General features: G+C 37.9%; 3 protein-coding genes across 3 annotated transcripts; 2 read left to right on the forward strand and 1 right to left on the reverse strand.

The window, feature by feature from the left end:
• Nucleotides 1-16,626: 16,626 nt before the first annotated feature.
• On the forward strand, nt 16,627-19,287 carry LOC141629720 (uncharacterized). Its single transcript, XM_074442681.1, has one exon. It carries the CDS (start codon nt 16,627-16,629, stop codon nt 19,285-19,287), a length of 2,661 nt encoding a protein of 886 aa, XP_074298782.1.
• Nucleotides 19,288-26,651: 7,364 nt separating this feature from the next.
• Nucleotides 26,652-46,906, forward strand: LOC141627388 (cysteine--tRNA ligase 2, cytoplasmic-like). Its single transcript, XM_074440682.1, has 9 exons — nt 26,652-26,988; nt 28,300-28,363; nt 30,497-30,682; nt 31,391-31,564; nt 31,650-31,931; nt 32,036-32,161; nt 45,746-45,964; nt 46,212-46,325; nt 46,431-46,906. The coding sequence occupies exons 1-9, from the start codon at nt 26,777-26,779 to the stop codon at nt 46,668-46,670; spliced, it is 1,617 nt and encodes a 538-aa protein (XP_074296783.1). The 5' UTR covers nt 26,652-26,776; the 3' UTR covers nt 46,671-46,906.
• Nucleotides 46,907-61,766: 14,860 nt separating this feature from the next.
• Nucleotides 61,767-62,798, reverse strand: LOC141629722 (uncharacterized). The gene has a single exon (XM_074442684.1). It carries the CDS (start codon nt 62,796-62,798, stop codon nt 61,767-61,769), a length of 1,032 nt encoding a protein of 343 aa, XP_074298785.1.
• Nucleotides 62,799-72,089: the final 9,291 nt, after the last annotated feature.

The following is a 72,089-nucleotide window of genomic DNA, read 5'->3' on the forward strand; positions in this document are numbered from 1 at the left end:
TCTAAGTACGAGTCCCACAAAGGCCGAGTATTACAATCTTCCCTCCTTAAAATGAACTTCGTCCTCGAAGTTCGCCTCATCCTCACTTTTCCTTAACACATTCTTACGTCTCATTCGTTTTATGCCTCCCCCCCCCCCCAAGACTTTTCCTAACACATTCGCTCGTCTCTCTCGCTAGTGTTTTACCGTACGTGCTCTTTTGTGTTCTCATGTCCTTTCTTGTTCCTAAATGCTACATTCACTCCCCCTAAAAGAGAACTTCGTCCCGAAGTTCACCACTCGATCTCTCGCAAAAATAATTCTCTTACTCACTCGATCTAGGCTCATGTGTTCGAGTACAAGTTAAGCTCAACATTCATTCCCACTCATATGGCTAAGGTCCAGTCGTATCATGCATAGTATGTGACTCTAGGTATATGTGTATAATTCATGACTTTGTACGCAACAATCATAACACGGTCGGGTACCTCGTCTACTATGATTGACTTTCTCCCATATTCTTTATTCCCGACTAACTCATGTTGTGCACCAACAACGTGATTACGCATGTGTTCTCATCCATCCTCGTATCATATCATCTCACTCTATTTGCCACAAGACTCGATCATGTAAGACTCATAAAATCCTCATTTAGGCCTACCAATTATCGAACCATTATTATCCTTACTAAATATGTTAGGTCTCATCCATCGGTTAAACATATTTTATTTTACAACATATAAAACGGCACATAACAATGTAAACAACTCATTCCGGTTTATTCATTGATGATTTCTATGTTCATACAACTATTGGGTGGTCGGCAGGGTCACAAAACGAAAATACTCAGTCCAAGTCAGTTCAAAACCGTCAAAACCGAAACAGAACCGTCCACTCGGTCGAGTGGAGACTTACTCGGTCAAGTGAGAGTGGCACTGGGTTGAGTAAGAGGGTCACTCGGTCGAGTGTAGGCTCTTACAGAAAGTCCCCAGGGTCTGATTTTGGCTCACTCGATCGAGTGATAGGAGATACTCGGTCGAGTGAATCGTCACTCAGTCGAGTGAAAACGGGGCTCGGTCGAGTGTTACCTGATAGTCATAAAATCCGTTCATTCATGGTCTCTAAACTTACCAATGGTCAATCATACTTGCAAAAGAGTCTCAACAGTGATCATAGCATCATCCCACCACAAAACATCTACTAGGTTTTTGGCCTTATGGCCGGTTTACAACGCGAGAAAAACAAATTGTCCGAGACTCAACCAACACAAGGTCACACAGTTTCCACCTGAGTAGATAAAACTAAGAAGATGACTTCCTCCTCTTACCAAGCCTGTTCACCCACCGAACCAGGGCTCCTTGGTTGCTTACCGATGACTCCTTCCTCCGCGTGCTGAGCTCCTCACTCCTGGTGTAGCCCGAGGTGTTCATCGATGCATCCTCCACTATGGCGTTGACGTAGCGGCCATTATGCTCCATAAGTCCCGGTGCCCAACTAGATGCTCCCCCTCCTCCACTCCCACTTCCGCAGAAAACATTACCCCCGCCTTCATAAGAGACACCTCCCACTTCTTCGTTGTAAGTACTGTTCGCATTACCTTGGTAGTCACCACCCACATTCTCTTGATAGCCTCCACCTTGGTGCGTATCATTAAAGAAACTCCCGGTGGTAAAGTGTGGTCCCGACCAAGGACCAAGCAAGTGTCCGTCGCCGTGAGGAACTCTATGACCCCAATCCGAGGGTTGAATACCATAGGCTTTGAATACCCCGGAAGTGTCCCCATCCCCGGACCAAAATCTAGGATGTTCCTTTGGTCTGATTCCCTGGTTATAGGTGAATTCTTGAACGTCTCTCAGAACCAAGGAGTTGTTCACCTTTTCAATTAGGTCCGGCATGGGGTATTGGTGGTTATAAGTTGATGAAGGTTGGTTGTATCCTCCGGTAAAAGATGGCATATGCATGGAGTGCCTAGGTTGTTCGTGGTACGGTGAGGGTTCATGCATAAAATAAGAGGACGGGGCGTAAGTGGAGTGTCTAGGGCGATCAAAGGGCGGCGAGGGCATGGGCATATAGGAGGATGATGGGGCATGCGGAAAAGTCCTAGGAGGATCGGAAAGGAGTCGTGGGGTCGTTTCCCCTCGTACCGCTTCGCTATCAAGAGTGTAAGTAAAACTCTCGGGAATGAGGTAGGATCGGGCCGGAGGGCGAAGTGGGGCTAGTTCGGCCAAGTTGGAGGTTTCGGGCAATCTCCCGTTTGCGGGAAGCTTCATATATGAGCTCGTGTTCACTCTCCATGAGTACCCTTTTGATGTAAAATCTAGTCGATTTTATGGATATGAACAGTACGTTGGACTGTTCGGATTTTTCTGTAAAAAAACGCAGCGGAATATTAAACTGTTTATTTGATTTTTATATGTATTTGAACGAAAATTTAAAAGATATGACGTGATTACTCCCTCCTCCCTCGCAAGGAATTTGATTGTAACACACGACTGGGTTTTTTGTGACTCTCACCTCGCAAGGATCAACCACACTCTAATCTCTCCCTCGCAAGAAAGAAATAAAACTCTCAAAGCTCGCAAGCAATAAGCAACAAGAAAACTTGTATTAATCTCTAAACTTGAATTCAATAAAACTGAATACAATGACCCTTATTTATACTAAGTAGACAACCGACCTCCCTTCCCTAAAAACGTCCTAAACTAATTAGGAAATCCGACCCATATTATGGCAAATTGCCTTATTACAATCTTGCTAACATTAGGAAAGAAACTATAAGGAAATAACAATACTACCTTAAATTTATTGACTAGAATTAGGAAAGCAAAAATAAGGAAACTAATAATCCTAAACACCTCCATCAGCACCGACCTTGACCCTCCTTGGTTGGCGTGTTGACTTAGACGGATTCCAACCCGTCACTCTTGCTTCTCCATGCTATATATCATATTCACGATACTTGAGCCCATTTTGAAACCTTCAGAAATGTGAGTTACATTTCGACTAGTTAAGACTTCATTTTCATTTTCTTCAAGTGCTCCTGCATCATTCTCCCCTTCTTTTTGAGAATTTAACCTCAAATTTTCGTCATCTAAGTACGGTGACAAATCTCCAACATTGAATGTCGCACTTACACCTCCATACTCACTCGGCAATTCTAACTTATAGGCATTAGTCCCATAGCTTTCAAGTATCTTGAATGGTCCATCGGCTCTTGGCATCAATTTATTCTTCCTCTTGGATGGAAAACGTTCCTTCCTTAAGTGTAACCATACTAAGTCTCCAACTTTGAAAACAGGTTACTTTTGATGTTTATTTGCTTTCTCCTTGTATCTAGCATTGGCTTTCTCGATTTGTGCTTTAACTTGTTCACAAACTCGAAGAAATGCAGCTTGTCTTTCCTTACTTGTATTCCATTGTCCCCATTCAACCAATGCAATTTACATGGCTTATTATGATTCTTGGTTTGTAATTTCAGCTCATCAACTAACTCCTTTGATACAACATTGGTACATGATCCACTATCAATGATTAGATTGCAAATTTTAGTATGTACCTTGCAACGAGTGTGAAATATTTGCTCCCTTTGTTCAGCTTCAACCGGAGTTGTTTCCACATGAAGATTACGAATTACCAAACATTCCTCTTCACTTAATGGATCAACATCATAGGCAACACCTTATTCTTCGTCCTCTTCAATATCAGACAGTTTTGTGGACTGTTCGGTTTGAACGAATGCTGGAACTATGTTGCGCAATTCTTGAGCGGTGAGTGCTCGTTTTTGTGGACATTCATTAGCTATGTGACCATAGCCTTGGCATTTAAAACATCGCCTTAATGAGCTACCCTTAGGCTCCACGACACCCTTACCTATGTCCTTAACTTCTTCTGTCACAACTTCCTTTTGCTTGCTCGTTGTTGGTTTAGAATAAGAACTCGAGCCAGAACTTGCTCCTTTCGAATAGGTATAGGATTTCTTTGTTTTGTCTTACTTTTCGAATTTTAGAGCCAAACGACACACATCATCAAACCCATTGTAAATCTGAACCTCAACTTTTGACGCAAGTGACGGTATTAGACCCTTGATGAATCTTGCAACTCTAAGCTCTTATTTCTCTTCAAGATCACAAACAATCATCATCCTTTCGAATTCTTTAATGTACTCGGCCGCGGACAGATTTTCTTGTGATAGAGATTGCAATTTTAGGTAATTTTCTTGATCATAGTCTCTTGGTAAGAATCTCCTCATAAGATGCTTCTTAAGTTTCTCCCAAGTATCAATACTACAAAAAATGGCAAAGAAACCGGTTAAAAAAGCTATAAGAAACCGGTTTATAACCGGTCTCTAGCTCATAGGTGTCTTAGCCTAAGAGACCGGTTATTTAAACCGGTTTCTTTGATATATAAAAGAAACCGATTGTCACAAAAAACTGGTTTCTTTGATAGGTGAGTGGGACACCAGTTATTGGCCAAAACCGATTTCTTTGATATTGTCTTTAAGGCCTGTTATGGACTAAAACTGGTCTCTTTGATATTATCTTTGAAACCTGTTTTGAACTAAAACCGGTCTCTTATATTTTATTTAAAAACAAAAAAAATAGAATTCAAAAAAGTCAAACCTTCATAATATTAATAATAAATTATAATCATTAAAATATTACAATCATTTTTAAATTACATAATCACCAACAACTTGTTACCAAAAAAAAAAAAATAATCACCGTCAACTTCCAAAAGGTATCATACAATTATATTCGGATTCGTATAAAGACTATAAACTAATCCCCAATTATAAAGGGAATAAATCTAGTAAACATGGTGGTAAACATCTTCGAGTTAACACGTCTTCAGAACCATCTACATGAGCATAAACTTGTGCAAAATTCATCATCTGAATGTTTGTTGAACCATCTACATGAGCATAAACTTGTGCAAAATTCATCATCTGAATGTTTGTTGTTTCCACCATCCACATCATGAGAACAATGAACCCAGAAACAACTACTTCACTAGCTTTCACATGATGAGAGGGGTCTACATTAACATTTCCTTTGCACAAGAAGGAAACATAATAAGACCTCGTCAAGAAACTTTAACACCATAAAGTGACAAGAATAAATGATATAATAGCAATAGTACTAAACCTACCACAAGAAGGCGCAACAGGGTCAACTATACCCCTGTAGACAGTACTCGCGAACAACCTCGTCTGCAATAGACATTCAATCTCATTCGACATGTCTCATTCTGAAATTAACCAAACGAAAAAAGTTCGTCAATTTTAACCTCAGATATCTTAATGAACCACATCCGAACCGCAGCTAAAACAAATGCAGCATGTTGCAAGGGAAAAGACAGAAAAAATCTTCCCTTTTCAAAAAAAAAAAAAAAGACAGAAAAAAACTCATCTCAAATCTCCCACAACTAGATTCAGACTCCAAAGCACAGACATACATACAAGCACTAAAGCACATAAGATCTTGCACGATGGCATTTAAACAGCTTCCTAGCATTTGAAGTTTTGAACATCTTGGCAAACCTCCTCAAAAGTTCAAACAACAGTAAATGAAATATACATCGCTTTCCAATTGTATCTAGTGCAAGTGTGCAACTATTAGGTATCATAGAAGGTACTCAGGGTAGTGGTGGTAGTTGTTACTGTAATGCCTGGTACTATAAGTAAAAAATCATATATAGAGTAAAATACATGTGTAGGATGATTCAGATCAAGAGGATAGAACAACAAGCCATGATTGTCAAATAAAAGACTTCTAAATCCCACAAAAAATTATAAATTCGAACAATTTTAGAGTGCATAAGGTCAAATGTCAAAGTGCAAGAGCACGAATGGTGAACCGGTGACGCATGTCTATGACCAGATATTTATGTGTTATATATAGGTGAAAAGTTGAAACTTAGAAGTATTACATCGGATCTCTTCAAAATAAGCCTGCGAACATGCCATGATGCCCAACAAACCAAAAAAGAGAGCACCAAATAAATAAAATCAATAAAGAAGTAACAGAACCTTAAAAGCCTGAAATAAATCACCCTTTCAAATCTTAAGCTATCGACTGCTCCTTGTCTTTTTTTAGACAAAGGTGAACTACTCCTTGTCTAGTGAGTTGAACACCATGTCCAAGGGCTTTTATATTAACCTGAACAAAATCAAGCAAGTTCAATAAGGAAGAACTAAATCCATGTGCAATGCTGCCTAGTAAGCATGGGACTATACAACAAAGTAAGAACAACTGAGTAAGTCGTGAGAGTATCACCTCGTCAAATGAGGGAATTTCAAGAAGCGGCTCTAGTAGCGTCGCTGAAGGATCTTTATCATCAAGATGTAGTCTCTTAGTAAGATCTGAGATGGGCAAAGTGACTTTGTTGACAAAGACCTAATTCCTTATGAGGGGGAAAAATGCATCAGACAACTACTAAGATCAAGGGGAAAAAATGAAAAATAAAGGAGAGTAATACCTAATTAAGTGTCTTAGGAATTTACAGCCAGAACAAATGGATAAGCAAATACAATTTATGAGGGATAAATTTTTATTACCAGCAACTTCTAGCATAATCCCAAATATCAAATTACACATAAGTTACAAAAAAAAATGTGCAATTCCAATATATCAAAATACCCACTTTCCCTTCTCCAAATGGATAATTCCCCAACAATCATAAATGGCCAAATTTATAGAGCTGCTATATCCAAATGGAGTTTAGATTATTTCAGCTGAATTGGGTTAGTCTCGCATTACATTAGTATAAAACCATCTTTCAAGTGACTAATTGTTTGCTTAAATATAGAATGTATCACTAAGAAAGTTACAAGATAGGTAAAAGAATGTAAGTACCTATCTTGTGGTGTGCTGGTGTTCAGTTGGTTACTCTCAAGTTGGTTCGAATTTGCAGACGACGCATAGTGTGATAGCACTATCAATATCCCCTCTTTACTTGCTGGTTACTCTCATGCTAGTTATATCGCACCCCCTTTACAAAAAAAAATACTTGCTGCATAGTAGCTTATGACTGATGCATCTCAGAAAAAGAAAAAGTGCTGCTGCATTTTGTACTTATATCCTCATTATATGGGAGATCCGGAGTGACCACTGAATCATGCAGTTTTGACAAGAGAAAAGAACATTATATTAGAGAGATGGAGCATGAAGCCCAATTTACGATAACCACAAAAACAGAACCTTAAACCAACTTGGCTTAGGGTCGACCAACATAAGTGCAATTGACTAAAATGTTGGACGTGGCATAATTTCTGACAGAGTCAGACTTCTAAAATCATACTCATATAACCTAAGCCAAAAAAACCAAGATTTAGATTCCCTTTTTATGAGTTACCACCTCTCCTCCACCATGGAATCACATTCAAAGGCGACTGCATCCAATGTAATAAAAACTCTCCCTCCTCTCCACCCTCAACCAGCCCTGTTTGACACCCATACTCAAATATATGTAGAGACAACCCAACACCCAACAATCCAACATCACTCTCACACTAGAACAATGAATAAGTACTAGTATGTACTCTCAAGTCTTACGCAATGGGAAGCAAAGCAATCAAAGGGAAATAAAGGCAGCATAAACTAGTTAAAATATGGCAAAATCTCTATAACTTTAATCAAAAGTGTTCTTTATCAAGCGACGAGAAACCCTTATGTAGATACAGGAAGTGAGTAAACAAATCGTATACCCGAGACACATTTCATCACACAACGTACTTACAAACATAATTGAAAGAAACAAAATTCAGGAACCAATAATGTCGAGATTTACCTCATTTCAAAAGAAGGGACTGCAATCGATCAAATACTATCTGATATTCTTCGGTTCTATCATAGTACATCAAAAGATTGATACCACAAAGTCCCTCAATAATCGTCCCATTTTTCTTATATACCGAACCCTAATTCCCTGTAATTGAATTATCGACGACTGATTAGGATAATTGATTTAGGGGTTTTGGTCGTGCTCGAGCCTAGAGTAGATGAAGAAGGTCGTCGATGGTGAGGACAAAGAAGATCATAATCAATTAGAGAGAGCGTGAGTTTGACTGAATGGAGAATAGAGATGCAGGGGAGAGAGGGAGGTTTGATTGAGTTAGACTAGTTTGACTGAGTTAGGAGGTTTTTTTTTAGTTAGACTAGTTTTATACCCGTGCAATTTGCACGGGTTTGTTGTTTAGGTTGTTATAGCAAAATTTGTTAATAGTGGTTGCTCTTTAACTGAAGTATCTATCGAAAGTATCTAAAATATAGCAATATTAAAATTGTATCTATCGAGAGTATTTAAAATATGGCAATAATAAGTGAGACGAAACCTGAAGATACGTGGACATGGGATCTAGAAAGGAATGGTGAATACTCGGTAAAGTCGGTATATAAGGAGTTGGCAAGGGGCAGTGAAGATGAGGCAACTTCGTCTGACTATGCGAAGGAGAAACAGCTGTGGAATCGTATTTGGAAGGCGAATGTTCTCCCAAGGATCAAAGTCTTTATGTGGCAATTGTGTAACAATTCAATTGCGACTAAAGACAATTTGGCACGACGGGTGCAGGCTATTAGTGTGGAATGTCCGATATGTAAATGCGAGGTGGAGACTTGTCTTCACCTCATTCGGGGTTGTGGGTGGGCAGGGGGTTTATGGGATAGGCTGGGTTTGGATGTACGTAGGGGGGACGGGTATGAGCGGGTGAGGGAGTGGGTGGAGGATGTGTGGAGGGAGCTTGAGGAGAGTGAGATAGATACTTTCATGATGGGGTGTTGGGCGATATGGGAAGCGCGAAACAAGTTACTGTTCGAAGGGGCCGTGGTGGATGTGTTTAGGGTGGTGAGAAGGGTGGAAGATCTTAGGAGGGAGCTGGATGTCGACAAAAGGGTGGCTGGAGCTGATGGTACGGGAGAGGCGGAAAAGGGTTGTTGGTTGAAACCGGATAGAGGGTGGGTGAAGGTGAATATTGACGCCGGCGTTAAGGAGGGGTGGGGGACAGGGCTGGGTGGGGTGGCGCGAGACAGTGAGGGGGTGGTCTTGTGGGGGTTGACCGAATACGGGGGGGCGATAGAGGTGCGGGCAGCGGAGGCTGAAGCGGTCTTAGTGGGTCTGAAGGAAGCAAGACGGCAGGGATGTCGACGTGTGGTTATCGAAAGCGATTGCAAGACGCTGATAGACGAGCTGAAGACGAGGTCCAAAGGAAGAAGCGATTTCCATTTACTTTTAGACGATATTTACGAACTTTGTAATGCTTTTGATTCGGTCTTATGGTCTTTTGTTAGTAGGAAACACAATCGAGTAGCACATGAGCTAGCGCATCTTTGCTCTTCGCAGCTTGTTAGGAGAGATTGGGATGCCTCGCTCCCTAGATATGTTATGGATTTGTATCACGATGATATTTCTAATATGAGGTAATACCGCCTGGGGTGGTTTTTCAAAAAAAAAAAATATGGCAATAATAATAAAAATACAACAATAACTCCTAGAAAATTTCAAATCATAACAAAAGCAGACAAATTTGAAAAAAAAACCCAACAATAAGCTATTACGATGTACAATCATAAGTATATTTTAAACTATAAGCTGTTATGGTGTACAATCATAAGTAGAGTGGTGTAGACATGGTTATGTTTTTTTATAGAACCGTATTAAATTATATTTAGAATAGTATCAAAGTGCTGAAATGTAAATGGGATTTATAAATTCTCGAAAAACAACAGTGTGTTAATTTTAAGTGTTAAATCCCATTATATACAATATAAATGTTATATATATATTTTTAAAATAAATATAATATATAATACTAAAACTCTTAAACAATAATGTTCCCTTCGACTAAATTTAAGCAAAATCGCAATGTTTATATTAAGATGTGTATCTCGACCATTCTATATAAAGATCTATATAATATAGTCGGTTATAGGCAAACCTGACAAAAAATGACTCAATCTCAAGAACCGGCCGAAACCCGCTTGAAAATAACTCGTTGTTCAGCCCAAACTCGAAAATGATCTGATCTAGTATTAACCCTCGTTTTTAGGGTAAAGACCAGTCCGACCCGTGATAAGATAATTTATTCAAAATTACTATTTAATTATAATCCTCAAACTTTTATTATGTATTGATTTTTGAAATTTTGAGATAAAATATATTTTTATTTGTTTTAGAACATACTTTGGCACATAAATGCTAAAAAAATAGTTATCATACAAATCTAGACACTGCTTGTCATGTACGTGTAACATTTGATCAATACTTCGAATACTGACACAATATTCTTACTTATATCATACACTCCATTAAGGTAATTAATTATAAAAATTAAGAATAACTATATATTTATTACACAAATGAAGATAAACATTTGTAAAAAGATGTGAATTCGACTTGTAGATCCAAACCCGACTATATATACAAACTCGTATTTTCCATTTTCGAAATACACCCAACCAACATTTTCCTCGAATACAAAATAATCGAACCTGTTACCCGTCTAACCAATCTGTTTGAAAGGTCTATGTCTATGTGAGGGAATTTTATTTTTAGTTATTCAAATCAATAACATTGTATGCTTTGTAGATAGATGCCATAAAAAATCATTTTTATTAATAAAAACCAACTCAGTTTCACACGACAATAGTTGCAAAATGTCCATACCCAACGTCCCAACTTATGCATCGTTAATTAGCCTGTCCATATTAATTTGTCCATTATAAGCCCATCTACATCCAACACAAATACACAAATCATTTTTATTTTTTTATAAAAAAATGTCCATAAAATCATTTGATAACCCTAACAAAACACTCATTTTCCTTTCAAGACTGACTCTCTCTCGCCTATCTCTCACCCAACCTCATTTCTTTCCAGTAAAGACACAAAAAATTACACTACCATGAATTCTAAACTTCCTTGTTTATCTTGATTAATATGGAAGGCCTTTAATCAATATTACATTTAGTGTAATCGTTGAATATTCATGCCATATCCAACTTGTTTATTTATATTGAAACCATAAAATTAGAGGCTTCCATTAAATTAAAATCCCGATTGAAAATGAAAACCCAAAAAATCATCTCATATCCAAATTGTTTCACAAACATGTGATTTGTCTCTAATCTATATCTCGTCATCTCCCCAATCTGTTATCTTCACAAATCACACCCCTTTTCAAAACCCGTTGACGACGGAGTCCAATAATTAACACAGGAGCTTATTCGTTGAAGATAATATACATTCCCTTACTAACCGGTTCTAAAGTTTCAAAATTGTTCCTTTTTTCGAGACAAAAATTGTTCGCTCTGTTTAAAGAATTTTAAGTCTTCTCTTAATGCGTTTTTGTTATCATATTTTCAGCAGTATGTTTCTTTTTTATAATTTAAATTATGTAAGTTTATTATTATCAGTAATACTGCTATTTATATGCTTATTGACCTATTTATTTATTATTAAATAAATCGAATGATTTGATTAGTTATTTTGGATACATAAAACAGATTTAGTCCCTTGCATTCAAGTGTAGTTCCCAAAATAATGTTGTTAATCGTGTTTTAATTTGTCGCTCAATCCACCTTGGTAAGGATTAATTAATCTGATAAAATTAATAAAGTCATAAAAAATTGTTATTAGAATGATTTAATGAAAATAGCCGACAATGGTATTAACTAATCACAATTGGCTTTTAAATTTGTTGTGTTATTAATGGGCAAAGCAGTTTGTTTCAAAGAATTCAAACAAATTAAATTCATTCATTGAACGTGGGTAGGGACACTGGGGTAGCAAATCAGCAAGCTTTGAAAAATTGGCTTTCAACCACAGGCTGACACATCAGCTCTGTGGTTGTTCGTTTAATAAATAGGATTGACGGGTAGGAGATGGGACTCGTCAGAGACCGGACTTAAAGAAACGGCCCCTTATGTTTATCAAAGAGACCCCATTTTACTTTTAACTGGTTTCTTATATCAAAGAAATCAGTTATATATTTAACTGGTTTCTTATATATGGTTCCTTTGGACATTTTTGTAGTAGAGAAATATTGATACTTGGGAGAAATTTAAGAAGCATCTTATGAGGAGATTCTTACCAAGAGACTATGATCAAGAAAATTACCTAAAATTGCAATCTCTATCACAAGAAAATCTGTCCGTGGCCGAGTACATTAAAGAATTCGAAAGGATGATGATTGTTTGTGATCTTGAAGAGAAGGAAGAGCTTAGAGTTGCAAGATTCATCAAGGGTCTAATACCGTCACTTGCGTGAAAAGTTGAGGTTCATATTTACAATGGGTTTGATGATGTGTGTCGTTTGGCTCTAAAATTCGAAAAGCAAGACAAAACAAAGAAATCTTATACTTATTCGAAAGGAGCAAGTTCTGGCTCGAGTTCTTATTCTAAACCAACAACGAGCAAGCAAAAGGAAGTTGTGACAGAAGAAGTTAAGGACAAAGGTAAGGGTGTCGTGGAGCCTAAGGGTAGCTCATTAAGGCGATGTTTTAAATGCCAAGGCTATGGTCACATAGCTAATGAATGTCCACAAAAACGAGCACTCACCGCTCAAGAATTGAACAACATAGTTCCAGCATTCGTTCAAACCGAACAGTCCACAGAACTGTCTGATATTGAAGAGGAAGAAGAAGAAGGTGTCGCCTATGATGTTGATCCATTAAGTGAAGAGGAATGTTTGGTAATTCGTAATCTTCATGTGGAAACAATTCCGGATGAAGCTGAACAAAGGGAGCAAATATTTCACACTCGTTGCAAGGTACATTCTAAAATTTGCAATCTAATCATTGATAGTGGATCAAGTACCAATGTTGTGTCAAAGGAGTTAGTTGATGAGCTGAAATTACAAACCAAGAATCATAATAAGCCATATAAATTGCATTGGTTGAATGGGGACAATGGAATACAAGTAAGAAAAGACAAGCTGCATTTCTTCAAGTTTGTGAACAAGTTAAAGCACAAATCGAGAAAGCCAATGCTAGATACAAGGAGAAAGCAAATAAACATCGAAAGCAACCTGTTTTCAAAGTTGGAGACTTAGTATGGTTACACTTAAGGAAGGAACGTTTTCCATCCAAGAGGAAGAATAAATTGATGCCAAGAGCCGATGGACCATTCAAGATACTTGAAAGCTATGGGACTAATGCCTACAAGTTAGAATGAATCGAGTGAGTGAGTACGGAGGTGTAAGTGCGACATTCAATGTTGGAGATTTGTCACCGTACTTAGATGACGAAAATTTGAGGTCAAATTCTCAAAAAGAAGGGGAGAATGATGCAGGAGCACTTGAAGAAAATGAAAATGAAGATCTTCTTATCTCGCTTCCTCTGTTATTTCAAGTTTTCATACCACAATGATGCATATTTAGTGAGTTTTAGAATAGCTACCTTGAATTGTTTATGCCCATCGTATTCCTTGTACTCGAAAACTCGCTCAGCTTGCCCAATCCAATCCAAAAACTTTTCGGGATCCAAATCTCCATTAAAATCAGGTATGTCAAGTTTTAGACCTCGATCATCATCGTTTTTGTTCTCCTTTTTGGACTTGGAAACCGCATCATCAGAATATGATCCACGAGACCTACTACGACTTGGACTTCGTTCTCTACCTCGTCCAATTGGAAGGTTCTTCATCATATACTTTAGCTCGGCCATAGCTTGTTTCATCTCATCTAACTGTTCTTGAAGTGTGCTTGAACCATCACCGGTGGTCTTGCTGGAATCGTCCTCTCCCGGCATCCTTACTTCCCAAGATTAACTTGTTAAGAAACAAATTAATAACCTTGCTCTGGTAACCAAATTGATGTAAAATCTAGTCGATTTTATGGATATGAACAGTGCGTTGGACTGTTCGGATTTTTCGGTAAAAAACGCAGCGGAATATTAAACTGTTTATTTGATTTTTATATGTATTTGAACGAAAATTTAAAAGATATGACGTGATCACTCCCTCCTCCCTCGCAAGGAATTTGATTGTAACACACGACTGGTTTTTTTGTGACTCTCACCTCGCAAGGATCAACCACACTCTAATCTCTCCCTCGCAAGAAAGAAATAAGACTCTCAAAGCTCGCAAGCAATAAGCAACAAGAAAACTTTTATTAATCTCTAAACTTGAATTCAATAAAACTGAATACAATGACCCTTATTTATACTAAGTAGACAACCGACCTCCCTTCCCTAAACTTCCCTAAAAACGCCTAAACTGATTAGGAAATCCGACCCATATTATGGCAAATTGCCTTATTACAATCTTGCTAACATTAGGAAAGAAACTATAAGGAAATAACAATACTACCTTAAATTTTTTTATTAGAATTAGGAAAGCAAAAATAAGGAAACTAATAATCCTAAACACCTCCATCAGCACCGACCTTGACCCTCCTTGGTTGGCGTGTTGACTTAAACGGATTCCAACCCGTCACTCTTGCTTCTCCATGCTATCATATTCACGATACTTGAGCCCATTTTGAAACCTTCAGAAATGTGAGTTACATTTCGACTAATTAAGACTTCATTTTCATTTTCTTCAAGTACTCCTACATCACCCTTTTTGTCTTTCCTATCCACAACCCAAAACATGTCTTTCATGTAGGCAATGTCGAAGTATAGCACCTCCGTACTCATGGGTCTATTAATCACCTCTGGTTCATAACCCAAGAGGTTCTTGGCTAGTTTAGTCACTAGGGCACCACAATAAAAGGAGCACTTGTTGAACTTGGTCATCCTTTCAATGCTAAGTAAACCATAGACACGGGACTAAAGTAAAAACGCCTCTCATAGTATGGATTGAGGTAGGAACTTAGAAGTAGTACTTACGAGGAATTGAGTTTACTATGGTCCTTTCTCCCGTAAAGGAGGTTGGTCAATAGGCGAAGGAAAACTTTCAAAACGGGGTGTTCCACATCATTTATTTTCATGGCACTAACGTCAGTATTGCGATTACCCGTGTAAAGGTCGATGTATTTTGTGACTTTCATTTCCTTCCTCACCTTGTCAAGAGTATGGGCGGTCCTTTTTCCTACACCTAGCCCCTCCGCAAAGACATCACTAGATAGGTGAAATGAGGTGTTCTTGAGTCGAAAGCTCACGGTGTGGTCTTTTGGATTGTAGAGGAAGGAGCTCAAAAATTCTAGGGTAAGGATGCGATAGCTTATTTCCGCTAAGTTATACAATCCCTCCATCCCAATTACGCTAAAGATGTTGTGCACTTGCACCTCTATCCCCAAGGCTTCTAAGGCACTCTCCGACACACACCTAGTGGCGTTTATACGTCTCTCGGTGAGGGTTAAGAAGGTATTCTTATGGGGTTCACTTTCGAATTCTAACCCCGGGTATCCCGGATGGGTAAATGCAGCAGGAGCTATATCAAGGGCTCCCAATCCTGACCTACCCACAGTCCAAGTCCCAGCAACACCCCTTGAACCACTCCCAGCTCAGCCAACCAAGAGATTCACCAGGTCCAATTATCAGCTGCTTATATGGCCAGCTGGAGCAGGCCTCAACTGAAAGTCCAAGCAAGGTCCCTAAGCATCCTACCAGTCATCCTAAAATGCAATGTAATTCAGCAGAAATTCTAGCAACGGGAAAGCAAGGCAGTCACATGTTAAAGTTAAAGCATAAAGCAGCATTTCCTTATTTAGGGAGGCAATGTTGAGGCTCCTTGAAAAGAGTTGCTGCAACTTTTTCCACAAAGCCTGCATAGGCAGCAACAAGAAGCCTTGACTTCAACTAGCCACCAAATAAATAGAAACTGTGCACAAGAGGACAACTGACAGTGACAGCCTGCAACCATGCTTTATTTCAATCTGTTTTACCCCAATTGCTTTTGTTTTCACTTGTTCACTTTATTTACCAGCTTGTAAGATAATTTATGTTATTTGTATTTATCTTAGATTAATTCTAGACCATTGGATGCTAGAGTTTCGAATTATAATGCAAAGACAAGGCCTATATAAGGACCCGTGTCTCATCTGTTTCAGGAGATTGTTTTTGAATGAAAAAAATAGCCTTGAGACTTCTCTCATTTCTTTCAAACTTGTGTTAAACTGTAGTTTGGAAACCTGGCCTGATAATTAACCTGTGAATTATGTGGTTAATTGATCAAAGTCAGTTTGGCATCATTAAATTGAACTTGTGTCCATCTGTGGTTCTTTTTAATTGTGTTGAGCAAAGTTCAGCTTTAATCCTTTGTTAATCTGTGGATTTGAGTCTGAAATTTGTTAAGTTATGATCTTAAATTTCCTGTGAATTATCTGTGGAAGTTTAGGGTCTTAGCTATATCCTTGAGTCACTCAAACAAATCACTTTCTCAGTTGAGCTAGTCTGTCTGAATCTCAGGATTTCAGGCTGTTTCTATTAATATTAAAAATACTTAGGCACCTTAAAAATTCATGAAACTTGGCTCAGTCCCAGCTTAATATCCAAATTAAAATACTGCAAATTTTCAGAATTTTCCAAGGTCATTTGGTATTTTTAAAGTATCCTGAAAAGTCCAGCTGCATTGTTGCTTGTCCATAGGGTTTACACTGCAATTTTGGTTATCAGAGCTCAGGTTTAACACAATTCCACATTTGTGTTAGTCTTGAGTTGAGAGAAGCTGTGAGATCATTATCCCTACCTACATTAAAAACACAAAAACAACCATGAGTGAAGAGAGACTTGCTGGTATTGAAACCAGAATAGAAACACTTGTAGGAAATGTAGACACACTGCTCAATGTTGTTCATGTGGTGATGGAGAGGTTTCCAAACCATGATCCCATGAGACAACCACCTCCAAGAGGAAGAGGCAGAGGCAGAAGCTTCTTTATGGGAGCAGGGAGAGGACAACCACCACCTGGTTATGAGTCAGAGTCTGAGGAAAGCATCAGAACACAAGAGGAGGCTCTTGAGCAAGCAGACAAGCATCTAAAGGTAGAAATTCCTGATTTTTCTGGTAGTCTTAATCCTGATGACTTGCTAGAATGGATTAGGGATGTTGAAAAGATATTTGAATTCAAAAATTACAATGATGCTAAGGCTTGCAAAGTTGCTGTGTTGAAATTAAAGGGTTATGCATCACTGTGGTATGACAACCTTAAACATCAGAGGTTAAGGGAAGGGAAAGAACCCATTAGATCTTGGTCTAAGCTTAAAAAGAAAATGCTGGATAAATTTGTTACCAAGGATTACACCCAGGATCTGTTCATTAAGTTATCTAAGCTTAGGCAGGATGAGAGACCTCTTGAGACCTATTTGAGAGAATTTGAACAATTAACCTTACAGTGTGAGATAAATGAGAAACCTGAACAAAGAATTGCTAGGTTCTTAGAAGGGCTTGATAAGAACATTGCTACTAAGGTTAGAATGCAACCACTTTGGTCTTATGATGATGTTGTAAATTTGGCACTCAGAGTGGAAAAAATGGAGAAATCTAAACCTGTTACTCTTAAACCCAAACTTGTCTTTAGACCTTACACTGGTGTTAAGATTACTGAGACACCTAAACCAGTGTCCCAAACTGGAGGAGACAAGGGAAAGGCACCCATGTTCCCTAAGTCCAACCCACCTCTGACCAAAGAAAAGATTAAATGTTTACAATGCCAAGGGTATGGTCACTTTAGGAAGGACTGTCCTTCCAAGAGAGCATTGACAGCAATGGAAGTAGAAGAGTGGGAAAAAAAGGGTTCAGTTGAGTATGAGGAGGAGCCAGTGAATGAGGAGACAAATCTTGAGGAGGAACCCAACCAGGAACAAGTCTTGGCTCACCCTGATACAGGCCATAGTCTTGTTTGGTGGAGGGTAATGCACTCTCAACAAGCACCATTAGAGAAGGATCAGAGATCCCTCATTTTCAGGAGTAGATGTACTATTCAGGGAAGGGTATGCAATTTGATCATTAATGGGGGAAGCTGCACCAATGTGGCATCTGTCACCATGGTTAATAAACTCAATCTTAGCACCCAGGAGCATCCCAACCCTTACAAGCTCAGATGGTTAAATAAGGGAGCAGAAGTCAAGGTGGATAAACAATGCCTGGTTCCATTTTCAATTGGCAATGTTTATAAAGATGAGATCTTGTGTGATGTGGTTCCTATGGATGCTTGCCACCTGCTGTTGGGTAGACCATGGGAATTTGATAAGAATTCTATCCACCAGGGAAGGAGCAATACATATTCCTTGAAGAAAGGTAGCAAGAAGATCACATTGACCCCTCTACCACCTAATCAGAAGAACTATGGGAGTTCAAGTATGACTGATGGACTCAATGGAGTCTTGTTTCTATCTGAAGCAGAAATGGTCAAGGAAATGCAGCAAGAGCAGCCTGTTCTATTCTTGCTGTCTAGGGAAATTCATGAGGATGTGGAGCATAAGCTGCCAGCAGAGATTAGACCATTACTGGAACAATACCAGGATGTCTTCCCTGCTGAATTGCCCAGTGGACTGCCCCCACTAAGAGGCATTGAGCACCAGATTGACCTTGTGCCAGGATCTGTACTCCCTAACAGGCCTGCATACAGGTGTGATCCTGATGCTACAAGAGAATTACAGAAGCAGATTGATGAGCTAATGAACAAAGGATTTGTAAGAGAATCCCCGAGTTCCTGTGCAGTCCCAACACTATTGGTACCAAAGAAGGATGACACTTGGAGGATGTGTATTGACAGCAGAGCTATCAACAACATCACAGTCAAGTATAGGTTTCCTATACCTAAATTGGATGACATATTAGATGAGTTAAGTGGTGCCAGGATCTTCTCTAAAATTGATCTTAGGCAAGGTTATCACCAAGTGAGAATCAGAGAAGGTGATGAGTGGAAGACTGCCTTCAAAACTAAGCAAGTGCTCTATGAGTGGTTGGTCATGCCATTTGGGTTATCAAATGCCCCAAGCACTTTTATGAGATTAATGACAGAAGTGTTGAGGCCTTATTTGGGAAGGTTTCTTGTGGTATACTTTGATGATATCCTCATCTACAGCAAATCCACAGGAGAACATTTGAGCCATCTTAAGAAAGTGTTCCAGATTCTGAGAGGCAGCAAGCTGTTTGGAAAGTTAGAAAAATGTACCTTCTTGGCTTCTGAAATCAAGTTCTTAGGGTACATCATCTCTGGGAGGGGAATATCTGTGGATCAAGATAAGATTGATGCCATAAAATCTTGGCCAATCCCAAAGAGCATCACTGAAGTAAGGGACTTCCATGGCCTTGCTTCCTTTTACAGAAGATTTATTAAGAACTTGATCTTTGTTCTTTGCCCCAATCACGAGTGTATGAAGAAAGGAGAGTACAAATGGGTGAGAATGCTCAACAAGCATTCAACCTGATCAAGAGAATGTTGTGTGAGGTACCTGTTCTCAGGCTACCTGATTTCAACTGCTTATTTGAGGTAGAATGTGATGCCAGTGGAGTTGGCATAGGAGCTGTAATGATTCAGGAAAGGAAGACAGTGGCTTACTTTAGTGAGAAGCTGAGTGGAGCTAAACTGAGCTACTCCACTTATGACAAGGAGTTCTATGCAATTGTCAGAGCTCTTATGCATTGGAGTCATTATCTTAAGTCAAAGCCTTTTGTGCTGCATTCAGATCATAAAGCTTTGAAATACATCAATGGCCAACACAAGCTGAATCACAGGCATGCTAAGTGGGTTGAGTTCTTACAATCCTTCACATTCTTAAGCAAGTACAAGGAGGGAAACAAAACATTGTTGCTGATGTCCTGTCTAGGAGATATTCATTGTTGACAGTCATGGAACAGTAAGTTCTTGGGTTTGAGTTCATGAAAGAGCTGTACAAAGATGATCCTGATTTCTATGAGGATTGGTTAGCTCAAACAGAAGGAACTAAGGTTCAGGGAACTAAATTCCTGCTACAGAAGGGATTCCTGTTCCATGGGAACAAGCTATGTGTTCCAAGGGGTTCATACAGGGAACTACTGATCAAGGAAGTCCACTCCAATGGTTTAGGAGGTCATTTTGGGGTCCAAAAGACTCTGGACATCTTACAGGAGCAGTGTTATTGGCCCAGAATGATGGGAGATGTCCAGGTGACACTCAGGAAATGCTCCATCTGCCAGCAAGCTAAGAGCTCCTTCCAAGGAGGCCCTTACACCCCATTGCTAGTACCAAACAAACCCTGGGAGGATGTGAGCATGGATTTTAACATAGCCTTACCAAGGACCTCAAGGGGGAATGACTCAGTGATGGTTGTAGTTGACAGGTTCAGCAAAATGGCTCATTTCATAGCCTGTAAGAAAACTGAGGATGATGTGACGTAGAGGTGGCAATCGGGTCAGTCGGGTCGGGTTTGGGTCGGGTCACGTCGGGTCGGGTTATATCGGGTTCGGGTCATATCGGGTCAGCATACCCTTTCGGGTCGAGTCGGGTCGGGTTCGGGTCGTTGTCGGGTCGGGTTTGGGTCGGGTCATTATCGGGTCCGATAACTTAATCGCATTACTATAATTTTTTACCATTAAATTTAGTTTTTAACCTATTATTTGGTTTAATTAATCCATTACAAAGTCAAACATATCAAAGTAAACAAAAAATCACTTTCATTTTTATCAAAATTAAGCTTAATAATTGTCGGGTCATCAATTTAATCGGGTCAGTATCGGGTCGGATCAATATCGGGTCGGGTCTGGGTCGGGTTAGGGTCATTGATAATCGGGTCGTGTCGGGTTACGGGTCGTCATTGGGTCGGGTCGGTTGGTTTCGGGTCACAATATTTTCGGGTTCGGGTCGAGTCGGGTTTGCTCGGGTTTGGGTCGGGTCAGGCTTGCCAGCTCTAGATGTGAGTGTTGCTGAGCTTTATTTCACTAATGTTGTTAAGCTACATGGGGTCCCTAAGACCATAGTCTCAGATAGAGATGTAAAGTTCATGAGTTATTTTTGGAAGACCTTGTGGAAGCTACTCCATACCAGGTTGCTGTTCAGTACATCACACCACCCACAGACAGATGGCCAGATTGAGGTCACTAACAAAACCTTGGGAAGAATATTAAGATGCATTGTTAGCAAGTCTTTGAAGGACTGGGATTTAAAACTGCCACAAGGTGAGTTTGCTTTCAACGGGGTTCTGCGTGATCCGCAATCGGTCGATCCATTTGAAGTGGTTTATAGGATCAATCCTCTGATGTCCTTAGATCTTTCAAGTGTACCTAAGGAAGAAATGAACTATGATGCTAAGAAGAGGGTGGAACAGATGCTGAAACTCCATGAAACTGTCAAGAAACAAATTGAAAGGGCCAATGACAGGTATAAGAAACAGGCCAAGAGTCCTAAGCAGAAGAAAGAATTCATGCCAGGAGATCTTGTATGGATCCACTTAAGGAAGGAGAGGTTCCCTGCTAAGAGAAAGAACAAGATGACGCCTAGAGCAGAGGGTCCTTTTGAGGTCATTGAGAAAATTGGCCCAAATGCTTACAAGATAGACCTTCCTGGTGAGTATGGGGTACATGACACATTCAATATAGGAGACCTGAGTCCTTACTATGGTGAGTCTGATGATGAAGGGGGACCAGGCTTGAGCTCAAGCCCTTTTCAAGAAGGGGAGGCTGCAGCAAGAGCTGAATCAGGGGCTCCCAATCCTGACCTGGCCACAGTCCAAGTCCCAGCAACACCCCTTGAACCACCCCCATCTCAGCCAACCAAGAGATTCACCAGGTCCACTTATCAGCTGCCTATATGGCCAGCTGGAGCAGGCCTCAACTAAAAGTCCGAGAAAGGTCCCTAAGCATCCTATCAGTCATCCTAAAATGCAATGTAATTCAGCAGAAGTTCCAGCAACAGGAAAGCAAGGCAGTCACATGTTAAAGTTAAAGCATAAAGCAGCATTTCCTTATTTAGTAGGGCAATGTTGAGGCTCCTTGAAAAGAGTTGCTGCAACTTTTTCCACAAAGCCTGCCATAGGCAGCAACAAGAAGCCTTGACTTCAGCTAGCCACCAAATAAACAGAAATTGTGTACAAGAGGACAACTGACAGTGACAGCCTGCAACCATACTTTATTTCAGTCTGTTTTACCCCAATTGCTTTTGTTTTCACTTGTTCACTTTATTTACCAGCTTGTAAGATAATTTATGTTGTTTGTGTTCATCTTAGATTAATTCTGGACCATTGGATGCTAGGGTTTCGAATTGTAATGCAAAGACAAGGCCTATATAAGGACTTGTGTCTCATCTGTTTCAGGAGATTGTTTTTGAATGAAAAAAAATAGCCTTGAGACTTCTCTCATTTCTTTCAAACTTGTGTTAAACTGTTGTTTGGAAACCTGGCCTGATAATTAACCTGTGAATTCTGTGGTTAATTGATCAAAGTCAGTTTGGCATCATTAAATTGAACCTGTGTCCATCTGTGGTTCTTTTTAATTGTGTTAAGCAAATTTCAGCTTTAATCCTGTGTCAATCTGTGGATTTGAGTCTGAAATTTGTTAAGTTATGATCTTAAATTTTCTGTGAATTATCTGTGGAAGTTTAGGGTCTTAGCTATATCCTTGAGTCACTCAAACAAATCACTTTCTCAGTTGAGCCAGTCTGTCTGAATTTCAAGATTTCAGGTTGTTTCTATTAATATTAAAAATACTTAGGCACCTTAAAAATTCATGAAACTTGGCTCAGTCCCAGCTTAATATCCAAATTAAAATACTGCAAATTTTCAGAATTTTTCAAGGTCATTTGGTATTTTTAAAGTATCCTGAAAATTCCAGCCGCATTGTTGCCTGTCCATAGGGTTTACACTGCAGTAAAGGCGGGTGGTGCCTTTGGTTCGGGTTGGGATTGGGGGTTGTTTCTCCCACGGTTGCTCTTCGTGTTCCTTGACATGCTACAAGAGAAATCACACACTAGGCATAGAAGGAAAGATGAGAGTTGTGACTAACTTTGAAAGTGGATGAAATTCTTCCCTAAATTCCTAAACTTAGTACTTGACCAAGTAGTGAGCATGAAAAATGAAGTTTTTGTCACAGTGAGTGTTAAATTTTGAGATATCCATTTACATTTTTAAAATGAAACTTTCTTGATTCGCCTCATAGTGTAGTAATGACCATCAAATTCTTAGTTTTTCGACACTTTTCAAACCATTTTCAAGACAAAAATCAAATTGTTCATGGATACTTAGGAAGTTTTCAAGAGTTTCACCAAATTTTCAAGATGGAAAAATTTTCATTTTGAGATTACATACCGCATTACCAATTAAAAGGGTAGTCTTATAAGGCAATTAAACCAACTTTTACTCAAGGAAATTAAAACTTTGGGCATGACTTGTCTAAAATTAGAAAATTTAAGACGAAATTTTCACATATTCAAACAAACTCCATCCATGACAACAAAGGCTAAGCCTTTGTTGTCCAATTACTCACATCAACAATCACCAAAATCCACATATAATTCATCATCAAAATCTCATTTTCCTTGGTGATGACCGAAATTTTTGACACAAAGTTCGATTTTTAGCAACAACTATAATGTAGAAAGCTATTTGTTACCATGAATTAAGCAAAAGCATGAAATTAATTGACACACCTCAAGCACACTAGTGTAGATCTAGGAAATTCAAGATGAAGGAGTAAGAAGAAGAATGGTCTACTTACATTGCTAATTAGGAGAGATTTGAGACGGAAATTGTGAGTGAAAAACTTAGCCAAGTAGTAAATCACCAAAAATGGAGTTTTAGAACTATTTTTAGAGGAATTTTGGTGTTGTTGGAATAAGGTGAAAATGAGATATGAAGAAGATAAGGAATGAAGAAAAAGGGAATCAAACCCGTGAAACCCTCAGCTCAGTTCCACTCGGTCGAGTGGCGAGTTCACTCGGTCGAGTGAACTTTCACTCAGTCGAGTGAACTTTCACTCAGTCGAGTGAACTTTCACTCAGTCGAGTGAGAGTTTACTCGGTCGAGTGGCATGTTTTCCAGAAAGTTTCTACCCTATGGAAAATGGTCCACTCGGTCGAGTGCCCGGCCCACTCGGTCGAGTGCCCGACCCACTCGGCCAAGTGCACCGTCATTCGGTCGAGTGTGGACTCGTACTCGGTAGAGTGGTTGCTTATGGCTGGAAATTTCGAGTCGAAAGAGGACGATGAAATCCCTGCAACACAAAGAGAAGGTTCGGGAGTCCATCGGCTTTCAGTGACTCACCCAAGTTAGCTTATACGACATCCCATTTTACCGTCTTTTGTATAAAATCGTAGTACTAATGACTACTCTGCCAACATAATTCAGCAATCATATACGACAAATACACTAACATACATTCATTTAGCACGCGATGTAAAGATTCAAAAGCAAAGCCATCATTTGTATACCAACATATACTACTACTTCTAAGCATAGTACTCTTAACATCCTAACATTCAACTTCCACACTTTCAGGTATCATGGTAAGCACTATATCATACGAGAATTTAACGTAAATCACACATTCATGCAACGTACAACTATACAACTTCTACATAGTGTTCACCCGTACTTTTAACCACCCACGTAGTGACCAAGCGAGACAATAGGCACTAGTTTTGATATAAGGGCGCCCACTCATCCAAAATCGATCTCCTATCGTACTCAAGCCGGTTTCATTTTATTAGACACACCTAAGTTCATTTTGGTTCATTGGTTTAGGTTCCAAAATCGTCGCTCTGATACCACTTTGTAACACCCCAACTATCCGGCCAAGATAATTGGAGCGTTACCGTCTCGGTTTCCCGAGGCAGTGAAATCGGAATTACAATTATGAACTTTATTAAATAAATAACAAGTTTAGTTATTACAAACGTAAACTAATAAATGAAATACAACTCATCTATGACTATGCCATCTACCTAGTGATTATGTACTCGACTCCAAAGTCCGTAGCGCGGCCCGAATCCCGATTACGTTAATAAACAAACCTGTACTTAACCTGCTCCCTATATGACCAAAGAATATCATATGGATCGACACATGCCGCCCCAAAAGAGACATGTGACAAACACAGACACACAAACGTCAGTTTCAATGGACAATTAAAAGACGACACAATTAGAGTGTGAACATGCAATATGACTACCAATATGAATGACATAATGCAAAAGAGACCACCATCACGGTACCGGGACATGCCCAGGCGTACCGATAACCACACTGGTACCGGGACACGCCCAGACGTACCGATAACCACAAACAGGTACCGTGACATGCCCAGACGTACCGGGTCCGAAAGCCAACCGGATCCCCTACCAGACGTCGTGTCTCAACCACACGTGTCTCTCCAAACTCGAGCCCTCAATGTGCACATCCCTCTTGGAGTGGGAAGCTCCAAGAGGCGACTCAAGCGTAAGACGGTCTCCCAACCGTCTTACGTCTCCAAATCAACAATAACAACAACAACAACAACAAATCCTCCAACACATGTGATACCAACCAATGCATGAACCACAACCAACATATCATAATCCTCCTCTTAATGATGTGATTACCATTAAACATATTATAATGCAAATGCCCTAATTTATGTGAAACTAATTACAACATAAACAACACCACATTCTTAAAACCGAGTAGGATTAACCTACCTTTTTGCATAATCCATAAGCTAGGTGAAATTACCAAGCATCCATCTCACAAAACCGTCTCATCCTATATAAATTACATAATAACTATCACAATACATCCTATACTAATATATACTATAAAGCCCCTTATTACTACCCCTTAATTACCCCAAATACACATACTAATTGCTAAGTAATTACCCATGACGAATTCCCAAAAAATTAGGGTTTAAATGACTAGAAAAGGGAGAGATCTTTACCTACTAAGTGAAGGAGATGAAAAGGAAGGTGGTAGATCCTCTAATCCAAGTTTGAATCCCAAGTAGAAGGTGTTTGTGAGGGTTTTATGGAGAGGGGAGGGAGTTTGGAGAGATAAAGAGGAAGGTGGAAATGATTTTAGGGTTGGGGTGGAAGGGATTAAATCCCGTGTTCTGAAAGCAGCGGCACTCGACCGAGTGCCGAGTCCACTCGGTCGAGTGGACTCACTCGGTCGAGTAGTACTCCACTCGGTTGAGTGGACTCACTCGGTCGAGTGTACCCTTCACTCGACTGAGTAGACCCACTCGATCCGCTGCAACACCATTCGGTCTAGGCTCGGGTCTAGTGTAAGGCTATCCTTCCCTTCCGAGTGCCCTCTTATCGGTCTAAACCTCCTCTCACGCGTCCCAAGGTCTAAGTACGGGTCCCACAAAGGCTGGATATTACATAGATATCTGAGTCCTAGGTAGCACCAAAACGGACACGGGCACGACACAGATACGTGACACGACATCCCATAAAATTTAGGACATGAGACATGTTATTTAAATTTAGTAAAATATATATTTTATAATTATAAACGTTCGATTTTATTTTTATAAAATTATTTGATATTAAATTTAAATAAGTGAAGGTAAAATTTGCCCTTAATTATAGCTCATTTTCATTTACCATCCAAACATATCTCCTAATCAATCTCTTTCGATAGCTCATTTCTTGTTTGAAGAACATCATTAACCGTTAACCCCACATGATGTCCAAATGTCATGGACACGTGTCGAACATGACCCAAATAACATGGACACGCGTCGGACACGTGTCCGAATAAATGTAGAAAGTTAGACACGGCTTTATAGGTGTCTGACACGTTTCGGCGTGTATCCGAGGAGTGTTGGTGTCCGATATAGTATCACGGGACGGCTGTTTAGGAAAGTGTCAGCGGTTTCATCTTTAGTCATCCTCTCCCAATATCCGCCGTTTCTTCCAAAATTAATTTGAGAATACACTGAAATTAGGGTTTTTCACACAGTTCAACAATGGCGGACGAAAATGGGAGTTCCAGCTCAACCTCAAATTCGAACTCACGTCTGCCGCCATTGATGCTCTACAATAATATGACCAAGAAGAAAGAACTCTTCGTGCCCAAGGTTCCTGGTGAAGTAGGAATGTATGTTTGTGGCGTTACTGCTTATGATTATAGTCACATCGGTCATGCTCGAGCTTATGTTGCTTTCGATGTTCTTTATCGGTATACTTCTCTCTTCTTACGTTTCAATCTCGATTTGATTTGACTTTGTTTAATTCAATTGCATGTTTGCTGTAAGTGTATCTTGCGCGCGCATTGATTTCTGTGTTTTTCTGGAGAAAATGGTGATATTTTCAATGCTGTGTGTTTTGTTTGATTGAATTTTGATTTCTTAGTATCGAATTCAAGATGCATAGTTCCTGTAATGCATTTAGTACTTCTGGATTGGGGTTGACTGAGTCCTTCACTAAAACTTTTGTCTGAATTTCATGTTTTTGTTGAAAATTTGTGACTGATTCTGTGTATACGAGGTTTTGACTTTGAAATCGGTGCATTTACACTTTTAGAGGGCTCGTCCTATCTCATGGGCAGATCTAAAACCAGTATGCCATAGATGTTTTGTGCTGATCCGTAGATAACTAGATGACATGGATGTTAAGAGGGGCGCACATGCGGCACATCCTCTCAAGGCATTTCAATGGAAGGAGAAGTAAGACTGGTGGCTTTATGAGTATTATATATTATCAGCATTGTTGTTAAGCTGTTAAGCTGCAGCGACTAAATCCATCTATTGTTCTTAATATTTGAAAATTGAAATGGAAGAATACCATATGCTTTTCCTCAAAATAAAAATAAATAAATAGAATAGCAAATGCTATGCATGGTCATTAATGTTTTGCTTTGATATAATGTTATGCTAAACTGAACTTTGGTTTTGTAGTTGTAATTGCTTTTTGCTCCCCCTCCCCCATATTTCTATACTGGGCAATTTTTATATTCAAGACGAAATCTAACTGACCTGTTTCTGCTTATTTGAGCAATATAGTAGCCTTGCGTTCTTAGATTTTGGATTATACATCTCCTTTATGAGTGTAGTTGCTTTAGTTAGCATAAAACAAGTTGTCATGACTCGGGGACACTCTAGATAAGGTATGTTTCTTCCAAATCAGATCCTAGATCTCTAGATTCTACAGCTACATTAATTTGCTAGTTATATGTAGTAATAACAACACGGTTATCGAATTTTAGTGCTTTTCACATAAAGGGCAATTATATGCAGGCCTATCACTTTCTTGTTTGCCATGCTCACAATGATTGTGTTGTTCCTTGGAAGAAAGATTTTTCAGAGATTTATCATGTGTTTGTGATGTGAACGTCATGAAACGTCTCATTTTTTAGAACTTGGAAGGTCTCATTAAACTAATTTTTATCTGTCTCCCATCAATCTGGATATCACTGCTGCTATAAGTTTTATGTGCTATTAACTCTTTATTAGGATTTTCTTATCAATCATCCCTAACTGTAATTTTGCAGATACTTGAAGGAATTGGACTATAAAGTCACTTATGTTAGGAATTTCACTGATGTTGATGACAAGGTCAGAAAAATGTTTTTTTTCCCCTTTAGCCAGCTATCCAAATTTTGGCTCACTGAAGTCGATGTTTTTCATATTGTGAGTGAAGTAGCAATGATGCACTTTATGATGGAGTTTCGGTAGAGATCCTATAGAAATAGTCTGTGTCTGTTCAAAACAGGCATAAGACTGCATACATCTTTCCCCCCTACCCTGCCACCATTGAAACCGATTATGGCATGGGGACTAATGTTGTATCCAAATTTTGGAACCATCACTGCAAGATTCAATGCATACATCTTTTCTTTCATTTTTATTCATTTTTTTTTTGAAGAAAATGAATAAAAAACGTCACATCATACCTTATTACAACGGGAACACTACATTCCTGAAGCTCGGTATTGCGCTCGTTGTAGAAATTTCTTTGGAGGTAAAGGTTTATAGTCGGTGCTGATATTTAGGCTCTGCTTGTATGTATCCATGAGGCTTTAAGGCGGCAGTGTTTGCACTACAAGTGGATAACTTTTTTGATTTGATCTTTATCTAAGCCCTAAGTCATCTTTTCTTCTTGTCTGATATTCATTATTCTTCAGCACTAAAATATCCCAAGTTCTTCACCTTGCAGATTCTGTCTCATTCCTAACGACCACCCTAGTCGATGAATTGACTACCTTGAAACTTTCATCCATTTCCCCTCTGTCAGCTCACCAGGAAGTCTTGCCTCAGTAGCCGCTTCCTCACTACCAAACCCCACACCAGACTCATCCCCCAACAAATTTGTCACACAACCGCAAAAATCTACATGGGCGACAACCCCCTAATTTGCTATGTAGATGTACTTTCAGCATGTCTGTTTTTCTGTGTAATTATTTTGCTGTTGGTTACTTTTTCGAAAAAAATGTGTAATATGGTGATTCTTTATTATTGGGTGTTTATATCCGGTGTAGGTGGATATCGATGAGTAAATTTTGAGTTTAGGGAGTTACTTATTGATGTGTGATGTGCATTATCAGAAGAAAGACTGAAAAGCGTCTTCGGGTCTTAGGGAGGAACAATTAAGGGGTATTTAGGGCCTTTTGGCCATAATAATATAATGAAAATGGGTGGCATCCAATAGGAGTCCTCTATTTAGTGGTGTAGGTACTTTAGACCTAATCCTTTATTAACACTTTAAATTGCCGTTTCTTGCAATACAATTCTCTTCTCTCTTGTCTTCGACAATTTCAACTCCACTAAATTCTTTACTGAAGTCAAATAGAACATGAAGCAACCAAAATGAATTGATTACCAATACAAATTGTTATGGAATACTATTGGACTTGATTGAAGAATCTTGCAATTGAGATTAATTAGTCTTTGTCGATTAGTAGATAAGTGATGTTGTGGATTGCGTTAAATGGAAATTGAAATTCATATCACTTTCGTATATTTTATTTAGTTCATCACTCCATTTTACAATGTCATGTAGGACAAGTGTAGTGTTATTGTCTGAATCATGACATGCCTGGTATGGTATATCAATGTAATATAGCTAAGGTAATTGGAAAATACACTATTATTTTATGAGCTTGAGAGTTCTCTCTTTAGGTGATGCATTTACATGGTTTAAAATCTTGGCAGGTACGTCTTTAATCGTTCAAGATGTATCAGTATCGGAGGCCACCAATACTAGATATCTCGATACGTATCGGGTAAATTAAAAATCAGCAAGACAATATTTATAACGTGTTTTGGCCAACATGATCTGATACGGCCTACCAATAACCCTGAGATGTACCGGCCTAAGTTTGTTATGAAAAAAAATTGTATCATATTGGTCAAGTTAACTATTCTAAATAGATTTAATCATAACTTTATATGCAACAGACAATAGATGTTAAAATATCTACAAAAGCTTTCAAAATAAATATCACCACGATAAGATCACAATGGCCGAGTCGAGGAGACGAGGACAATTCCGCGACACCTTTATTGCAAACACTATCGCGACTTGTTATGCGATTTTAAGCCATGTGCATTTCTACTAGTTAGTGTATGACTGCAAATTCATGGTCTTCCCTAGTACTTTGCGCTTATCCCTTTGACAGTGGGTCTCTTTGAACTCTTTCCCATCCCAGGTTGTGGTTGCTCATTTTTAACTTCTTTTGTCTGAGTTAGATAATTAACAGAGCAAAGGAGCTTAAAGCAACGAATCCAGATCATCCATTGAGTGACCCATTGAAATTAAGTGACAATTTTTGCAAAGAGTTTTCGAAGGATATGGATGATTTACAGTGCCTGCCTCCCTCTCACCAGCCATGTGTTTCTGATCACATCAGAGAAATTATTGAAATGATAGAAGAGGTAAGAAATATGCTTTAATCTGTTCAGTCTTTTGCCTGTTGCGAAAAAGACCCGTCTCCCTCTGTTGCTGTGGTCCTTAGTGTTCCTGATTAGAAAAACTTTTGTGCTCAAGAAGCATCACTTGTGCATACATGGGTTAGAAAAGGTAACCAGACATAGCAAACAATATATTCGTTATAGCTATTTGTAAATATAAGTGATTTATTGCTGCACAACACTAACAACTACGCCGTATGATTTGTCCCGAACACCCAAAAAATTCTTGGTCGGCTAATCCTGAAGCATTATACTAACTGAACCTTTGTAGGCGGTAAGACAAAAATAAAAAGGGGAAGGGAGACACATAACTGTAGACCAAGTACTTAATCTTCCGACTTATTATTTTTTTAAGAAAATGTGTGTATACAGGCTATGATTTCTTGAACATGTTGAAGAAGTGAGATATGTTGTTTCTCTTTCTATCCAATTAATGGGTGTTCCTCATTTCCTGGTTGATTTTGTTCCTACTAGGCTACTACAACCATGTCCCTTGTAATCATTAAAAGTAGGTACTACTAATTACTAAAGAAGAGGGTGCTTTGGAGAAAATTACAGTAGAAACTTATATTATGTTAAGAACTTCCACTGTGTCTTGGAGCTCTTTGAATTAATTGTTGTGTTGCCCTTGAACAAATATCCTTAAGTTACTTTATTTTGTTTTCTGTGCAGCTTATAAAAAAGGATTCTGCATATTCTCTTGATGATGGGGATGTGTATTTCTCTGTTGACAAGTTTGAAAGATATGGCCTGTTATCTAACAGGAAACTTGAGGACAATAGGGCAGGTGAACGAGTGTCCGTGGATCATAGAAAGCGAAATCCTGCAGATTTTGCTCTATGGAAGGTACTTCGGCGTATAAGACTCATCTGTAGTGCGGTTTTCATCATTTTATGCTGTTCTTATTTACGTTACATACCTTCGTTTGCAGTCTGCAAAGCCTGGTGAAATATCTTGGCCAAGTCCATGGGGTAACGGAAGACCTGGATGGCACATTGAATGCAGTGCAATGAGTGCTAAATACCTTACATACTCTTTTGATATCCATGGCGGTGGAATTGATTTAATCTTTCCGCATCATGAGAATGAGCTGGCACAGAGTTGTGCTGCATGTGAAGAGGCGCACATTGGCTATTGGGTGCATAACGGGTTTGTCAATATCAACGGCGAGAAAATGTCCAAGTCAACAGGAAACTACTTCACCATTCGTCAGGTTGATAATGTTGTTTCTTTCATTGTAACTAACTTTGGTTTCTGTATGTTGATTACTGACTCACAGATTATTTATTTGATGTGTGGGTTGCCTCTTATTTATAGGTGACTGATCGATACCATCCCCTAGCAGTTAGGTATTTCCTTCTAAGCATGAACTACGGCTCTCCTGTCAATTTTTCGCTATATCAAACAGATCTTGCATCTGATGCAGTCTATCGTATTTATCAGGCAAGTTTTTAAGTGCTCTAATTTCGTTATTTTTGCGTTGCCTTTCCTAGCCTTTTATTTGTTTTCTACTTCATCACTTATCATTTTTGTATCATTATTTACCTTTTCTGCTTTTCATGATTACTTCTTTCTGATAGGACGATCCTACATTGCAAGAGCTCAATTATTTTGATATATAAGCTATACTGGTTGGTCTTCTTTATTATCATTACTAGTTTAGGACCCGTGCAAAGTTGCACGGGCGTGTATAGATTGTATATATATATAATTTTTCGTAAATTCTTAAATTTACAACATTGTTTTGGTTTCTTATTCGAGGTAATTGATTTTTCATATGTTACATGGAAATTATATACTTGACAATTACAATTTTAAATACAATACTTTTATAATAGTATTTAGGCGGGAAATTAAAAAAGATATTTATGGTTTGTATTTTATTATTTATAAGAATAAGAAATTGATCAGTTTTATCAATGTAAGTAGAATATAGACTGGTAAAACTGACCAATTTATAAGAAATAGTGAACATTATGTGTAAAAATGATTGTTTTTTTTAAGTAGTCACTATTAATAATAAAATAGTGGTAACTTTTAATATCAAAAGCTAAATTTTTACCATAAAATGATCATTTTTATGCGGTCTCACCATATTAGGGTTTCATATCATAGTATAATTTGTGATTGAGGATTAGGTCATTGACACTCTAGAGTGTAAACCCCTTATTCATGTTTGCTAACGTTAAATATACATCCAATCAAAACTCTCCAATACATACCCTTTAATCCTTTATTAATGTTTAAACAATGTCAACCTAGTCATAATTAAATTTCATTCGTATAAATTGCATTAACCAATAAAAAAATTTGAGGGAGATCGGAGATAGTCTCTAAAGAAGTTATTGATATAACATTGTAATCATTTATCGTTTTCATAACTATTATATAATTATATTGTTAATCATGACTTGAAACGACTCTTTAACTTTGTATATATTCTTATAATAAGTGTACTCATTTTATTTTTTAACGATGTTTTCATCTGTTTTATTGCCCGTGGTACTGTTTTGTATTATAATTATAAAATAAGCTCATAATAAATTTATTATGAGACCTTCTCTAAAGACATTTACCCAATGCTTCTCAAATTCAATTTGTTAGTTGTTAGATTATTCAATTTACTCGTGCAAGGAAAGGGGAGATGCTATAATAACATGATAATCGAAAATCGGCAACAAAACATTAAGTTCTTAGTAAAAAAATTAATCAAGATACTATGACAATTGTTATTGTTTTATTAATTAGTATAGATAGTTAGATTGAAAGTTATGAACACTTCAACATGAATGACCACTTTAACAAATAGCTATTCACAACGGTTTAAAAACGTAAAAGGAATGATTTTGAGACTAACAATTATATTAATTGCATGATTAAACAATATTGTCTAATCGAGTAAAAACATAATGCTTAAAAAAGTTAAATTCATGCCATCAAACACTTGTATATACTATATATGATATGAAAATTATTTAAAAAAACCACAAAATTCTAAAATTAATTATGATATTATGGACCCCTTAAAATATAGAGAAGTTAGTAAAAAAAACAATAAAATATGGTGGTATAAATTTTATGTTAACAACATAAAATAAATTGTATATATTCGACTATTTAGTTAGTGGGCCTATTTTTAAGAAATCCTAAAATCTATGTTAAATGTGGAGTGAGGTTTTGGAGGGAAAAAAAAATATGGTATGGTTGTTTTATTATTTTATATAGATTATTAAGCTTAGTTGAAACAAGGCTTATGGAGCTGGGTGCGCCTCATGCGCACGATGTGCATGCCTTCGCTTTGCCCTTGTGCACCATTGCACCTTTTTAAACTAGGCTATTTAGCCTGAAATAATTGTCTACTTCAACCTTTGGACAAGATAGATTGCTTGACTACAGTATGAGTGCTCTCCACTTTGAACTGAAGTTGGACGGGTTTTTTCTAATTTGAACTCCTAGTTAAGTTGTTGGACTTGATATAGTGAGATTTGCATTTGAAGTTAACATTCACAGTATAAAGCGAGATCGATTTAGGCCGACGACGGTAGATACTTTGACGATGACCAAAATAGAGTTATGGGTCTGTTGGAATGGATTGTAATAGATTTGCTCTATTCTAATGTTTGGTTGGATTACTTTGGAATGGAGTTAGATACCTATTGGATTAACTTCTTGGAATCCCATACCCGCCTTCCTCCCTTGGTTTCAAACTCCATTCCTCGTACAAGTTTAGAATGAACCATACAACTTTATGATGGAATGGCTTTAGAAACTCGTACCTCTATGGCATCATATTCCAATCCATTCCATTTCACGCTATTGAACCAAATGACCCCTAAATACTCTAGCCTATGGGCGTTACTACCAAAGAGTTACATGCTCAAAGTGGAGAAATTAAGTTCTCTTTAGATGAAGCAATCAATTGTTTGAGGGAGAAGGAGGCCAAAATGCTTGGTGACAATTTTTGGTTGATATGGGACACTTTTATATAAAGCACTAGCGAGAGAGAGTTTTGAATCGTTGAAGGAGATGATCAAGAAAAGGATATGTTTCAAGAGGAAATCAAGAACAAGGGAAATGGGTAACTGGAAGTGTTACTACTGTGACAAGGTCATGTTTAGAGTCAATTTACAAGTAAGGCGGGGTTAGTGAAGGAGCCATGACCTTGTCTTCTAACTTCTAACTTAGTAGGTATAGATGATGATGAAACGCTTGATGATCATGATGAAACGCCTTTAGATCTAACTTAGAGACTGAGACAAGGTTGTGTTTGGATGAAGCAATCATTGTATGAGGGAGAATGAGTGCAAGACACTTGATCATCTATATTCCTCTTACTTGACAAGACCATACTGAGCGCCCTTTAGTTTGGAAGATGAAAGGCATTGGAATGTTTGCCCCAAGGAGCCAAGGGTCGTAATGGTGAGGTTTAACTTTCCTAAATCTGTGTTATAACACATGAGCAATTAGTGTTTTGATAAGTGTGATTGACATCGTAAAGGTACTTATTTTTGTACTTCAAGCCTTGTGGTGTTCTTGAGTGAGTTTTGCTATACAAGATAAGAAAAACGAGAACAAAATTTACCACTTGGATAGTTAAGTGGAAGAAGTAAGCACACTCTATAGCCACAAGTATTGTTTTGATACAAAAGTGAGGGGAGCTTTTCTATTTCCTTCCAAATCTTTCCTATTTTTAAGCAAATTTATTTCCTCTAAAACGATTTTACGAACCAAAACAAAAACTGTGTCCCATCATTTCCTTCGCCCCCTTCCTCTTCCGAATTCCTCCATCCAAACGATGGGTAGGGTAACTTTCCTGTAGACGTCATTGTGGTTTTCATTTATGAGGAAGAATATTTATATTTAAAATTCATTGGTTCATAGAATAAAATAAAGTAAAACAATTTAAAACATTAAATTAGTTTCATTTAACACATGAAAATGTTAAAAGGCATGCATCGAGGCATTTATCTAGGGGGTACATGAATCTTGGTGTGATTAACAATTAGCATGTACTAGGTAGTATCCCGCGCTTCGCGCGGCCTCTTTTAAGATTTTATTTTTATAATTGAAAAAAATAATATAATTCATATATGACCGCTAATGTTTTTACTTGTAAATAAAAATAAATTAATTTTTCTCAAACTTGATTTTTTTAGGTTTAACTTCAATGTTTTAAAATAAAATACATAGAGTTTTAATTAAAACTAATAAGTGATAACTAATTATGCATTGTTAACGTTTAATAAATAAATTTTTGTGACTGATTAAATATCATATTAATTAAAATATAATTTATTCGAATAATGCAACAATCAACATTTATTTCTCAAAATATATCATTTCACGATACTTATGTTCCAAATTAATTATTATTTGTTTAAAATGATGTGAATATAATTTTTAATTTTTTAATGTATAAAGTGCGATATTTATATATCAAACATATAAGGTCCAAACTCAATTTATTCAAATGTTTTTATTGTGTTCTGCATGTGCTATGTATCAAACATATCTATAAGAAATTTGCACCTTTTTTTTTTTTTTAAAACTATATATAATCAATCAATATATATATATATATATATATATATATATATATAGAGAGAGAGAGAGAGAGAGAGAGAGAGAGATAGGATCCTGTGAGTTTGGTTTCTTATGGTGAGTTGTGAGTTTTGGGCTTTGAAATCTCAGCCACTAGATTATATTAGAGATGAATGGCCAAGATCTAATCTTATCTGTCATATATAACCGTCATTTACTTATTTTCTCTTTTTTCTAATGTTACTTTTTTTTTTTTACTTAATTTTTTTATCTTTTTTTTTTTTACCTCGTGTTATTATGCTGTTATTGTGCTTTTTTTTTACCACTTTGATTTATTTTTCCTCTTATGTTTTTCTTTAATTTACTCATTATGTTACCTTTTTTCTTTTTCTTTTTGTACCGGATTTTTTTTTTACTTGAAATTTTTTTTACTCTTATTTTTTTTACCTCGTGTTATTATGCTGTTATTGTGCTTTTTTTTTTTTTACTTTGATTTTTTTTACGACTTTGATTTTTTTTCACTTTCTTTTTACCACATGTTATTGTGCTGTTATTGTTATTCCGCTGTTATTGTGATGTTATTTTGCTGTTACTTTGATTTTTTTTTTACGACTTTGATTTTTTTTTCTTTTTTTACCACGTGTTATTGTGCTGTTATTTTACTATTATTCTGCTGTTATTGTGATGTTATTCCGGTGTCACTTTGATTTTTTTACTACTTTGATTTTTTTACTACTTTGATTTTTTTACCGCATGTTATTGTGCTGTTATTCTGGTGTTATTGTGATGTTATTCCGGTGTCACTTTGTTTTTTTTTAAGACTTTGATTTTTTTTTCCTTTTTTTCTACCACGTGTTATTGTGCTGTTATTCTACTGTTATTGTGATGTTATTCTGGTCACTTTGATTTTTTTTACTACTTACTCTTTTTTACCACGTGTTATTGTGGTGTTATTCCGGTGTCTCTTTTTTTTCTACCTTTTTTTTTTTACTTTTATTTTTCTCGTGTTATTGTGCTGTTATTGTAGTGTTATTGTGGTGTTATTCCGGTGTCCCTTTTGATTGTTTGTTTGAACATACCTTGCAACATTGTTTTCCATGTGAGAAATGTCCATTTGCTGACCGATCTATTTGTTTGGATGATGTTTCATCTAAGCTAATAGAAGAAATGCAAGCATTTACAGATCCCCGTAATTCAAGCTGATACATTCAATTCACGTTTCTTAGTGTTGATATCCTGTCAGCTCTTGAGTTGCTTGCTACTCATAGAAAAGAAATGAAACGAAATTAAACTAAAAGAAAATAGAGAAATCCAAAATTGTATTTGAAAAGCTACTTAAAACGATAATATTAAGTACAGTTAGTCTTGCTGAAGACGGGTCAGAGCAAGTAACGGGTAATGCCACTCACAAAACGGATAGGGGGGACAAGGTGGGGGCACCCCCATGTGCTTCCCTCTCTCCTCTATTTGGGTCATTTGTGAGAGGAAATGGTATCCGTCACTTCAAAGTGACGAATACGTGCCGTCTTCAATGAGATTTTGTGTATTAAGTATATGAACCACAAGCAGAAGATATCCTAGCACATGTGGCATGTGGCACACTTCTATTTGCAAAAACTATATTTCCATCTCCCAGACTATATACCGAAAGACAAACAAAAAGCCCTGAAAAACAACAAAACACAGTATACTTGATATACTTCATCATCTTTCTTAGTCTAACAAGGTCATCCCATTTATTGCATGCAGCATAGAAATTGCTCACAAGAACATAATATCCAATACTTTGTTTATCAGATTCAAATATTTTACGTGCTGCAAGTTCCCCTAGCTCAAAATTCCGGTGAATCCTACAGGAATTTAATAAGGCGCCCCAAATAGCTTGATCAGGATATAGAGGCATTTCCTGAATGAATTTATAAGCATCCTCCAAGCGTCCTGCACGTCCAAGCAAATCAACTATGCAGGCATAATGCTTCAGGTTTCGAGAAACATGGAATTTAGTTTCCAATTGGACCTAGCAGGGGTTCCAAGGATTCATCTTTCTTACAACTTTTCACTCTTATACTCAATATTGTTTACATGCATATTATCCCCAAGAATTGCACATGTTAAATTGGAGTAAAAAGTTGTCCAAAAATTGTGGAGCTTAGTTGAGTGGTCAGCAGCTATCTTGCTTTGACTCTCGAAAGTTCTTCTAGTTACCTGCGATTCGACCACCAGGCTCTTACACGGGTGCGACACCCGTAGGAGATATGACATATAGAGCCATAAGAGGGTGTATGACACATTCACACCTATACATTTCAGTTGAAGTCAAAAACACGCGGATTTTCATAAAATAGCCAGTTCCACCCTTGAACACACACCAATGCCAAGTAACCAAACAAGCTATGATCTACATCGTCAGCCAACATAGATGATAGAGACCAATAGTTGATCATCAAGATGATTGATTAATTTACCTAAAGTAAGAGTCTGCAATTTTGGACATTATCTTGTCCATGATCAGTAGAACTCATGAAGGTAAAGGACGAGCAGCACACCCAATCCTCAATCACCTCTCTTCAGTAAACTTCTACAAGTAATCAGAAGTCGGGATTAACAAATTTCATCCAACTTTAATTTGCACAGCGATGTTCAATTATAAATTAACGCAGCAACAAAATTAACATGATGAATCACTATTCTCAATACAACGAATTAAAATTCAACTAAATCATACAAAAAAGTTATAAAATCACAGTAAACAATCAATCAATCACACTAATTGGAAATCAAAACAAAACAAAACATAACAATGAATCAGTAGAGTAAAATGGAGAGAAAGTTACCGAAAAAGAACATCGAAAGCAACATAAGTTCTAGCGTGACCAATATGACTCAGATCATAGGCAGTAACACCACAAACATACATCCCAACTTCATCAGGATCGTTTGGGGCAAACACTTCTTTTGTCTTCGTTTGTGTGTTGAAAAGCTTCAATAGCCGCTTTTTCGGATTTGTGTTTGTGTTTGTGGTTGAGGTTGAGGTTGAGGTTGAATTTTCGTCCGCCATTGTTATCCTAGGGTTCCAATGGGGATATTCGTGTAGGCTCCTTCTCAATTGATTGTTTACTGGGATTGGAGAGACTAGAGAGTCTATTTTTCAGGCGTTTATTTGTTGACTCAATTAATATCAGCCGTTGATCTTACCTTATTTAATGGTTTAGATTTTCCAAACTCACAACTCACCGTAAGAACCAAACTCACGAGATCCCGCCTCTATATATATATATATATATATATATATATATATATATATATATATATATATATATATATATATATATATATATATATATATATATATATAATAAAAGAGGCTTTTTTCAGGCAATTCTAGAGACTCCAACTTTATTAAACTACCTAATTAAATTTTATTTAAAATAATATTATGTATAATTATCCCAATATTTATGTATATAGTTAGTTATCCCCAATATTTGTGCAAATTCTATCTAATATTTGTGCAAATTCTATCTAATAGAGTTTTATAGAGTTTTATAAGTTATGTACCAGTGGAAAATCATAAACTTATATGGCTATATATACCATCAAAAGATGTGTATTCTCATAGCTAATATAACAACTAATGTGCACTAATGAGCAAAACGGAGGGTCTGCACATTGTAATGCACAAATTCCACACTTAATCAGCATTTGATAGATTATCCAACCCCGAGCAATATTAGTTATTGGTGGGGATTCGGTTCGTTAGCTGGGATTTGTTTAGTCATTCAGATAGTGACTGGCGTCTGTTTTTATTGCAATGCGTTGGATAATAGGACACATATATGATGCAGGAGAGTAGAGTTGAAATAAAACATGTTGAAAGGAAATTCACCTTGCTTCTCGAGTGTACATAAAGATCTTCATGCATCTGCCTTAAGCGGCTCTTTGTCATTTCTTCTACATTGGAGGCTCTTATATAGGCTTCTTCTACCTGTAGATATAATTTGTTCAACTCTCATATCATCTCCAACATGGATATGCAATGTGACATCAAGTGTCTAACTAACATAGCACTTGATGAAACTTTTATTCTGGCAAATGTTCAAGGCTGTCATACGTTTCAGTGAAACGATGAACAGGTTTGAATGCTCGTGTTTATGGTTTAACAGGCATTCTCCAAGTGTCGAGTGTCTGAGACAGATGCACAAGATGATATGAAGAGTGCAATAGTATAGCTCAGAAGTGCATACCGTGATTTCTATTTGTAGCAAACTTATGCAACTCAACAACTAGCCTACGGTGCTAATAACAAAACTCCAATCACTTTGTAAAATTCACAACCTATACCTCTGTGAAGCGAGTCTTGTAAGGGACCACAAAATATAAAGCTTTGTCAAAAGAGAGAAAACACATCTAGAGATGTCATTTCATACCAGATTAACATCAGCGGCTCCTGTTATAGATTTTTTGAGCATACATTTTAGGTTAGATAGCTCCTTCATCAAGTCTTGGGCAACTTCTTCAGCTTCCAGCAGCTGGTTCCTCGAAAACTCAAATGCCTTATCTGCATTTAGACGAAAGGAAGAACAACCCAAGCAGCTGCAAATCACCCTACACCCTCGAGGATTTCTCTTTAGTATTCCTTTTGCCAAACCAGCATCATGTTCAAAGTTTACATTGTATAATGAGGTGATGACAATCGTTGAGCCAAGTATTTGGGTGATAAGCAAAGCATTCAATGAAAGTTTCATTTACTATAACTATATGGTGTTTTACGTACAGATAACTATCTTAATTTACAAATTACTAAATTATATTCCATTAGAAAATTTATCTATAAATTTGTAATTATCCTCTTATTCTAACAAATTGTAATTCCTATTCCTAGAGTCCTTACGTAAACGTACTTCTTAATCTTATATAAAATTAATAAGATAAATTTACCTTATTTGAGTAATTGAAATACAACTTTTACGTATCATTCAAAATGATATTAAAAGATCTAAACAATTAGAGGAAGGACAAATTTGAAACCCGTGCAACGCACGGGCACAAAATCTAGTGATGTTTAAGAGTTTACCTGTAAAGGGGGTTCAACTTTCTCAAATATTATTTTTTGAGGTTTTAACTTCAAAGTATTTAAAAGATAACATAAAATATTTAACTAAAAGTAATATTTAGTTAGTCATAATCAATATTACTTAATGCATACATATTTAATTAAAGATAATAAAGAAAAATGTAACGTGTTTTCTACTTTTTCATGTCGTTTATAATACTATATTCCTTAATAATCATTACTTTTGTTTTGATTATTCAAATGCACTCGCAATCACTGTGTACATACATACTCGTTATGATACTATTTAAACCTAGTAAAATCTCATATGTATTCAATTTCTCTCAATATAATTTTTTTCATTCCCACACTATAAAAACTTATCTCTTAGTTTTTTTAAGTTTTGTTTTTAACAAATACACTCTTCCAAATTTTTTTTTAATGGATTTAATTGTCTAAGTTTGATAACTTTCTCAAAATATTTTTTTTTACGTAAATGTAAAACATTGTGAGACATTCACTTTAATGAGCTTTACATTTCAAAATATTTCAATAAATATGAAAATTATACTCAATTGAAAGCATTTTTCGCAATGAACGTAATTATTTACATTTTAGAATTTTTTTCAAAATAATTTTTTAATAAATTTAGTATCATATCACCGTAATTATTTAAAGTAATTTTATAATAAAATTTATTAAACTATAATTAATATTTTGCTGAGATTTATACAACATTTATTATGTTCATATTAAATGATTAACTGTAATTAATGCTTGTCATTAAGGCTGTATAACACACGTGGCGCATCCACAACGTTTCAACCCAGTTTTATATATATACTAGGTAGTATCCTGCGCTTTGCGCGGCCTGTTTGATAATTTTTTTATTATAATCAAAGAAAAATAATATAATTCATATATGACATTTAATATCTTTATTTATAAATAAAAATAAATTAACTTTCTCAACTCTTATTTTCTTAGGTTTAACTTCTAATGTTTTAAAATAAAATATATACAATTTTCATTATAACTAATAAGTGATAGTTAACTATTAATGATAAACGTTATTATATAAATAATTTTGTGACTTATCAAATATCATATTAATGAAAATAAATGTATTTGAATAATGCAACACTCAACATTAAGTTCTTAAGTTAGATCATTTCACGATACGTTATCTTCCAAATCAATTAATATTTGTTCAAAACGATGTGAATATAATTTGATGCATTTTTCAATTTTTAATGTATAACGTGTGATGTTTATGTATCAAACATATAGGGTCAAAGCTCAACTTATTCGAATGTTTTGGTTGTACAACATATTTATAAGAAATTTGCACCTTTTGTTTTTTGATACTACATATAAAATATGGTTAATTGATAAGCAATACTAATATAAGGCCCCTTTTTCATAATCAGTACCAACATAATCAATAATTAGTAATCAGTACCAAAATATTAACTTTTTTCTACGATATGTATAAGTTGCCTGAAAACCCCATCTTAACCTATTCGAAAAAGTCCAAAAAGCCATACAAATCTCCACTCGTTATCACATTATTTAAAACCTCTTAAATATCGAATGTATTTAATTTATCCAATATAATTTTTTCATTATCACATCATAAAAACTTATCTCTTAGTAGTTATCTTTAAGTTTTGTTTTTAATAAATACAATGACTCTTCCAAATATATTTTTCTTGATGGATTTAATGGTTTAAGTATTATAATTTTCTCAAAATGTTTTTCTTTAAGTAAATGTAACGCATTGTGATACACTCACTTTAATCATCTATACATATCAAAATATTTTAAAAAATATAATGGAAAGTATACTCAATTTAAAGTATTTTTCGCAATAAAGGTAATGATTTACATTTTAGAATTTTTATCAAAATTCTTTTTTATATAAATTTAAAATCAGATCACCGTAATTGTTATATGTAATTTTATAATACATTTATTAAACTCTAATTAATAATTTGCTGAGATTTATGTAGCATTTATTATGTTTATATTTAACGTTCAGCTGTAATTAATACTTGTATTTAAGGCTGAGTTGACACGTGTCGCATCCACAACGCCTCAACCCAGTTATGTATATATATACCTTTGCCGTAGGACTGATGCTTGATCAACTTACACTATTTTTTTTTCTTTTTTAAATTATTTTATGGCTGTCTACCTGATGATATTTTGTAAACATAGACTTTTTAGCTCTCTTGTTCATCTTTGCAACCATGATTCCTTTGGAAACACTTGTTCTTAAATTTGATGTGTAATCTTGATTCTATAATTTTGTGTAGTGTAGTGTGCTATGCTCATATGTATGGCCTTTTTGTTGTGATTTACACTATTTCTTTTCCCCACTATAGCTGTTTTGTCATGCTGTAAAGTAGTATGTAGTGTACATATGTTTTAGAAGGCGGACAAACGACATTAAAAATAAATAAATAGAATTATACATCCCAATTTGTGCAGATATTAGTATCTCGAAAAAATCAGAGCTTATTTGCTGGTAGTGGTAGTGGAGATTCTATGATGTAGAAGGTTTTATGACCTCATAAGTTGGACTTTAGCCTCATAATGGTTGGATCACGGTTACATGGTTTGGTTTGGTTTGGTTCGGGTTACCTATCCCGAACTCGGTGAGTGGGGTAGTGTGATGTTCCAAAAATTTTGTTTCTGGAAAAAATTATTTACAAAAATTGATGATTTATTAAAGAAACTTCTCAAAAGAGAGAACGAAACTTTAAAAACAAAATATCTAAAAGCATGCCTATTCAACTACTGGCTCCACCTATTTTTAAAAGAAAAAGATATTAATGCTCCGTATAAATTACTCATTACTCACCACTTGACCTATGATATCAAGGGTAAAGTTACCCAAAATTCCTTTCTTTCAACGCCTCCTTGATCAACAGAAAACACAGGAGCATTCGTCTTAAGTTTGCCTTCATCAATAGCGTCACTATGGCAATGCTGTCATGTCCAATTACTCCTCGTTCTTTCATACTCTTCCCATAACAATCTGAAGCACTAACGGAGAAGTTCGCTCATCCCACCGACTTAGTCCGCAAACTCCAGGGACCTAGTCAACGAACGACCTCCATTCTGGTTCGAACGGGTTCGCACCACCAAACTTCGACCATTTATGGGATATCTTTCTTTGGTTATCTTTCCACCATTTGTAATATATTAAAAGAGGATTCTTTACTTTCCGTAGTATCCTCCAAATACTTCTCCAACCTCGTTTTTTTCACAACTTTTCCGCCTCCATTGATATTTCAAACTTTTTACCCAAAAGGGCACCAAAATTGAACATATCGTCTTGTTTAATCTCTTGTGAAGGTAAACCCATAGATTGGTGGAAGTAGAACTAGAAGATGGAGTTTCCTTAATTTTAGATAGAGAAGCATAAATCTCAAAAAAGGATTATACTTAGAGTGGTTTTAAGTAGTCTCCTTCTCTTTTGACTCGTGGACCTCGATGATTGAGCCTTGATCTCTTATTTGAAATCTTCCGAAAGTCCTCGTCATTAGGTTCACTAAAGTCATCCTTAACATTGATCTCGCTTTCAGCATTGTTGTGAATCTCATTTTATCGTAACTTGAATCGTCCATCCGCATATGAAACACAATCAACAACAGGTCTACTCCACACAATCAAAGACCGGTCTATTGCACAACCAATCGCAAGTTCTAAACCTTTCCTAATTCCACTTAGCACAATTACATCTCTATTGCCTCAAATGAAACCAACAAAACCAAACCCTAAATTTGAATCTAGCATTGTAAACGATCCACATGCAAAGAGAAACCACAAGTCTGCAAACTCAAGTGAGGAAGTCCAAAATTCATATATACGGAAATTTGTATATTTGAAACTTTCTACCGTATCCTATCCTTTTATGAAAACCGTATCGTATATTTTTGCTCACCCGTAGATGTTAATATGCTGCGTATCTGTGGTCTCAAATGTTGTGCTATGTTAGCGGTATGTCGATCCGTGACAGGGATTAGCAGCAGCGGAAGCACCTTTTGATTCCAGTGTGAATCTATTTTAGCTGCTAATCCATGTGGACTTATTATGAAACACTCACTAGGGATTAGCATACCGCTGGTCGACATGGGTTCATATCCTTTGGTTGGACTCAGCTGTATACAAAAAATTGAAAGCCCCCATGTTTTTGCCTTAGAATAAAGTCTCATAGTGTTAGACATGGGGTTATCGGTTATCCATTGTCATATGACGAGTCAAACTAACATAGTAATTATGTCTCTGTTTTTCCGCACTCGTGCTTTCCATGAGTGTGTTTCTGCCGCCAGCTGTGGGCGTTGTTTGGTTTTCTTGTGTATAATGTTTGCTTGTCAAATATTGTTCTCTCTGTGGATTGTGATTTTTTATTTCTTGTTCTTCAGACATTACTAGATTGTAGCGATGCTTTGAAGCCATTTCAAGAGAATGTGAATGAGAACGCTAAAGCAAGCAGCAAGAAACCCGGTCAACCTTCTGACTCTAAGAAGTTGATGCAAGATTTTGAGAGCAAAATGAGTGATGATTTGCACATAGCAGATATATTGAAGGGAAGTCTCCAAGAAGCCTTAAAGTCCATAAACAATGAACTTAATGGGCTGAAGGTAAGAATTTCAGTAGTACTCGACTCACAATGCCTTGTAGGTAACCACCCCCACATAATTAAGAAGGTGAAAAAAAGCAATCAGAATCATCAGATATAATGCCTAACGAGTAACAATACACTTTCGGATATTTTATTTATAATCTGATTCGAACATGTATATGCATCCTGCAAGCTCTGATAAATAAAATCATTTTAAAACCATAAACCCTGTTAAATTAAAATCCCTATTTTGTTCATGATTCCAGAAAAAGCAAAAGCAACAGAAATTGCTAGCTGTTCAGTCGCTTACCGAGTTAGAGGCAGTAATAAGATATATTTTGGAAGTGCTAGGGCTGCTTTCTCCTGCACCTTACTCTGAGGTATTATATGATCCAATGGTCGTAGTTGGAATATAGTTAGCATTTGAGATTGCTTCTACAATATGTACCTTTTCTTTAGCTGGAATGTTGTTGGCCGTCTTGTAGGTTTTACATCAGTTGAAGGAGAAAGCATTACTTAGGGCCGAGATGACTGAAGATGACGTCTCACACATGATTGAAGAAAGAGAAATGGCTCGGAAGAACAAAGACTTTTCAATGAGCGACCAAATCCGAAGTCAGTTGACTGCTAAGGGCATCAGCCTTATGGATTTGCCAACTGGTACGACATGGCGGCCATGTGTGCCGGAAGGAAAAGATCAGGTTTCCAGCGATGCACCACAATAGTCGAGTTAATTACTTGAAAACCAACAGATTGATTAACTGTACACAAGTTTTTTTCGGTGGTCTGATTTATCTTTCCTGTCCCCTGAATGCCATGATATGATAGATATATTCACAAACTGACAATGTTGAAATCTTGTGAGAGTATTGTAGGACTCTATCTCTATTATGATATCTCCCATGCGATGTACCATTCACTTTCATGTTCTCAAAACAAGGTGGTCAGGTTTTGCCCGAAACCAATTACTCCGTATACTTCTTTACAACCTTGCCCATCTTCTACCAACTCCCAAAACACCGTGACAAAGTGGAGGCACGATACTGCATTTTTTGGGGTCAGATCATACATTAATGTTCAGTTGTCCATTTCGTTTCTTGACTTTTTCTTTGACAATTTTAAACAAGATAACACTTGCATTTCGTAGCAACTTCAACAGAAATTATGTTAATAGAACAAAAATTAAAGCATAAGCAAGGGACAAGGAAGTAATATGCATTTCGTTCCCAAACATAGAGCTTCTCTTCATGAAAAGCATTACACAGTATTCGTTCTCACCACGGGACTATTCGATTAAGTTATAGCTATGATTGATCTCCATGTTGTTTAGTAACTATTCTCCCCCCAATGTATCCACGAGTCTGTGCTGGGAAAATTATTTACGTTAATCTTTTAGCATTTGAACGTCTCGAGTCAACTTAAAACAAATGGTTGGAGTTCTAGATTCTGATTATACAAGGTGTTAAGATATATGAAGTAAAATATTATAGGTTCGAGGTCCTTGTATTCGAAACATTATGTTGCACGTATAACTAACGGAATGTTATAAAATGTATGTTGTGGATGACCATTATACCCTTCATTCTCCATCATTGTTACTCTTCATCCTTAACCATTGTTACCTTACCCTTAACTTCAACCATCGTAATCCTTCATCCTCAACCATTGTAACCCTCACTTTCTATTGTCAAGTAAGGTCAATTGCTAGGTCATGATCTTGCTTGATCATACTAATGACATAATTAAGCAAGTATAATTGGTGACCTTTGATGGTTAAATTGTGACCTTCCACATTAAAAGGTCAATTTGTGACCATTGTTGAACAAAATTGACCACCTTGGTGACCTTCTAGGTGTACAATTTCTATTGGTTGAACAATAAAAAAACAATAAAAAAAGTATATAATATGAGAGTGGGGCATGATTGGGAATGTTGTGAAGTGGAAAATGATTGGGTTGATGACCTAGATCGTGACATTCTGCTTGGGAGGGTGAAAGTAGGTCAAGATAAATAAAGTGGAATTAAGAGTAAAACCGGGTCGCGACCTCTGCTTGGGGATGGTATGGTGTGTGTATATATAGCACTGTCTATGGAATAGCAGACAAGAACATATAATTACATTCTTTTACATTGTTTTTCTCTTTCATATTACATCACTTTTTCTCTTATTTTCTATCGGTATTTAAAATACCGGTAAGTGTGACAAAAATATTAGATGCTATTATGTCACATTTTTGGTGGGCGGGTCATAAGAAATCTTCTTTTATTAGCTGGTGTAGTAAGCTTTTCCTAAGCCAACCTAAATGGAATGGTGGTCTGGGTATTAAGACGTATGAAGGAGTTCAATCAAGCACTACTAGCAAAGATTGGATGGAGAATGATCACTCACCCAGATTCTATTCTCAGTAAGTCTATTGGTGCTAAATATGGCTTAAAGTGGCGAGATGGTGATCTGCTTTTTAATGATGGCAAGAGTAATTCTTCGTGGGGATGAAAATGTATTGTTTGGGGCCTTCAACTCATCAAACCTCTTTTAGCATGGAATATCTCTCCATTTTCTGATCCTGGTGTTTGGAATACTAAATGGGTTCATGGAACGGTGCCGAAACCACGACATTTAGAGCTTCTAACTGAATGACCTGATTTGAGTAACTTGAAAATTAAAGATCTTATTTGTAACGGTAAGTGTTGGGACCATAGACTCGTGTCTATGTCTTTTGATGAAACTTCTGTGAATGACATTCTTTCTATTCCGATTCGATGTTCTGAAGGCAGCGACAACTTCTATTGGTCGGCTTCGTCGTCCGAGAATTACTCAGTTAAGATTGGCTATCACATTGCATTACAAAATTCTTGGAATACTTCAGCTACCCCGAAGGACCGTTCAAGAGTTCCTGTTGCGTGTATGGGTGTTTTTCAGAAAATCCTATGGAACCTACCAGGGCCGAAAAGTTGGATCATTCTTATTTGGAAACTTCTCACTAAATCATTACGCACTGAGGAAGGATTCTTAAAGAGGGGTTTTGATGGCCCTTTCACTTGCATGCTTTGTGATTCACAAGAAACGGAATCACCCAACCACCTTTTCCGTGATTGTTCATTTGCTAAAAGAGTTTGGGCCGGAAGTCTTCTGGGAATTCGGGCACAATCAAGGGATAATTTGAGCCTCCACTCTTGGGTTTGCAATTGTCTTTCAGTGCTCTTTAAGGCTAATAATAAGCAAGAGGCTTGCCTCGCTTTTTTGTGTACTTTTTGGACTATTTGGGTGGTAAGGTGCAGAAAAATCTTTGATAATACCGAGAGCTCCCCTATTGGTGCTATCTTATTATATCAAGATTCCCTTAACTTAGCCCTTTCTGTTGAAGATGAGAAACCGGGGTCCATAGCTTTCCAAACAGCTATGGAGGAAGACTTGACTAACCTTAGGAATGGAGCACCCTTTCCTTTGATTCAGTTCTGTGAGCTACTCTCAGTCTCATATTTATGTGGATGTTGTGTGGTCTAAGGAGCTTGCTGGTGGGTGTATCATTTTTGATAATGAGGTTGTTTCTGAATTCTGTATTAAAGGAAGTGCTGAGAATGCTGAACAAGCGAAAGTTTTGGCAATTAGAGAAGCCTTAAAGTGGGCGCTCTCTCGCAACATACTTCATATTAACATCTTCTCTGATTGCCTATAGGTTCTTGCTCAAGTCCTAAAGTTTTCAGTCCTAAAGTTTTCTCAACTCAAACATTGGACTAGGAATACTATCGACGATATAACTGATCTAGCGGCGCGCTAACTCATTGTATTTATTTTGTTTATGTTCCTAGAATTTGTAATAAAGCCTCTCATGGATTAGCCAAGCGTGCTATTAAAATGTAGACCTTGTTAATCCGATTGTCAAAAAAAAAAAAAAAAAAAAAAACTTTTTCTCTTATCAAAATCGATTTATAATACGTACAACTATTTTTATCATTAATTAATTTCGAGATGAAATATCACTATGATTGCAATGAGGCTGTCTCTCTTATTTTTATGTACCTCTTCAGTGACAATAGAGCAATTATGTTCAGGCACAAATGGAACTTATATATTAGAGAATAATTTTGCGCTATGCTATCTAGCGTCCTTGGTATTTATGAGTGCAATTTGTCTATGTTTTAGTTCTTTTCTTTTACGTAAATCAGAATCTCATTATTGTTTTTGAATTAAAAAAATTATTGTATGAGACTGTCTTATAGCATAAGACCAGCCCATAATCTAAAAGCCCAAACAATTACTTAAAGCTCCCTTTTTTTAATCAAATAACCAAAAGTCCTTAATATACTTATAAAAAAATATTTTATTTTGATAACCTAAAATTTTATATTAATAAATTGTATATTTAAATATGTTAGTTTTTATCATAAAATGTCGTGTTGTTAAAATAAAAATAGAATACTAATTCACTTAGAGGTGTTATTTTTGGGCTTCTCTCCTTTTGGGTCAGTCCTATGCTATAGGACGGTCCTATAGGAGCGTTGCTGAAATATAATTCATATCAAGCATTCTAATCCATAGACACGAAATCATAAATTAGAATGTCATAATATTGCAAAAGAAAAATAGCACAAATGTCAAAATGGACCCTCTCCATTTCTTTTCTCTCTATTTCCTCTCACAAAACATTACTATATTATATAACTAGATTTTATGTTAATTGTTGTAGACCTTTTTTTTGTCCATTTTAAACGGTGTTCATAATCATGAATTATGAACACTCAATATTCACTACTACCCAAAATTAAATAATTTATAACTATTTAAATATTCACATAAAAATAATTCATATTATCCCTTAAAAAAAATCATATTTTATATATCTATTGAGAATCTACCTTCTATTAATACAAAAACAAATAGAAGCATGTGAATCAACCACGTCACCTACAAACTTTCCTATTTACAAATTGAAAAAATACAAAAAGTAAAAAATTGTGTAAAACTGACGTAAGCAATTCATGAAAAGTACCCCACCACCAATTTTCTATGCGCACACTCTCATTTATGAAGGTTGATATCCGTCGCAAGCTTGTGACGGATTAAGTAAAACTCATATGAATAAATAAGATAAATTATTTGTGATTTTCTAGGCACTTTAATTTTTGTGTTCTCTACTCATATGAGTAATAGTTGACCCGTCACAAACTTGTAACGGATAAACCCATCACAAGAGAGACTCATTATTTTCTATGTCTATAGGAGTGGATAATTGCCAAGAGAATATTTTTTTGAGAAAGAGAATTGCTATTTTGGGACTGCTATAACACTCTAACAACAAAATAATGGATTATGAAACTAAAATTACATAATTAAACTGTCAAGACTCAAGGATATGTAATCAGTTGAAATTAAAAGACCGGGATATCATTACAACCAATGACACATTGACACCGCCTGACCAAACTTCCAAGCCTTCACTCGGTGTAATTCTCATACTTTTCTATACAAGTTATAGATTAAGACGGCATTACATTTTACGATGGTCCATTTATATAAGAATACTACGTATTTATTTATTGTGCTAATAAATGATTTTTTTTTAAACATGATCAAACTTTCTCATAATATAGTAAACCTCTCATACAAAAACTAATATCCTAACTCATTATATATTAACTAAAGATATGGGACGAAACTCGATGACTACACCATTTACTTAATTAATGGTAAAAATTGACCTTTAACCACTTTAGAGAATATAGTAGTAGTAAAATTGGAAAAAAAAGTACAGTTTGTTTTGCGAGGACGATAAACAAGAGTCAAAGTCAGTCTTTATCTCAGGTCAACATCTATCTTTCAAGACTGGTGTTTACTCATGACCAGCTTTATGTGACACTTTCCAGGGTCACAAAAAAAGAAGGCTTGAAAAATCTAATTTATGATTCAGATATGCGTACATCTAATACGACTACTAATGTAGATTTTCAAATTTTTTTTATCAATGTCCAATTTTTAGAATAATTTGCGTATGTTAAAAGTAGATTCTCAAATTCTTTTCCTTTATTCGGGTTGTAAAGTTTTTTATATTTGCAAATTGTATTTACAATGGTATATTACGTTTTTCAGCTTAAATCATTGCATTTCAACACGTCTTTGAAAGATGTGTAAACATTAATCATGTAGATCACGGATTTACAACTATTATAATTATAATAGAAATGCAAATTAAAATATTCATTAAAAAAACATTCATACCGACCTAAATACATACCCGTACAATTTTGCACGGGTTTAAAACTAGTTTGATTAAAAGTCTATAACTATATACGTACTTAAATTATTATAGCTTCCTATCTCAACTAAATAACTTAACATCCTAATATTATGACAATAACTCAAATCTAGACCAAGTGAGCGGATTAAACTTGCAAGATGAAGGTTGCCTTACATTTATAGTTGACAATTGACAGGGTGTTTTTTTCTTTAAAAACTTCGGCTTTTTCCTCGTTGATGCAAAAATACATGGCGCAATACTACTTTGTAATCTGAATTCTATGAAATAGCCACGTGTCTTCATTCTGCCCATAAAGCCAATTATGTTTATCTTGCTCATTTATAACACGGAATTGCATAATTTATCTCCTTTCTTTTTTAAAATTTATCTAGTGTTGCTAGTTCCTACTTCCTCCATTCAACTCCACTCTACCACTTTCCTTTTTCCACATTTGCCAACGCGTGTTTTACGCGCTAAATATCGTTATCTACATATTTGCAAAAATTATAAAAGTTAGATATTTTTAATGTCTTTCAGTAAAGCATTTAATCAAACAAGATCCCACATGAATATATTTCCACTTACGTATCGAATGAAAATCGAAATTGAATACACAATTGTGAATAGTGTACAAAAGTGAAATAGGTAGAGTGGAGTTAAATGGAGGAAGTATAACATAAAAGAGTTAAGCCTAAGGCAAGGACTTGAACTTTACATCTTTTTTTCCGTTAAGGACCTAAACTATTAAACTTTATGGTTAAGGACTTGTCATAAATATTCCGTTAAGTTTGACGTCAATATACAAATCTTGACACTTGATTACCAAAATGTACAGCAAATTTGAATATTTTCTACTCTAATAATTATCTTCCTGAGCTGGTGATATATGTAAGAACATCATATATATGAAGAAAAATTTGAGAAAGGTCTAGGTGTGGGATTTCTTGGTGGATCTGAAGGAGCTTAGAAGTGCTCAAAATTTGATAATGTATGATGTTCATATATGGAGTAAAAACTCAATAGTTCGATCTTAAAGAAACTTAGAATTGACTCAAAATTAGAGCACGAGCTTAAAATCGCCCAAAATCTTCTCGTCTCTTAGATAATATACGGACTACTAAAGAAAAACGACTCCAAACACAGTCGAGTCTTACTTGTCTTTGGGCTTGGTTTGGATGGTAAAACATAGGGCAAGCGCGAGATCGGAGTCATCGGACCTAGCCAAAGCAGGTATGGTTAAAGTTAAACAGGAAGGGAGTACATTTTTTATTTTATTTTTATTTTTAAATATGGGTTTATCTTGATGTCTTTTAAGTAGGTTGAGCGACGACATTCATGTCTCTAGACAAACAAAGTACTGGAGTTGACGAATGATAAGTTAGCTCAAGTAGAAATACGAAAAGATGAAGAAGAGTTAAAACCATTTGTAGCTATTGTATATTTGTACGTTTGATAAGGAATAATTGAAAGAAAGAGGCAAATGCAACTTCATCATATTCTGTTGCATAATTAGGAGTTTTCATTAGAAGTAAGGGAGAAAGCATGTGGAGTAGATAAAGCCTAGGTACAGCAGTCGGTAGTATGATGCTTTTATTTATATTTTTTAAGCTAAAATCAAATGAGTAGCTTCCTTCATGAGTTAACGGAATGCTAACAAGTACATCTCTTGGATATGATTAGTTCACTTGATGAAATCCCTGATTCACTCCTCAATTTCGTGCGTTTTGTATCAACCTTGGTACACTTTCTTCTACCTCTTTAGCGGCTATGAAAAGGTTGTCGCTAAACTCGTTCTTCAACATCGTAAGCCTTGAGTGCTTGACCCTGTTGCTGCCGGTTCTTCCGCTTTCCGCTTGAGGGCTTGTTTGGATTTACTTGACTTGAAGTTACATATGTACAAACTAAATCACGAATAGAATGAATGCAAATCATATCTTCTGGAGTAAATTGATGCATAACGATCCTATGCTATGGTTGCCTATTTTATTCACTTTCACACTTTTTATGGTGGTTTAAACAAATAAACAATGTCAAGGCTTATATAGTTGTTTACCCTCAGTATATAATTTGTATAAGACTTCTACCAATGTCAAGATTTCACGTAATATTTTTTTAATTTAAAGATTTAATTTCATAAAAGTTAATTAAATATTATTTTAGAATTTTGAAAAAGTTGGACTCTCTAGAACTGCCTGAAAAAAGTCTCTTTTATATATATAGTTGTTTACTCTCAATATATAATTTGTATAAGACTTCTACCAATGTCAAGATTTCACGTAATATTTTTTTAATTTAAAGATTTAATTTCATAAAAGTCAACTCTCTAGAATTGCCTGAAAAAAGTCTTTTTTATATATATATACTAGATTTAATGCCCGTGCGATGCACGGGCCTATATATAATGCTATGTCATGTATAATTTAAATAAAATTATCCTATGTGTTTTAGCTTGGTTATATCATTAGATGCTTAGTAACACCTAAATTAAACTAAAGATAAACTTCGCACGTTATTTGACTGTTAATAGTTTGGTATGATGACAAATAAAACAAAACAGCAATCATGAAAATTAGACATAATATAATCCATAAATTAGATGTAATTATCACCATTTAGAGTAATTGAATAACCTGCTAATCGTTAGCTTAGCTCTAAACAATTGTATGCGTGAGTTCCTGTCTCATATTTTGTCTTATATTACATTATCTTAAAAATTGGTTTGTTCGAGAATTAAACATTAACCAATATAATGAAGTTCGGCATTGCTAAACATTAGACAAAATAACATTGCTAAGCATTAATAAAAAATAATCAATGATACGAATCATGAATATTTATATTTTATACTCTACCTATAGTGTTGCACGTAGTAATTGTATTGGAATTAGTCTTTTAAGTTGTAGTTGTATCGAAATTGTTCTTCCTTTACTCTAGGTTGTATAGTGTTGTAGTTGTATTTAGCTTCAATCATGCAATTTCACAATTTTGTGACTCTTGTATTAACTAAAATGACGTAATAATATAGATTATATTTTTCTTAATTATAATCTCCAAACCAAACTCATATATTTATAATATTATACTCAATATTATTTTATTTAATCTCATTAAAAAAAAAATTTCTTAAGTGCTGAAAATTAGGGGAGCAATAGATCGTGATTCTCCTACTTTTAGCACTACGTACCCTCCTTTCTTTTATGTTCATGTGTCGAAAATTTATGTGTATTTTATTTAAAAAAAATATTAAAAAATAAACTCTATCACGAATTTCAGTATTACTATAAAATATCAATACATAATGTTAACTGAGTGCTACTACTCTCGCACAGTACGACTTTCGACTCTCGCATATGTTAAAATTTCATCAACGTTATATGATATGATCTATTCGTACTTTTTTTTTGAAGGGAGATCTATTCGTATTTATTAAATCATAAAAATAGAATTCTGGCAACACATTCAATAGCAACTGATACAAAACTAATATTGTTCTCTCAATTAAACTTTATTTTATTTTCTAGCATACATGAAGTACAACAATAAGATAAGAGAAATCAAAAATACATTGATACACGAATTGCAATAAATCTCAACTTCTAATGAGAGTCGCTCAAAATTAGTTTATCAAACAAACATAACGAATCTGACATATGATAAACGACATGAATAAAAAAAGAGATAAGAGTAAATCTCTAAAGGAAAAATGAGAAACATGAAATAAAAAGTTGATATAAATAGCACGACTTAATTAAACGCCTAATGACGGACATTGGAATTTATAGAAAAGGCTCTCATATAACACAAATCAGTGTGTGCTCCTAATGGCGTGTTTGGATAGCAAAAGTGGAGAGAAAGGGAGGGGAGGGAGAAGGAGGGAATGGAAAGGGAGAGAAGGGAAGGGGAGGGGGAATGAGGTGTGGGTGTTTGAATACAATTTCTCTCCAAATCTTGCCTATTGTGGAGAGATTTTAATTAGGCATGAAGGAAGGAAATTGGATCCCTCCAAATCTCCCCCCTCCATTTACCTCCACCCTCATTTGTCATCCAAACAAGGGATTTTAAATCCCCTACTCTCCCTCCCTTTCTTTTCCCTCCAAATCCTTCAATCCAAACACACCCTAAATGTATACGTACCAACTTGGAATTGGCCCAATATTTGCTCTTATTACTTTCTCGATATATCTGTGCATGGAAGATCATGCATATAGATTAGTATATACTTCAAAACATGAACAATTAAGTAGCTTTAGAAAGATAGGCATGAATTATTTTCATAGATTTAAAATCATAAAAATCACTTTTTTTTTTAAATGATTGGGGATAAAAAGCGCCCATTTGCGCAAAGTTGCGCAAAGTTGGGATTTTGGTATCCAAAACGTTAAGGTAACCGATTTTCCGATACGGAGGCATTGACATACATTATGTATAAAGGAATTCGAACAATCAAAATAAGCGAATTAAAATTGTAAAATCGCCTTGGATACAGAATACTATAGCGAGGTATATTATCGATACGCTATTTACCTTTGTATTTGATCTCGTATGAATAATCATATGAATGACGGAACACCATAAAATAAGGTCACCTCAAACTTTTTGTCCTCCACTCCTCCCTTCAAAAAAAAAAAAGGAATACCATTCAGATCTAAAAAATAATACACTAATTTAAGTTCATGCTCTGACTGATTAGAGAAAAAAGAGATATAGAAGACAATATAAATACAATGTTAACTGCTGAATACAATAGAACAAACACAAATTCTCATTATACTATGGAAAGGACGTAGAAGTCCATCTTGGAGCAACTCAAGCAAGTCTCCAATACATAATCAAATTATAGTCTATACATATATTATCTCTTATATATTCATATTCGTATATAATATATCACAAAGTCTTTCGCAAATATTGGACTCATTTTTTCCTGTAGACCGCACGTAATGCTTACCAAAAATAATAATTAGTGTAAATCCATCCTTCCTCGCAGGGGCGAGGACACTAAGGTCTTCAGTGTCGCAGCCGCTACACCAAAGGTGAAAAATTCGGTTAGAATTTTGTGATTTGCTACACCAAAATTTATTACTTTCGCACTAATTATCTATACATTTTACCTTGAGTATATATTTTGCTACACCGAACTCAAAATCCTGGACTCACCACTGCTTCCTCGTAGCCACGGTCATTCTGTCATAGCGTAATGAACAAAACGTTAGTATTTAAGATGCAAAATTTATGTAACCATCAAATTAGACATACGTGGAAGAACTAAAATTTTAAATAAAATAGACATGCACTAATCTCATTTTGACTCGTCTTCAAAGATGAAGAAACTAAGATTAAATAATAATAATAATAAAAAAAAAACGTTTAACAAATGCATAGGTAACAAAAACTTAGAAACAACGTTAAAGTTGTGAAATAAATAATAGGGAGAGGGTTGCTTATATATTAAGAAAATTAGTTATTGCTATTATAATTCTACTTTGATAAGAGAAGATTAAAGAGAGAAAACAATATAAGAGAAAGTGAGTATTGTTGTTATATATATTTTCATCCATGTACATGTAATACATATATATAGATTACAAAGATACCTCTTGGTGAAAGGTAACAATGGTTCCTAAAGGATAAGGAGATGGAAAGTTACAATGGTTGGGGATGTAAGGGTATCATGGTCATCCACTATACATATTTTATAACACTCCCTCTTGGATGACCATTCCTTAAAATAACATAATGTCTGGTGATGCGCATGGAATGCTGCCTCGTTAAAACCTTACCAGGAAAACCCAATGGGAAAAACCATGGTGAAGAAAAAAGAGTACAACGCGCAAAAACTCCCCCTGACAAGTATATCACTGAAGATCTTTGAAACGCCGCAATCCAAGTTGATGAAGCAACTTCTTAAATGTTGAAGTAGGAAGAGCTTTAGTAAATAGATCGGCTAAATTTTCACTTGAGCGAATTTGTTGAACATTAATATCGCCACTCTTTTGAAGATCATGAGTGAAGAAGAATTTTGGTGATATGTGCTTTGTTCTGTCACCTTTGATATAACCTTCCTTTAGTTGTGCAATACATGCTGCATTGTCTTCATATAAAACTGTGGGTGCTTCTTTCTGGAAGGACAAACCGCAATCTTCTCGTATATGCTGAATTACAGATCTTAGCCATACACATTCACGGCTTGCCTCGTGAATTGCTAAAATCTCAGAATGATTAAAAGAAGTAGCCGTTATAGTTTGTTTCATAGAGCGCCAAGAAATGGCAGTACCACCACAGGTAAACACATATCCAGTTTGTGACCGGGCATTATGAGGATCTGATAAATAACCTGCATCTGCAAAACCAACTAGATTTTCTCTGGACATGTTAGGGAAAAACAAACCCATATCCTTCGTACCTTGAAGATAATGAAGTACATGTTTAATCCCATTCCAATGTCTTCGGGTTGGACAAGAACTAAACCTGGCTAATAAATTAACGGAAAATGATATATCAGGTCTAGTATGATTTGCAATATACATCAGTGCGCCAATTGCACTTAAATAAGGTACTTCAGGACCAAGAATCTCTTCATTATTTTCTCTAGGGCGAAATGGATCTTTATCAATATCAAGTGATCGTACTACCATTGGAGTACTCAAAGGATGTGCTTTATCCATAAAAAATTTGTTAAGTACCTTTTCCGTGTATGTTGCTTGTTGTAAGAGAATTTCATTATTTAAATGCTCAATTTGTAAACCCAAACAAAATTTGGTTTTCCCGAGATCTTTCATCTCAAACTCTTTCTTTAAATATTCCACTGTCACTGAAATTTCTTCAGGTGTTCTAATGATATTTAAATCATCAACATACACCACTATTATAACAAATCCTGATCCAAATTTCTTTATAAAAATGCAGGGGGTAATAGGATCATTCTTGTATATTTCCTTTGTCAAGTACTCACTGAGGCGGTTATACCACATACGCCCAGATTGTTTTAATCCATAAAGAGATCTATTCAACTTGATAGAGAAATGTTCCCTAGAACTTGATGAGGTTGCTTCTGGCAACTGAAAACCTTCTGGGAGTTTCATTTATATATCATTATCCAGTGGACCATACAGATAAGATGTGACTACGTCCATTAGGCGTAAGTCAAGACCTTCTTTCACTGCCAGACTGATTAGAAATCTAAAAGTAGTTGCATCCACCACATGAGAATATGTCTCTTCATAATCAATACCGGGTCTTTGTAAAAATCCTTGTGCAACTAATCGAGCTTTATATCTCACAATTTCATCATTTTCATTTCTCTTTCGCACAAAGACCCATTTGTGTCCCACTGGCTTTACACCTTCAGGTGTACGGACTACTGGTCCAAAAACTTCTCTCTTTTCAAGAGATTTCAATTCTGATTCAATTGCTTCTTTCCATTTTTGCCAATCATCTCTTTGTCTACATTGATCAATAGACTTGGGTTCATGATCCTCTTCATTTTTCATAACATCTAATGCAACATTGCATGCAAAAATATTGTCGACGTCGATTTGATTTCGGTTCCAAATAATACCAGACATGATATAATTTATTGAGATCTCTTCGTTTTCAGGTACCTGAGTTTCTTCCGGAACTAAATTTTCAATCATGTCCATAGTCTCTTCAGGATATTTGTGTAAATTTACATCCTCGAACCGGCCACTTTCATTCTTTGCTCCTTTTCTTTTTCGAGGATTTTTATCCTTGGAACCAATTGGTCTTCCACGCTTCTGGCGTGCACAAGATTCATTACCAATTCTAGTTTGTCCTTCTGGGATCTTAATTTGAAATGGAGCATTTACAGCTGGAATATGTGACTTAGTCACTCTTTTTGGGTCAGTAAAAGCATCTGGCAGTTGATTAGCTAAGCTTTGTAAATGAATTATCTTTTGAACTTCGAGTTCACATTGTTTAGTACGAGGATCAAGATGAGATAGTGATAATTCATTCCATTTAATTTCCTTTTCCAACTGTTTGTCTTCTCCCCCTAAACATGGGAAAACTGACTCGTTAAAATGACAATCTGCAAAACGAGCCTTAAATAAATCCCCTGTGGTTGGCTCAAGATATTTAATTATTGAAGGAGATTCAAATCCAACATATATTCCCAACCTTCTTTGGGGACCCATCTTTGTGCGTTGTGGTGGAGCTATTGGTACATAAACTGCACAACCAAAAACTCTAAGATGGGAAATATTTGGTTCCTGACCATGAACCAATTGAGACGGGGAGAATTTATGATAACTCGTTGGTCTGATGCGAATAAGTGATTCTGCATGTAGTATAGCATGTCCCCAAGCAGAAATTGGGAGTTTAGACCTCATAAGTAATGGTCTAGCAATTAGTTGAAGTCGTTTGATTAAAGATTCAGCAAGACCGTTTTGTGTATGAACATGGGCTACAGGATGTTCAACATTTATCCCAATCGACATGCAATAATCATTAAAAGTTTGAGAAGTAAATTCACCAGCATTATCAAGACGAATATTCTTGATAGGCGTATCTGGAAAGTGTGCTCGTAATTTTATTAATTGAGCAAGTAATCTCGCAAACGCCAGGTTTTGAGTTGATAACAAGCATACATGGGACCATCTAGTCGACGCATCGATTAAAACCATAAAATATCTAAATGGTCCACTTGACGGATGTATTGGTCCACAAATATCCCCTTGTATACGTTCCAGAAAACTAATTGATTCAAAATTTATCTTAACTGGTGAAGGACGAATTATAAGTTTCCCTTGTGAACAAGCAGCACAGGGAAAATTATTAGGTAGAAACTTCCGGTTCTTCAAAGAATGTCCACATGAATTTTGCACTATCCTTCGCATCATTGTTGAACCAAGATGGCCTAACCGGTCGTGCCAAATTATAGAGTTATCGCTAAACTTCTGGTTTAAAATAGCATTGACTTCAATCGTATTAATTTTCGTGTAGTACAAGCCAGTAGAGAACGTAGACAACTTTTCTATTACGTGTTTCGTGCCTTGGGTTATACTCGTGATTTGAAGAAATTCATTATTCCCTTCACTTATTGTCTCAATATGATATCCATTTCGGCGAATATCTTTAAAGCTTAACAAGTTTCTTTGAGACTTAGGAGAGTATAATGCATCAACAACTTCAATTTTAGTTCCCCAAGGTAATAATATACCTGCTCTTCCGGAGCCTTCAATAATGTTTGTACTACCCGATATAGTACTCACACTAGTCTTTTTCATCGTCAAATGAGAAAAATATTTCATATTCTTAAGTATTGTATGGGTAGTTGCACTGTCAGCAATATATAATTCTTCATCATTTATTCCCATTCGAATTCGTGGGGTATTCATTTTCTTCAAGGAAATAAAATATGCGTCACTAAAACAAACATAAATATAATAAGAATGATAAATATAGATTTAAATAAAAATACCATATTGAATAATCCATATAAACTATATATATACATAGGATCCTTTAAATTCTAAACACACCATATAAATGATAAAACAAGGATAAAACGTCATAACACGAATTGATACAGATAATTTGATATTCTTAAAAGTTCATAATTATTATCTAATTCCCTTCGGGGGTCGGGAAGAAATCATCCACTTCTAGGTGAGTTGTATCGCCTGAATCAAAGTCACCTTCGCCATCTTCAATCACCATATTTGTTTCGGTATTCTTTCTTTTCTGCTTTACTGATTGAAGATAAAGATCAACAAGGTGTTTGGGTGTGCGACAAACGCGTGACCAATGCCCTTTTGCACCACAACGATAACATATATTGGTCACAGTTTCGCTTTTATCTTTCTCACCCGTATTATCTTTTCGGTTCCACTGCAGGTGGGAATGTGTCTTTTTGAAATAACCTCCACGACCTCCATTACGACCACCTAATCTACGTCCACGTCCACGCCCACGGCCGCGCCATTGTCCACGGCCACGACCTTGACCACTGCTGCTGGCATGGTCTCTATAATTCCCCTTTTCATTATAGGACATAATATTTGCTTCTGGCAATGGGGTAGAACCAGTAGGACGTGATTCATGATTTTTCATCAAAAGCTCATTATTTTGCTCAGCCACCAACAAACAAGATATTAATTCAAAATATTTCTTAAAACCCTTTTCACGATATTGTGTCTGCAGGACAATATTATTAGCGTGAAAAGTAGAATATGTTTTTTCTAACATATCCATATCTGTGACTTTCTCGCCACATAACTTCAATTGAGAAGTAATTTTGAACATGGCTGAATTATATTCACAGGCAGATTTGAAATCTTGCAATCTCAAATGCATCCAATCATAGCGAGCGTTTGGCAATATGACGGTTTTCTGGTGATCATACCTTTCCTTTAGATTGCTCCAAAGAATTTGTGGGTCTTTAATAGTCAAATATTCATTTTTAAGACCCTCGTGGAGGTGACGGCGAAGAAATATCATAGCATTAGCCTTATCTTGACATGTTGCTTTATTTCCATCTTTTATCGTCTCACCAAGCCCTTTTGCATCTAGGTGTATTTCAGCATCTAACACCCAAAGTAAATAATTCTTTCCCGAAATTTCAAGGGCCGCAAATTCAAGTTTTGCAAGGTTTGACATGATTTTCACTATTAACAATATAATAATTTAAATTAGGTTATGAAAAAGATCATGAAATAAAAAAAAATAACAAAAAAAAAAAAAGTTTTCTTGAGTAATCTATATACACAAAGTGCATAGTAAACACCAATGTTAGCGGTAATCTGTATACAAAGTATACAGTAGACCAAATATATTAAATTAATTATGTATGAATGATTATAGTATATAGATGTGTAACATGAAAATCAACAAATTTATCAAACAAATTGTGTAATATGCAAATGGAGTCTCATAATGCAAGTTATCATTATCTTTAATATCAATTATTTATCATTGAAGAGTTTAACTACGGTTATATGTATGATTATGTACATGCAAAGATTATGTGAACAAAAGAATTCATGTATACAAGTGAATTTGTAAAAACTTGTGTCATAATCACAATAATATAAATTTAGTATAGATAGAAAACTTACAAATTAATTTGGTAGATTTGTTAAGCAAGGATCGAAAATCGAAATCAAAGGCGAAAAACTATAAGTTTGCAACAAACCTAAATTTGATGATTCTCCCAAATGTGTTATTGATCTTGAATAGAGAATCGTGCTGATAACGTATTATAATTCTACTTTGATAAGAGAAGATTAAAGAGAGAAAACAATATAAGAGAAAGTGATTATTGTTGTTGTATATATTTTCATCCATGTACATGTAATACATATATATAGATTACAAAGATACCTCTTGGTGAAAGGTAACAATGGTTCCTAAAGGATAAGGAGATGGAAAGTTACAATGGTTGGGAATAGATACAATGGTTGGGGATGTAAGGGTATCATGGTCATCCACTATACATATTTTATAACAATTGCTTTGATTTAGGATTCCAACTAAGATAAAATTGAAGAGATGCAAGACATGTTGTACAATACAACTATAACTCTACAATAAGTATGTTCATGACAAAACTCTATTAATCATATTATACGTGTTCCGGGTGTAATTCCAGAGCAAGTATCGTTACCACCCGTGGCTTGTAGAATAATGTCTTTGGTTGAACCCTTCTCGCTCCTATCGCCTCTCTCGGCCTTTCCTGCAACAATGAACGAACTGAGGGCTTGGCTTTGTGCCAAGCGTACTCACTCCGACGCCCAAGTCAGTGAACTTAGAGGTATAAGTTGTATGCTAATTGGCTGGGAATGTATTGTAGAGAGATAAGGGAGATATTACCAGATGAATAGTGTATTTTAGGTTAAGTTGTGGGATCCTTTCCTTAATGAAGGTTGAGGAGTATTTATAGGCTTTCACCTTTTGTCAAGTAGTGGCCAAGTGGCCAAGTGGCTTATCAGGTGGAAAGACCGTTCTACCCTCGGCCGATGGTCCTACGGCAGACCGGCCGAGGGTCTTGGATGTGAGTACGCGGATATGTGCCCCGGCTGGCGGGTTACCATGCCGATACCCTGGCTAGCAGGCCGATGGGCTGCATCGGCTAGGCAGTCTAAACCGTTGACTTGCTGTGGATATCCTTGACCTTGCTCAGTGTGTTGACTTGGTCAGCGGTGCAAAATATGCCCCATCAATTTGCCCCAGCCGTAGTCTATGCCGTGGTATGGGCTCCGATGTATCGAGCATATATTCTCGCACTAAGTAAATTTCGCAAATTTTTTCACGATCGGCGTCTTCTTGTGCATCGGCGTGGCTCTTGTTAGGCTGCACCATATACCATATCCCCCCTCCGCATGGATGCGTAAAGGGCATCCGATGTGGAAAGGAACAAGACGCCGCCGAGACCAGGGCCGAGAGTCTTGAGGTTGAATTTGATTGCCCCCGCCGTGCTTCCCGGCTTGATTTGTCGGAAGCCGCGGAGACTAGATACCTAGGAATTTGTTTGAGGGAGATGAACAGTCGAAGAGATGTGAATAGGCGTGTTGAAGACGCTTGGTCATCGTTGCATTGATTGACATTCAACTGTTGCGACGATTGACATTCCGCGGTTGCATGCTTGACACGTGTGTGTTCGCCGATTGGTTGACGCTTCATGGGCCGTGCCCCGATTGGTCCTTCTTCATGGGCTTCTCTCTATAAATAGGGTAGTCATTCCGTGATTTTGGCCTCCAGTTTATTTTCGAAAATTTTTCTCTAAGATCTTCATCTCTCCAAACTTTCAAGGGTTTTCTTCTTCTTAATCTTCGGAGGATTTGATTCGGCGAGTGTTTTTCTTTAAGGTAAACAAGCAACTTTTTATTTTTCCTTGCTAGTAATCTTTGTGAATCATGTCTTCTGCTGATGCTGGGATTGGTACTTCTGCGGCGGGGGGTTCCCCGTCGCGTTTTGATGAGGAGGAGGTACTGGAGGCCATCCCGCTAAGGTTTGGGGGCCCTAGGTCTCCTTCCCCCGCAGCTGAGATGCCTCTCCTGGAGGAGTTGGAAGATGAGGATGAAGATGAGGGGGCTCCTGGTGACGGTGGGAGGGTTACTACTCCGGATCGTGGTGAGGGGGCTCCCGTCGGTGGTGGGAGGAGGGCTATTCCAGACCATGGTGAGGCCTGCACGACTGGCCTCGACCGTGCCTGGTCAAATAAATTCGCAAGCAGCTCCGGGGAAACTCTTTTCGGAGATCACTTCTTCCTTGGTGAGGGGTATAAAATTGTTTTCCCTCGGGAGGGTCGAGCGGTCTCCTGTCCTCCCCGGTCATATCGGCGTGTACATTAGGCAATTGGAGTACGGGCTCCGGTTTCCTTTGAACGAACACGTCGTGCCCATCATCAGAGCTATGAATCTTGCCATGGCCCAGCTGCATCCGTTGGCCGTGAGGACAATAATCGGCTTTGTGTGGCTCTGTCTCTTTAAAGGGGAGGTCCCTACGGTCGACTTATTCCGCCGACTTCATAGTCTTCGGCCCTCATTCGCCCGAAGGGTGGGGTGGTACAGCGTGCAGATGGAGCCGGGATATGTCTCCGTAAACAAGCTTACTTCCTGCAAAGACTGGCAAGAGCGATGGGTGTATGTCCGAGTGCCGGAGGATTACCCGTTGCCTCGGTCTTTTCAGGGCCCCGTTCACTTACGGTGTGAGACCCGGGACGAGTACGACAAATACGTCACCCGGGGCAGCAAGGTTAAGATGGACGCTTCTTTTGTCCCTCTTACTGCGGATGAGAAGCGGGCAATGCAGCTATTTGATGCTGAGGAGGGATGGCTGCCCCCGACCCAGATTATTCTTCAAGACGAGCTGCTATGCCGCGTCGGCCTCATACCGGCCCTCAACTGGGGTGAGTGGGGTCGGTGTGAGGCCCACCTTGCTCGTTATGTTCCTTTTTTTCGAGCTTTGCTCTTATTCTTTTTCTTATTTAACTCTTGTTCGGTTTCTTGCAGATCGGTTTGGTCGGGATCGTCTCGAGAAGGACTGAAGAAGAGGCGGGGCTTGATAAGGACGGGAAGGTTCTTATCCGTCATCCTACGGCTGAAACGAAGGATCGCCGACTATCCCCTAACGAACTCATGGACAAACAGACGAGGGCGTTGGATCCGGAAACGGCTCAGGCACGGGTTCTTAGCGGCGTGCCGAAGAGAACAAAGAAGGCAGCGTCAAGTCGGAGGTCAGATCAATGGCAACTCCCTCTTCGACCCGGTGGCCGAAAAGGTTCATGTGGAGGTGATCAACATTTCGAGGGGAGGTGACCGTTGCTAAGGCCCCTTCTCCGAAGAAGAGGAAAGACCCACCGTCTGCTTCTACCGTGGCCGCGGAGGAGCTCTGCTCTCACCACCCTCCGACTAAGAGGGTTCGAACGGTACGGACTTAACTTGTGGTTCGGATTTGGCCGGCTCGTTGGACATTCCTGACGACAGGCTTTTCGACGTGTCAACGCAAGGTGACATGGATGCCTGTGTAAACTTTTTGTAGATCCACCTGGCCATGCAGAATCGTCGTTCTCACTGAACGGCAAGTAGGGAAGCAGCCTGTGAAGGCGACTGAGAAGGCTGGCGGTCAGAACGTCGTCGTGGACTCCTCTCCCGAGAAGGTTACTCCCGCCGAGCTCGTGGCGGAAGGCGAGAAAATATATAAGAGGTTGGGGAGATGGAGTCGTCTGGCGGCCTCTTTCATCGTGGAGCAAGAAAAGGCCACGGCCCGGTCAGGGGGCCGGGCCGATTGCAAGGCTCAAGCTTGACCTTTCGTCTGCGAAGGGGGAAGCCGGAAGGCTAAGCCGGATCTTCATCTTCTTTGTGAGGCGTGCGGAGGAGGCTGAGAAGCTGCTGAGGGCCGAGAGAGCCAAAGTTGAGAATGCTGATGGCGCCACGGCCAAAATGATGGAGGAGCGGGACAGGTATAAAGGCGCCTACGACACTGTGGTTGCCAAGAGGGACGAGTGGGAGGATCGATTCCACAAGCAGGCGGAGGCGCTTAGTGACATGCAGGCTGTCCTTGCTCAAAAAGAGAAGGATATTGCGATGCTCCAAGATGATCTCCTCCCTAGAATGTGTGCCCAGTTCCGGGACCGGGCCGAGGAGGCGGCCAGGGAGGCAATCAGAAGGTCTGTCCCCGAAGGCTCTTTCCCGTGGGAAAAGTATGACCAGTTCATGGATGAGATAGCTGAGGCTGCGGAGAAGGCGGAGGCAGCGATGGTGGCTCAGACAGCCGAGGCCAAGGAGTTGCCTGGAGATGGTCAGCCTTCCTCAAAGCCGGCCACCGAAGATGCTGTTGCTACTGATGGAGGGCAACAACAGGCATAGGGAGACGGGCGGTCGTCACCAGACTCACCCGGCGTCTCGGATAGCTTCAGCTGTTCGGGGGCCAATTATTGAGCCTTCTCTCCCTGCCATCCTTTTGGCGCTTCAAATCCCAAGTCTGCAATCTTTTGCTTTTCCTTTTGTTTCTTTGTTTTTTGTAATGCTTTGGTAGGTAGAGTTTAGGCTACCCCCCACGGGGACGGCCGTCGTTTGTACTCTCCTTTCGATCATCCTAAGAAAGTTATTTTGTCGGCCTTTGGCTTGGCCGGGGCTTTGATCACAGTTTTCTCGTTTATTCTTTCGCGTTACTAATTGAGTGCGTTTGCTCCTGCACTCGGCATGATCGAGGTAGTTTGAATGCACGTCAACTGTGTTCAACGTCTTTAGCGTCCGTAACTGTGTAGGCATATTGACCGCTAGATTGGCGTCTCAAGTGCGCTGAGTATACGTTTCTTTTTAGCGTATCGGCCGTCGTGTTCCCCGTCGCTCTCGGCTTTGACCGAGGTAATCGGGGTTGCGGCTTCGATAGCGTCCGTAACTGTGTAGGCATATTGACCGCTAGATTGGCGTCTCGGTGCGGCCGAGTATACGTTTCTTTTTAGCGTATCGGCCGTCGTGTTCCCGTCGCTCGGCTTTGACCGAGGTAATCGGGGTTGCGGCTTCGAGAAGCGTCCCAGAATCGTGTAGGCATATTGACCGCTAGATTGGCGTCTCAATTGCGCCGAGTATACGTTTCTCTTTTAGCGTATCGGCCGGCGTGTTCCCCGTCGCTCTCGGCTTTGACCGAGGTAATCGGGGTTGCGGCTTCGATAGCGTCCCAGAATCGTGTAGGCATATTGACCGCTAGATTGGCGTCTCAATTGCGCTGAGTATACGTCTATCTTTTAGCGTATCGGCCGTCGTGTTCCCCGTCGCTCTCGGTTTTGACCGAGGTAATCGGGGTTGCGGCTTCGATAGCGTTTCTTTCCTCGTTTGGTGGCAAATTTCGGAGGGGACAGACACTTTGATGGGGAACCAGGCGTTTCATTCATATGTTATGATTGTGCGCCGGGGTGTCCACAATGGGTTTGGATACCTCCGCCGCTATACAAAGTATTTTCTCAAGTTGTCGGTGTTCCAATGGCTCATCAAGGGCACACCTCCCATGTCTGTCCCCGGTATGTACCCGGCCTCATCTCCTCAACTACTCTGTAGGGACCTTCCCAGTTGGCCGTCAGTTTGCCATGAATATTTCCTTTGTTGGTGGCAGCCGACTTCCTTAGGACTAGGTCCCCTATTTTTAAGTCCCTTTTGTGGACTCTTCGGTTGTAGGCTCTCTTCATCCGGTTCTGATATACGGCCAAGTTCAGGCGTGCCGTGTCTCGGCTCTCTTCGACCAGATCCAGGGAAGCCCTTAGGCCCTCCTCGTTTTCAACTGGGTCAAAGGTGGTCGTTCTGAATGTCGGCACCGTCGCTTCGATCGGCAGGACTGCTTCGGAGCCGTAGACTAGGTGGAAGGGGGTGTATCCCGTTGCTTCTTTCTCTGTGGTTCGAAGGGACCATAGGACGCCGGGTAGCTCGTCGGCCCACCTTCCCTTAAGGTCTTCGACTGTCTTCTTTAAGCCGTTGAGGATGGTTTTGTTGGCTGCCTCCGCCTGCCCGTTACTCTGCGGATGGCAGACGGAGGAGTACGCAAACTTGATGCCCAGCTCCTCTAACCAGTTCATTATTAGGTCGCTCCAAAATTCTCGACCGTGGTCAAATACCATAACTTGGGGCAATCCGAAGCGGGTTATAACGTTTTCCCAGATTACCTTTCTGACGGCTGCTGTGGTCTTTGCTGGTACTGCTACGGCCTCAACCCATTTGGTGAAGTAGTCAACGGCGACGATTAAGAATTTCCTTCCTCCGGAGGCTGTCGGGAACGGCCCTAGCATGTCCATCCCCCATTGCGCGAAGGGAAGGGGACTAAGCACCGGCTGTAGGTCTCTGGAGGGAGTGTGTATCACCGGGGCGTGCATCTGACAGTTCGTGCACTTCTTGGTCTTCGTTCTAGAATCTTGAAGCATGGTGGGCCAGAAGTAGCCAGCTCGGAGAGCTTTGTGGGCTAGTGTTCTTGCCCCCATGTGATGTCCACAGATGCCCTCGTGAATTTCTGTCAGTATTAGTTCTGCGTCGGCCGGACCGACACACTTCAAGAGTGGTCTTATTACGGATCTCCTATACAGTTCCCCTTCGAATACCAGGTACCTGGCGGCGATCCTTTTTATTTTGGCCGAGGGATTGCGGCCCTCCGGCAATTCACCTGTAAGCTTGTATCTCATTATAGGAGTCATCCACGTTGTCTCGGTCTCTATGTTACCTACCATGCCGACGGTCTCAGTGATACTTTTCGCATTCCTGATATCTACCAGCACGGTTCGGCTGACATTCTTGATGGTTGAGCTGGCCAGCTTAGAGAGAGCGTCGGCCCGGTTGTTCTCGGATCTGGGAACACACTGGATTTGGAAGGATTTCAATTTTGCTACGTCGGCTTTTACCCTCTCCAGGTACCTTACCATTCCGTCGTCCCGAGCCTCATACTCCCCCTCGATTTGGTTGGTAACCAATAGCGAGTCGATTTTCAACACGATGTGTTCGCTCCGCACCCTAGCTAGCTCGACTCCGGTTATCACCGCCTCGTATTCGGACTCATTGTTCGAGGCCGAGAAGGTGAATTTCAGGGCGTACTCAAACTCGTCCCCGTTTGGGCTGATGATAAGGATGCCGGCTCCTGAGCTATTCGTCGTGGAGGAGCCGTCGGTGTAGACCTCCCATATGCCCGGGTTTGGCTCTTCCTGATATGTGCATTCGGCCAGGAAATCTGCAAGCGCTTGCCCCTTTATCGAAGGCCTTGGTTTGTACTGAATGCCGAAACCGGAGAGTTCCACTGCCCATTTGATGAGCCTGCCGGATTGCTCGAATTTTTCTAAAGCTTTCTCCAACGGTTGATCGGTTAGGACCGTCACGGGGTGTGCATCGAAGTAGGGTTTTAACTTCCTTGTGGCGACGACAACGGCGAAGGCTGCTTTCTCAATTAGTGGGTAATTTTTCTCGGCGGGCAACAGTGTATGGCTGACGAAGTAGATTGGGTGTTGCTGCTTGTCTTCTTCCCTGATGATCACAGCGCTGACCGTGGCCGAGGTAACTGCTATGTATAGGTATAGTGTCTCCCCTAGTATCGGCCTGGACATAGTTGGGAGAGTCTGAAGGTGAGCTTTTAGTTGCTTGAAAGCCGTGCTCTGTTCCTCCCCCACCAAGTCTTTATTTCCTTTCAACACTTTGAAAAATGGGGTGCTTTTGTCGGCTGACCGAGAGATGAAACGAGCAAGAGCCGCCATTCTCCCGGTCAGCATCATAACCTCTTTCCGATTCCTTGGTTCCGGTAGGTCTAGGATTGCTCGGACCTTGTCTGGATTGGCATCTATGCCCCTGGCACTGACAAGTACGCCTAGGAATTTACCTGCCCGGACACCGAAGTTGCATTTCATTGGGTTGAGCTTCATCTTGTATTTCCTTAGTGAACAAAATGTCTCGCGTAAGTCGGCCGGATGCTCATTTGTCGGATTTGCTTTTACAATAGCATCGTCGACGTAAGCCTCAATGTTTCGCCCTTTTTGGTTTTGGAACACTTTGTCCACCAGCCTCGTGTACGTTGCTCCGGCGTTCTTCAAACCAAACGGCATCATTTTGTACATGTATGTGCCGTTGGCGGTGATAAATGCGCATTTAGGCATGTCTTCTTCGGCCATGAAAACTTGGTGATACCCGAGAAGGCGTCCCAGGCTCAAATGGTGTAGCTGCCGTGGCGTCGATCAAACTATCTATTCGAGGCAAGGGGTAGCAATCTTTGGGGCATGCTTTATTAAGGTTGGTAAAGTCCACACACATTCTCCATGCCCCCGATGACTTCTTCACCATTACAACATTGGCTAACCACTCGGGGTAAGTACAAGGCATGATAAAACCCGCCGCTAGTAATTTGTCTACTTCGGCTTTGATGGCCTCGTCCTTCTCGGCGGAGGAGTTCCTCATTCTCTCGCTTGATCGGGCGAGCGGTGGTGAGTACGTTCACTGTGAACAATCACCTCCCGGTTCACACTGGCATTTCGCCGCCGAGTATGCAAAAACATCTTTATTTTTCCTCAGCAGGTCCAGGAGGTCGGCTCTCAATTTTGGTTCAGGTTGACACCGATGGTTACGGTGCGGCTGGGTCAATCTCTACCTCCTCGGTCTCGCTCCTTCGACCATGCCGATGGTCCGATCGTTCGGATGCGGGGGTGTATCTGTATCCGGAAGGATTTTAGTTTGCCGGCGACAGCCCTCACCCTCACTAGATACCTTATCGCCCCGTAGTCCTGGGCTTCGCACTCCCCTTTGATCTGGTTGGCCGCTAGGAGTGAGTCCGTCGTTACCATGATACGCTCTACTCCGGCGGCTTTAGCTAGTTCAACTCCGGTTATTACCGCCTCGTATTTGGATTCATTGCTTGAGGCCAATGAGGTAAGCTTCAAGGCGTGCTCAAACACGTCTCCGTTTGGGCTGATAATAACGATGTCGGCCTTCG

The sequence above is a fragment of the Silene latifolia genome, chromosome Y, assembly GCF_048544455.1.
Source record: "Silene latifolia isolate original U9 population chromosome Y, ASM4854445v1, whole genome shotgun sequence".
Taxonomy (NCBI): Eukaryota; Viridiplantae; Streptophyta; class Magnoliopsida; order Caryophyllales; family Caryophyllaceae; genus Silene; species Silene latifolia.

Excerpts from the sequence above, each read along its gene's own strand:
- LOC141629720 (XM_074442681.1), top strand. The coding sequence starts at position 16,627 with ATGAGTGAAGAGAGACTTGCTGGTATTGAAACCAGAATAGAAACACTT.
- LOC141627388 (XM_074440682.1), top strand. The coding sequence starts at position 26,777 with ATGGCGGACGAAAATGGGAGTTCCAGCTCAACCTCAAATTCGAACTCA. Across the intron at positions 28,364-30,496 it reads TCACTGATGTTGATGACAAG|ATAATTAACAGAGCAAAGGA; the intron begins GTCAGAAAAATG and ends TGTCTGAGTTAG. Across the intron at positions 32,162-45,745 it reads CAGTCTATCGTATTTATCAG|ACATTACTAGATTGTAGCGA; the intron begins GCAAGTTTTTAA and ends CTTGTTCTTCAG.
- LOC141629722 (XM_074442684.1), bottom strand. The coding sequence starts at position 62,798 with ATGTCAAACCTTGCAAAACTTGAATTTGCGGCCCTTGAAATTTCGGGA.